The 66,638-nt window shown below is 36.1% G+C and overlaps 6 protein-coding genes and 1 non-coding gene across 7 annotated transcripts in view; 3 read left to right on the top strand and 4 right to left on the bottom strand.

The window, feature by feature from the left end:
• Window positions 1–920, top strand: part of LOC130747195 (UDP-D-apiose/UDP-D-xylose synthase 2-like) — a 3,396-nt gene extending 2,476 nt beyond the window's left edge. The window contains exons 8-9 of the mRNA XM_057600050.1: window positions 51–186; window positions 382–920. Of these exons, the coding sequence (XP_057456033.1) occupies window positions 51–186; window positions 382–494 (249 nt within the window). The 3' untranslated portion in view covers window positions 495–920. The remainder of the gene's footprint in view (window positions 1–50; window positions 187–381) is intronic.
• A 3,016-nt stretch (window positions 921–3,936) lies between these two features.
• TRNAS-GCU (transfer RNA serine (anticodon GCU)) lies at window positions 3,937–4,018 on the top strand. Its single transcript has one exon. It is a non-coding gene; the product is annotated as a tRNA-Ser (tRNA).
• A 3,441-nt stretch (window positions 4,019–7,459) lies between these two features.
• Window positions 7,460–17,953, bottom strand: LOC130747194 (DDT domain-containing protein PTM-like). Its single transcript, XM_057600049.1, has 10 exons — window positions 17,772–17,953; window positions 16,806–17,631; window positions 14,995–15,693; window positions 13,627–14,821; window positions 11,119–11,407; window positions 10,585–10,709; window positions 10,019–10,467; window positions 9,887–9,915; window positions 8,917–9,576; window positions 7,460–8,830 (listed from the first exon to the last, which is right to left on the bottom strand). The coding sequence occupies exons 2-10, from the start codon at window positions 17,621–17,623 to the stop codon at window positions 7,920–7,922; spliced, it is 5,175 nt and encodes a 1,724-aa protein (XP_057456032.1). The 5' UTR covers window positions 17,624–17,631; window positions 17,772–17,953; the 3' UTR covers window positions 7,460–7,919.
• An 11,810-nt stretch (window positions 17,954–29,763) lies between these two features.
• On the top strand, window positions 29,764–33,599 carry LOC130742978 (AT-hook motif nuclear-localized protein 9-like). The gene is made up of 5 exons (XM_057595090.1): window positions 29,764–30,437; window positions 31,331–31,398; window positions 31,499–31,627; window positions 32,374–32,535; window positions 33,048–33,599. Exons 1-5 carry the CDS (start codon window positions 30,104–30,106, stop codon window positions 33,369–33,371), a joined length of 1,017 nt encoding a protein of 338 aa, XP_057451073.1. The 5' UTR covers window positions 29,764–30,103; the 3' UTR covers window positions 33,372–33,599.
• A 501-nt stretch (window positions 33,600–34,100) lies between these two features.
• On the bottom strand, window positions 34,101–41,226 carry LOC130747193 (GABA transporter 1-like). Its single transcript, XM_057600048.1, has 7 exons — window positions 40,807–41,226; window positions 38,767–38,997; window positions 35,731–35,828; window positions 35,432–35,618; window positions 35,196–35,326; window positions 34,642–34,875; window positions 34,101–34,529 (listed from the first exon to the last, which is right to left on the bottom strand). The coding sequence occupies exons 1-7, from the start codon at window positions 40,928–40,930 to the stop codon at window positions 34,149–34,151; spliced, it is 1,386 nt and encodes a 461-aa protein (XP_057456031.1). The 5' UTR covers window positions 40,931–41,226; the 3' UTR covers window positions 34,101–34,148.
• An 818-nt stretch (window positions 41,227–42,044) lies between these two features.
• On the bottom strand, window positions 42,045–45,068 carry LOC130747192 (GABA transporter 1-like). Its single transcript, XM_057600047.1, has 7 exons — window positions 44,886–45,068; window positions 44,074–44,304; window positions 43,696–43,793; window positions 43,411–43,597; window positions 43,165–43,298; window positions 42,627–42,860; window positions 42,045–42,511 (listed from the first exon to the last, which is right to left on the bottom strand). Exons 1-7 carry the CDS (start codon window positions 45,010–45,012, stop codon window positions 42,131–42,133), a joined length of 1,392 nt encoding a protein of 463 aa, XP_057456030.1. The 5' UTR covers window positions 45,013–45,068; the 3' UTR covers window positions 42,045–42,130.
• A 2,094-nt stretch (window positions 45,069–47,162) lies between these two features.
• LOC130744983 (uncharacterized) lies at window positions 47,163–47,576 on the bottom strand. The gene has a single exon (XM_057597138.1). The coding sequence runs from the start codon at window positions 47,574–47,576 to the stop codon at window positions 47,163–47,165; it is 414 nt and encodes a 137-aa protein (XP_057453121.1).
• Window positions 47,577–66,638: the final 19,062 nt, after the last annotated feature.

Raw genomic sequence — 66,638 nt, 5'->3', positions numbered from 1 at the left:
ATGGTAGGCATTGTTGCTTTGGGGATTCAAGAATTGTCATGATTCTACAGGTCTATTCAAAGGTAAGCGGAGAACAAGCTCCTGAAACACCTACACTTGATGTGAGCTCAAAGGAATTTTACGGTGAGGGATATGATGACAGTGACAAGAGAATTCCTGACATGACCATAATAAACAGGCAGCTCGGTAGGTTTCCTCAATCACTCATCCCATTTGCTGCATGTTTGCTTGACCCCAGAATTGCGTTTTGGCTGGCAAAAGCTACTTTTTGTATCTTTTACAATACACGATTCTCATGACAGCTGCTATTCTTATAGATCTTCAACATCACAATTCACAAGTTACTTTACATACATGTATAATGGTTGTTGCCTGTGACAGGATGGAATCCTAAGACATCACTTTGGGACCTGCTTGAATCCACCCTGACTTATCAGCACAGGACATATGCTGAAGCCGTCAAGAAAGCCATTGCAAAACCAATTGCTAGTTAAGGCGGCTTATATGGTGATGCTGATGTGCTTCTTCCTTTGAGAAGGGTCTTCTTGCCTAGGTGTTCTCCCATTTGGGGATTTTACATATATTTTACTGTTTGACTTTCATATCCATGGTAAATTTTCCTCCTTTTGTTTATCAGTAGCTCATAGGCAATAGCCCACATTAGCTCATGCCTTGATGAGTGAGTGCTCCTGCTGAAGTAGGAATTTATCTAGGGGGGATTCTTTGCTGCCATGTAATTTCAATGTAGAGCTTTTGCAGTGCTGAACATGTTGATGAGGCATTTCAGATAAGAAATATGTTTTTGTTTTTTAGAATCTGGGTCATTACTGTTTTGTCTTTCCAGCTCAGTGTAAGTTGTAACATTCTGTATGACCCTGTTAAGCCATGTGCTCTATATTATTTGTTATTAATTTATTGTATGAAGTTTCTTACAATTTCCCCCCTTTGTTGAGCTTTATTCCAGCACCAAGGTGTCCATCAAACTTTTTCTTGATACCTGTTTATTATAATTTGCGAGTTAGTTCCAGTTATGCTTATGGGGACCATCACCGTCAAAGATAAAAGAAGAAAAAAAAAACATAGTAATTGTTTATCAGAGTGATTCTCACTGCATTCTTGTTTCGCTGCCATTAATTTGGTCAAACCATGTTAAGATTGGAAACTGGAGCATTCTGTTTGGTTTGAATACTGGTTGAGAATTGCCAATGTTGTTAAGAGTAGCTAAATATGTGTACCAGACATTAAAAGATGTTTGGTGGTTAAATTTAGGCACAGATGAGCGGTTTTGAGAGGAAAGGAATAAATTATTTTGGACATAATGCTATAAAATCAAATGTTACAAAATATAGCATGCTTCCTCTCAAATTCACAACCAATAAAATATTAAACCAGAAATAACCATAGAAATTCTAAGAAAATCATTCTCAATCAACTTGAAATCAAAATTTAGCTTCTTAGAGCAACTCCAATGGGAGTTGCTTAGCATGGTTGCTAAAACTAAGGAACGTTCTTTATTTTTCTGCTCCATTGGAGCTTGCTGAGGTGGCGTTGCTTAGAGCTCAAAGCTAAGCAACGATCCTTAGCTAAGCAACGCTCCTTAGCTTGCTGAGGGCAGTAAAAAATGGTTTTTTCTCTTTCCATTCAGCAACAGAAAATCGTTAAAAGGGGAGGGAAGAACCGATCAATGGATTAGCAGAAGCAACAATACAAAGCAACCCAGAAAAGAGATGAACACAGATTAAACAATTAAAATACACATTTTTGAAACAAATCAAAAAATTACACAAGGATCTCCGATCTGTAACCTTGCATGTCCTCTGAAACTTGCATGTCCTCCGATCTCAACCGCCGATCTCAACCGCATGTCCTCCGATTGTGTCTCTCACCGCATGTCCTCCGATCTGAAACTTGCATGGGCTTCGATTGAGAGTGAGAGAGAACGAGAGAGAGCGAGAGAGAGCAGCATGGGTGATCTGGGTTTCAGCAACATCTGGGCTTCGATTGAGTGAGGGGAAGCTTCGATTGAGTGAGAGGGAGCAAGAAAGAAAGAGGGTTGAGAGGGTTGAGTGTGTGAGGAAGCTTCGAGAAAGTGGGTTGAGAGGGTTTCAGAGAATTTGGGTTTCATGGTCAAGAGTGGAGAAGCTTCGAGAATGAGAGGGTGATGTCGTTTTGGCCTTTTGGGTGAGTGAGAATGAGAGGGTGATGTCGTTTCAGAGAAAGAGTGCTGTCGTTTTGGCACCAGTTATTTGAGTTCGCGCATGTATTGTTACTAGAAAAGCCAATAGTTAAAAGCCAATTTTTATTATGTTTCTTATTATTGTTTTTAAAATGTAATCTGCTAACTTGCACGAGCTGGAACATGTTGATAAACTAGGAGTACTTGTTTGGAATTAAATAGCATTGGTTGGCCAACAAGAAAAATAAAAGTAGTTGGTAGTTATTGATTTTCATTAAAGAGCATTTGTTGGCCAACAAGAAAAATAAATGTAATTGGTTGGAGCACTTGTAATGCAATTTTAAATTTGTTTGAATTTTGTTTAAACTTGTAATGCAACAAGAAAAATAATGTAATGCATTTTGTTTGAATTTTGTTTTAAATATCATGTCCAATTTTAAATATATTTATATTGTTATAAATATTAATTAATATTTAAATTTAAGTCATGCTTAGTTGGAAATAAAAAATATAAACATATGAGGTACAGTGGGGTCCAACTAAAAGTAAAATAAGCAACCATGCACTGGAGTGAATTCTGCATGGGTTCCTTATGAGTTGCTTAAATCCTATGTGGCAGTCTGGGCCCACCAGAATAGCATTTAAGCAACCCATTAAGCAACCATGCATTGGAGATGCTCTTATATGCTGTCCAGTTTGCTTTTTTCTTCACTATTCGGCTGAGCTGAAGCTGCAGTAATAAGATAACTACGCTTACAATTAGCAGTAAATTTGCTTCCAAATGCCATAACAGACCACTTAACATGACATGATTTAAGACAATAAGCTTCATGTGGGGTCATTTAGCAAAGTTTTAGTACAAAGCCAAAAGGTGCACATTTTCTTTTTTGCATTACCTAAAGAGGCTAAAGAAGAAAGAAAGCTTGGAGACGTAAATGATTTCCACTCCCTATCAGTATCACCTGTCACTGCTCAACTTAGTAAACAATGCTATCCTCAGCTGGCGTGTGATGTTTTGCTATGGACATTATTATTCATGCATTCTAGTATCATACTAACTAAAGATGCTCTTTCACTTTCTACTCAAGACAGACATAACATTTTTTGTTACTTGTATAACACGACCTTCCTTGCTGTATCCCTTTTGTCCCATAAAACCATACAATTTTTTCTAGGAATAATTTCAGTTTCGCGTATAATTTTGTACGCAAATTTCGTGGCGGTTTCAAACTATTATAATTGTGTTTTTGAGATCACTTTGTGGTAGTCGAAGACCAGCATAAAAGTAAGTGTTGGATGGTGTCACATCTTCTAAGGTTTAAGCATGGTAATCCTTTTTTCTATTTGAATGTTTTTAGGAAGTTCAAATTTCTATTGATTTCACTTCCTATAATATACTATTATCAACTTATTCTCTTCTACTAATTAAAATTTATGCAAGTTCTATTAAATTAAAAGAGAACCCACATAATTTAGTACATCCAACATCAACTTGAACATGTTAGAATGTATGTGACATAACCTTTCTAATCCCTCAAACATGTTAGAATGTCTCCTTTTTTTACTCTATTGTGTGGGTGGGTGGGTGGCACAATGTATTTGAGTGATAATTATTCTATTCTTGCATCATTTTAGAATACATTAGTCATGAATTTTTTTCATTTTGATGGAAACATTTACAATTCCTAGCATAGTTGAGGAGATTTCAGATAAAAAGGATTACTATTAAATAAATTATTTCAGCAGCATCTATCAAAAACGACGCTTTGGCCGAGTGGTTAAGGCGTGTGCCTGCTAAGTACATGGGGTTTCCCCGCGAGAGTTCGAATCTCTCAGGCGTCGTTTTCTTTTTGTTTTTAATAATTTTTTTGTTTCTTTTTTTTGACGTTGAATATTAATGGATACTAATTATTAATTAAGAAGCATTTTGAGTTTTGACAACAGAGCCGCTAATTTTGCTTCATGTCAGATTACCCAGGTTGTCGTGCAACATTTGCCGACATTTAAACGCATCTATGACAGTTTGAAGCGGATTAAATTTTTCTGTCTTAATTTATTTTATTTTTATTGAGTACGTAGTATATAAATCTTAAAAGTATATACATATTCAATACAATCATAGAAGAGTGTGTTGGTAACATTTGCCTATAAAAAAAATAAAAATATAAAACACTTGTGAGAGATTAATATATATATATTTTGTTCAGTAAGTATAAAATTCTTATAAAAGGAGTTGCCCCAACTTTTTGTGAACGAATTTGTCTCCGATTATGAGGAATATAGGAGATACCATAATACATATTTAATATAATGATAAATAATTTATGGTATTTAAAAAAGTTCATAAATTATGACATAACAAATATTTTAAGAAATTATGATTATATTTGTTCCGTTTGACACTTAATTCTTCAAATAATTACTTTTCTATTTCGTAACTAATGTATCATCACAGCTGACGGCGGTTGTGAGATTAATCTCCCGCCTCACAGTCACCGCACTAAGCAATAGGGTCTGACCAAGAAGGTTTTTCTTCATTCACAACTCACAAGAGTTAGGATTTGAAGCATCAACCACTTGCTTAAGGGATGAAGCGAACTTACACTTATTGACCAAAAAAAAACTTACCCTTAAAACTTCACCTATTCAAGTATGAATATTTTTTTTGGTTACAAGAGGAAAATATTCAAGTATGAATATATGATATATGTATAAATAAATGGGATGTATCATATGAGAAAATGAGAATATATATATATATATATATATATATATATATATATATATATATATATATATATAATTCTTATGGAAGCAGTTGCCCCCAACTACTTGTGAACGAATTTGTCTCTGATTATGAGGAATACAAGAGATACCAACAAAAAAGTACAACCATACAATCAAGCAATAAGAAATCATGGAGGAGGACGAGAAGTGTGGGGAGAGTGGAATAAGAAATTGGAGGAGGAAATAAGAACAAAATTGTGACATAGCTATAATCTAAATAAGCGATAAATGTTGAATCGGACAAATTAACCCACCCTACCCCACTTCTAGCTCATTGGGTTAAGTTATGATTCCATTTTTGTATGCTTTGTGTTTTTTTTTTCCACTATTGCTCTTTGTAGTACTTTGGCCATCCAATTGCCCCCTCGTTATCCTTGGTCCTGTCCTTGATATGGAAATATCCTCTGCCAAACTTGAGTTTTTGCCTGCATTTTTGCCACATTCATGTTTACCTTGGCTACTCTTACCCAAAAAAATGTTTACCTTGGCTACTTGTTGCTGGCAACCAGGGATTTGGCTAGCGGGACGCTAGTCCTGTGGCTTTTCCACTGGGTTTATCAAGATGAACAACTGAAATTGCAAACTTCTTCTTACATACCTTTTTATCATGACCCAAGCTTCCACGTTGATAATACGAGTCTCCTAGTTATTTATAGTAAAGCTGAACCCAAACATGAGGAAGGTTTTTTCTAAGGATCCAAACTTAGTTATCAAAGGGATTGTTAATATCTGGAGTGCTACTAACACACTCTTTTAAAGACACATTCTAACAAATTAATTGTGTTCGGTGATTAAAGACAATATATTTCTCTCAAAAAAAAAATTATTTGGTCTTTGACGAATGTCGTCTCCTATTCAGAACATTTCTCACACTTAAAAAATTAGTTGATTTTAAAAAAATTGAACCAAATAACATCCGAGTGTGTTGAATGACATTTAAAGAGTATGTCACTAGTATTTCACGTGTACACCCTCCGGTCACATATATGAGCAAAAAAACACTTTTTAGGTTCATTCATTTAATGAATGTATCTTGTTGTTTTAATGACTAGATACATTCATTAAATGAATGAACCTAAAAAAGTGTTTTTTACTTATATATGTGATCGGAGGGTGTAGATTTTTTCTAAGGATCCAAAACCTAGTAATTGAAGGCATTGTTAATATGAGCATTGCTTTCAACACATAATTTTTAAAGACACTCTGATACACTCATTGTAATTGGTTTATTTTTCAAAAGTCAACACATTTATCTTGTTTCTTAAAAATTATACTGAATCTTCAAAAAATGAACCAATAACAAGAACATATTCGAGTGTGTCTTTAAAAAAGTATGTTACTAGCATTTCTCTCACTTCTTAAAAAATGAATTGATTTTTCAAAAAATGGACCAATAACATTGAGTGTGTTGGAGTGCCTTTCATAGAGTATGTTGCTAGCATTTCTCTTGTTATTAGTATTAATTAGAACTCTTACTCTAAAGAAGCTTCTCGTTAGATTAGAACCTACAACAGGGTTTTCCACCGGAAGAACCGAGAACGTCCCCTAGCCTGCTACCTATCTTAGTAAAAAGCCATGCACTCGTAACCAAAAGGGAGGAGAGATCAAAACTGACTTCTTAAATCACTAATTACAGGGTACAGAGTTGTAGGCAAAGAAGACTTCCGGGGACATTCCAACTTCCAAGTAGCTTCCCCTGATGACTTTGTTTAGGAACACCTCATAAGTGAAACAAAAAAAAAATAATACTCAGACCCCGATTCTACCTCACCTAGAGTGAGAGGTGAGGTAGAACTATTAAGAGAGTGAAGTGAGAAATGTGATCGACGATGTGATGAGAACAAAACAAAAAGGAGATAGGACGAAAAAACGAGTAAATTGGGATGGAAGGAAAAGTAAATGTGAACATATCAAAATAGAAAACGAAAAGGAATTTGTTGACACCAATATCTGCAATAGAAACTCCACTTGGTTCTTACTGAGGATTTCCTCTATAGTTAACAGTTTCTGCACTTGAGAGTTAGCGGCTTCTATGATCTCCAAACAGCAGAACTTCCCCTTCTAGTCAAGTAGCAGAGCTGTCTCCCTGCTCCAACTGTCCATAGTGCTAAAACTAGCACCCAACATATAACAAACAAAATACTACTAAAGTGCAAGCCTGTCTCAACACCACAAAGATATTCAGTTACAATGAGCAAACTCCTCTGAAAAGGAAAGCGTGCGATCTCATACTATGATAGGGGAAGGCCTACTAGAGGACACTCACTTAATAGCTCTTAACTCTAGGAGAGCAGAGAGCACCTCAGAGAAGAGACAACTCCAACCCTTTGCATATGGAGTGAATGAAGCTACTTGTATAAAAAAAATTGACCTTTTTAACCGGAAAAAAAAACACAAACCCAGGTAACAGCAATGCCAATTCTAGGTAGTCAATTTCAATTCAGCAATAAAACTCCCCCAAAAAATTCGATAATGTTAAGTTGCACACCAGTAACATGACAAAATCAGTATCTCATAATATTAATGATAATCTAGTTCCTCGAGAATAGCACTGTGATCCTATAGCGCTTTCACTATGAGCGAATATGAATGCAGTATAGAAGCTTCAGTTTCAATCGAGCAAAGCTTCTTAATTTTGTCCTAACTTAAAAAAAGAAAATTGTAAAATTTGACCTATACAAACAATGGTTTCAGATAAGCCTCATGAAAAATCAGCTTATCTATGGGAAAAACACTCCCATTTGAGACTAGGTGTTAAAATAACCTGAATACCATGACTCCCGAGCATCAATCAACCCAACGACTGCAGGCAGAAAATCATACCATACTCCTTGATTCTGAAAGGGGGTCCACCAGGCACCGAGGATGGAACACGGTATTCATGTGAATAGAGACCATGAGACAGCAGAAGCCAGTTAACCTCAGAAAGTGCACAATGGCATGACACATCAATAAGCTATTGCCATTCCCGGCATTCCCCACACCTCCAACTTCCAAGCCTAGATGGAGATTCAAGCCAAGGTGAACATTGGCTGTGAACCAAATAACCACAAATTTCACAACAGAGATCAGGGGCTGGTTCCATTTGTGAACATCTCCAACAACTATAGTCATTATCTTGAGAGGGATTTGCAGGTTCTCCAATATCGACTGAACTAAAACCTCCAAAATCTTCAGGAACAAGGGTAGCAGAATTTTCCAAATATCCTGACAAGTCTCCAGACACATCAACTCCCTCAAACTGGCTACCATCATCTGGCAGCAACTCATTGAAAGAGAAGTAGGTATGGGGTTCAAAGTCCGTGCAATCATAATTTACACTTTCAGAAGTGTTCAGTAGATTGCTGTCGAAGTGCACAGCAGAGTCATATTCTAAAGGTGACAAATCTGCAGGGTTGGATAGATTACCTGCTTCACTCTGTGTTGAGAAATCAGCATGTACAGGTATGCCTCCAAAGGAACCATCACCATCACCATCCCACTCACGCTTAACATGCCTTCTCACTGGTAGTTTCTGAGGCCCTGGCTCAAAGAAAGTGTTCCTCTCAATATCCACATCTAACTCAGGTTCTGTAACCAGCTCAACATTTGGAAGAGAGAAAAGTAAAGGATCATTCTCCATAGGAAAGACAGGAGTAGCAGGTTCATACTCTTTCATCTCAGAAAATGTTGCAGAATCAGAATCTGCACCAGAATATTCTTTCTTTGTACCCCTTGAGCGTGACTTCTTAACCTCTTCGGTTTGAGGCTTGAAATCAGAGTAAGGACAGACAGGTGATTTTATCCTGCGACACTTGCAACATTTGAAACCAGACACACTAAGAATTTTGGATTCTTCAAGCTCAACAGCTTCAGTATGATACCAATCTGTGAAAGCCAAATACAGAGATCAGATAAATCATAAATGTTAATCACTCAAAATTCAGTCAATTATTTAGTAAAGAAAAACTTACTTTCGCATGTCTCACATCGAATATACATTAGATCAGATCTATATGCCTTTTTGCATAAGTGACAAACTGGTCCGAGTTCATCCACGCCTGATTCACCCTTTAGAAGTATGTTTTTTATCCTAAAATTCATGTCTGTCTCTTCATTAGGTTTCTTTTTCCATATAACACCCCATGAACAATTCTTGCGGGTTTTTGCTGTGGAAGTGGAAGAAGCAGCTTGTTTCATTTCAGGATCACTATTTTTTGTCCTGGTAGAATTCGGTGTTTGATCATGACCTTTAGGCCTTGGTCCCTTTATCACTAAAGAAGAAACTTGTTTCACATCAGAATGACTACCCTTTGTCCTTGGTCCCTTTACCACTGCTACAGGAGTAACTTGTTTCACGTCAGGATGACTACCCTTTGTCCTTGGTCCCTTTACCACTGCTACAGAAGTAACTTCTTTCACGTCCGGATGTCTACCCTTTGTCCTTGGTCCCTTAAAAACACTGCCAGAGCTTTTTTCTTGTCCTTGTAAGAGTAAAGGACTGGTAGGAGATTCATTACTAGTCGCTTTTAGAGCAAGTAATTTGGCATGGTAACATCGTTTGCATGTTGTCAAGTACTCAACTTCCTTGCTTGCAGAGGCTGAACTTACAGAACAGCCCTCATGACAATAACCTAATGCCAACAAAGAACAAAATATTAAAACAAGAAATGAACTATGCACATAGGCAACATCCTTTCACACATACCAAACAGCATATTATAGTCTAGGATTTTAAATTTTGAAAATCAATACAAAGTATTGCTCTTTTTTAAGTGTGTACTTGGGTCACTGACACTGAATTGATTATTGAGAAAATAATACACATAAATTGTCATCTAAAAAAGTTACAAGAGATCTCTCACTTCAAGGTTATCTAAGAATCTTAGGACCAGCATAACATAGTAATGTAAGGATGATGGGTCATGTATGGTGTATACGTACCTTTACAAGCATTACACTGGTAAGCATTCCTGAAATCGTGGCAGATTAATATTATGATATTGGAGAAAATAGGTGTAAAGAGGAAAAGGGAAGGGGAAAATGAGTTAAAGAGTAACAAGTCAGGGTAATTACCGAATTGAAAAAGTTGTACCACATGCAGAACACGGGACCATGTCCATCTTCTCACTCTTGCATGCAAGGTAAAAAAATATATCCTTGCAGGGCCTTCTGTGCAACTGAGATGCATCATTGCAGTACTCTTTATCACATACAACTTTTTCATTAGCTGCTTCATACTCTTTCACCAAATATAAAGGAATGCGTGTCTCTGAAAACCAGTACTTCTCCTTTCCTTCTGTACATTGCTCAATTTCAACAATACTTTTCATCACCCGAGAAGGAAGATGCTTTTGGCCCCCGAAAGCTATTCCATAACAACTTCTTCCCTCTACAAGTTTTTTGTCACAAATATTTGCATTTCTGAAAGCAGAGGCTTCAGTATCTTGACCTTTGCCCTCCTGAATGTTCTGGTCTGGACGAATCAGATCACTCCATCTGAGGTACAAATCTAAATATCTGACCTGATGCAAATAACCAAATACTACCAAGTCACAAGGTTTGCAAAGATCCAATATGCTTGCAGCAAAAAAAGAAACAGATGCAAGAAATGAAACTCGTAATAACAAACTAAAGGGAACCTGAAGTGCTAGCTGGGATGCATTCCTACTCATTTGAACATAGACTCTCCAAACTAGTCGTCTGCTTCTTCTAGGGATTTCAGAACCATCAGCATAGAAAATACCAGAAATTTTTCTCAAACCACCTGTCGCCACAAAAAATAGAACATGGGTTTTTACTTCCTGTCATATTATAATTTATAACCAGCAGGAAAAAATGGGAAATACTTGTCTACAGGGATACAGAGGAGACAAATAAATTGAACTAGTTAATAAGCATTTTAGGCTCTTAACTTGATAGAACCTTGATTATGTATCAAATTAGAGATTCAACTTGAAAGCTCACAACTAATTATATACATCAACATTAAAAATACAATATTAAAATTTGTAATTATTTAGCATGTCAAAACAATAAAAAAGAAACATAACTCAAAACAAGCATAGATAAACCTTGAGCTTGGTTCGAAAACCTCAAAAAGTAATATTTTATTCAAGCTCAATACAGCACAATTCCAGTTCTGCTGGTACATTATGTAGTTGAAAATAGAGTACCTTGGCGAGCTGCTTTTCTGACCATGGATTTTGGCAAAGATGCTTTCTGGAATATATATTTGGTAAATTTGTCACCACGCCACCACACACAGTTTTTATTGCTACCATCATCAACAGTAGCCTCATCAGTAGCTAACCGCTTCTTGTAACGCCTCCCACTTGGTGCACGTTTCTGAGCTGTTCCAAGAGTAGATGCGGCACTTTGTGTAATGGGAATTTCAACCACCCTATCATCCATCAGCTTAACCCAATCTCCAGAAAAAGCAATGAGCCGAATGTTCTCCTCAAGCTGAAAATGAAAATTGATTAGCTATTGGAATGAATAATTTATGAAGTTACTCGAATAGCACATGCAAGAATTGTCATGAAAAGATATTCCCAACACATGCATGATAATATATCATTTGGACAAGAATTACATTACACACATAAAAACCCTAAAGCAATTTTAACAGGCAGCTGCAATAGTGTCTAAACTATTAATGTAATAATTACGTTAACAGGACACTCCCAAAGCTAACCAGATGACGGTAACACATCAGGACAACTGTCTAAACACCCACCTTGACAGCCTTCACACGGAAGCCCGCATTTCAATCGTATTAGAAGAAATTAAAAATAGCTCAAAATCTTATTTTTATCATAACTTATAGCATAAATAAATAATAATAGAAAATATGAATTACCAAGCTAATTTTCAAGTCGTGAATTGTAAAGCATATTGAGCTTCAGAAAAATACTTAAAATATATTAAAATAATGTATTAAGCATATATAGTGCTAAATATAGGAATAAAAACAAAGTCGAAAATCATAAAGTTATAAATAAATCTTACTATAAAAATATATAAGTTGATAAACAAAAAACTCAATCCATGCGTAACCAAGTCTAAATATTTATAGTTTAAATATTGTTAGATGATAAATGAATACAATAATAAATATTTAGTTTTTAATAAGCATCTACATACATTTAAATATAATAAATAACTATGAAAAAAAATTATAATAAATAAACTAAATTTTGTGGTATAGTGCAGGGTGCAAAAACTAAAACTCAAACATTATTTTAAAAATAAGCTTCTGCAATGTTTTAGTGAAAGTGTGAAACTCAAACATTATTTAAGAGTTTAGATAAATGGTTGGAACTTGGAAAGTTGGAAATTAAAAAACAATAGGCGCATGCAGGAATTCTAGAATAACTTAAAAGTCTTAACATAAAAGTTGTAAACGACACCGTGGACTGTATTCATTTAAAAAAGAAAAAGACTACCCAATTTAGGGATTTCAGAAAATGGTTTCGTCAGGTAAGCTTCTACCCAACTTCATAACTCTCGGCAACACTTGCAGATAACGCAGCATCGGAATTGCTGCCTGCAGTTGTATCGCGATTTCTGGGGCCACTCACACAAGTTTGGTGATTCAGGTGAGAGGTTTGGCCAATCTTCGATTTGTTCTTCGATTTGTATCGATGTGGCAGAGACTAGTATCGATTCACACAATTCATAAATTGTGAATCGCACAATTCCTGTAATACTGAAATATTCTTTTAGGGTTGATTGATTTTCATATTTCCTTATGTTTCATGATTTGTTACCTTATGTTACTAGTAATCAATTTTAAAGCATTAAGTTATATTCCTCCTTTTCCTTTATCTATGCCTAGAACACTAATCCATATAATTTCAACAATTGGATACATGAAAATAATCCTATACACAAAGTTATACAAGACCAACACAAGTAAAGTCACTTAAAGAAGCAAGGTAATCAAAGCCAAAAAGGCATACTGAAATAGCTAGAGGTATAGTCCCCCATGTCAGTTATGAGTTTCATAACAAAAGCAGAGAAGTAAAAAGCCCTAAATTCATCAAATAAACAGAAAAGCAGCCCTATAGTTCACCCATAAGTATCAGATTTAGTTCCAAAATTGACATCACTTCATTTTCTATTTCACTGGAATTATGCTATTCAACACCTTTTGGCTCATCTGAATCAGAATCAACTATTGTAATATCAAAAAGTGAGTTTCAGTTATACTTGATGCATCTCAGCAGCAGCCTTGTTTTACTTGTCCTGGCTTGTTTCTTGACTTGTTTAGCCCATGCATCAAAGGACAATATCATTTCAAGAAATAGGGTAAATATTTTCAATTTGAATGAGCTTTGAGAACTTGATTATTCATCACAACTCAGACAAAATCAAAGAGCTTTTTGGTGAACATTTGTTTCAGTCAGGCAACAAAAAAAGGCATCTTGGTATTCACCAAGAAGTGAAAGGAACAAGTAGGGAATTCCTGACAGGGACTTTGTTTTACTCATGCCTTACCTCACCCTAAAGCTTGGGAAGTTACATGTGCTAAGGATATTGCATGTAGCATTTTTACATGGGAAAATTAGAAAAGTTGAAATAACATGCAAAACTGACTAAATGCCAACGTATCAATGAAAAAAAAAATGAAAAACTACTATATAACATGAAAACAAATTAAAAACTAAACAGTCACTCACTTTAAGTAAAAGCGGCTTGATAGCACTAAATGTTGTTGCTTGTTCCACCTGCTTACGCCAGTGCTTTCTATAGCTTGCATTTAGGAAGGGCCCAACAATTAAACCACGTAAACATTCCTCCATGTATATAATGTAAGTTGCGATGCTAGGAAGGATCCCCACTCCACTCTTTATAGGGGAAAAACCAGCAAGGATTTTCATAGCACTTTTTGTGGCACATATGGCAGCATGATTTAACATGCATCCTCTCTTGCTAACAACAGTAGCTTTACACGAAATACACCAGCCACACCTCTCTCTTGGAACCTCCACAAGCTTTTTTTCAGAACATGGCCAAAAAAAGCGTGCAGCTGTTTGAGAGAATGCTTTTGCTTGCAAATAAGTGATTGCAGCTACAGTTTTCCTCTGATTGTCAGACCCGTGACTTTCTGACCTAGATTCCTCTGAAGAAAGACTGGCAAATTTAGCAGCTGCTGATGCAGCAAAATCACCATGCATGTAGTAATTTATGTACGACTGAGGTTTATAGGAAAAACCCATGTATCCAAAACCTACTTGGGTGCTTTCTTTGGTTTGCAAAGAAAAATTCAGAGGCAACCTCATATTATTTGCATGGCAATAATCACCAGATGAGCTGTTTCCCAAAGAGCAGTTAGCAAGATCTTCTGCACTTGAGATATTAACAGAATTTTGGTAGTTCATGTCAGACTGATGACTAATAGAAACAGAACCAGCTGAAATGACCAACTCCATCCCAGTTTCCTCAGGAATCGTCATATTCACAGCAGAGCACTCTTTACCGCCAGCATTGCCGCTGCTTTCAGGAGCAGGACTTTGAGTGATAACAGATGAAACATCATGAGATGGCACCATATTATCACTGTGAATCAAACTCACAGGGCCTGTAGGGTATTCTTCCTTCACCAAACTAACAGATATAGGGTTGTCTTCTCTTTGAGGAGGAAGTAATGAAGAGCATTTTGTTTCTTCCTTCATATTTTCTGAGTTTACATTTGTTTCAGTTGAAACCGAAGGCAAGAAATTTGCTGGAAGATTCCAATATTGCAACACTGCCATGCAAATACCATCGTATATTGGCCTATGCTGCACAGCTTCATAAAGCACTTGGACAACTTTAGGAATGTCACTCTGATTGTAATATTTAAGATGAAATTCATTGTTGCCAGTATTGAGCCTGCAATATTACATGCCAAAATATCATGAAAGATCAAATTTCAGAAATTGAATTGCATCTATGGATAGCAACAAAAAAATAAAATTACAGCACATATTAAATTTTAATGTAAGAACATGGAACTGCAACAAATGAAAGGGTAAAAGTGGCACGACAAAGGATGTTGAACATACACTAGTAAGTGGCCGCAAGTACCCATGAAGAGTTGCCCATACGAATCTCTTCCAAATATTTCAGCCCCTTTAAGTGATGTTCCCTTCGCAATGGTTGGCTCAGTCAAGTTGATTTTGCACTCTGGACAGTACCATGGCCCATCTGGTATAAACATTTTCATCACACCAATACACCTAGAATGATAAGCCGAGGGACACCCATCACAACAAAGCAGGGTCCCATCCATACCACAAAGGCGACATTCATCTCCATTTCGGTCAACATCCCCATCGTCAGTACTTTCTGTATCCCTGAAATGTGAAATAGAGTTACCAGGTTGGTTCACAGCATTTGATGCTGAAACAGATTTCATAGCTTCTTTATCCTCGGTAAAAGAAGTCTTGGCATATCTTGGATTAACTTTTCTCGGCCCAGTTTCTGCAGGAAGAATATCTTCTTCAGCATCATAATCCATCCCAACCTCTGATTCCTTCCGCATGTTCATTTCAGCTTTTACGTCCTCGGATTCCAAAACATCATCACAAAGAATTTGCAATATCATTAACTTCCTACTTACAGGCAATAAATAATACTCGCCATTCAAAACCTCGTCATTAAATCCTTTCCATTCAGGTTCTTTTGTGTATCCACTAAATACTAAATACTGAATCACAAAAAGGGACCAAGTCAATGTATCGAGCAAGCTCCAATCATTGCACCTGCAAACACAACAAATTTAGCATTTTTTCTAACATAAACTATGAAGCATGACACATGACTATGGCTCACGCTTGAAGGACAAATGACTCTTACAAAAAACTTTCATTTTGATTTCAAATAATTTTTAGAAAATTGAACTTTAAACATAAAAAATAGTTAAAAATTGAATAATGTTAAGAAAGCTATGTAACACCCTTCATTTGGGATGCCATTCCTTGCCCAGTTCACCCTGCAGGCCCAGAGAAGGGCTTTGATTATTCCTTTTGTTTCCTTTACCATACATGGATGGTTGATATTAACTCCTCCAATGCTCTCAACTAATAACTCGACAAACAAGCGTGTGTCCACTCATACACTCAACATTTTTTCCTGAATCAATACAGCTCACAGCCACAGGAACATAAATCAAAACACACGCGCGGATGCACCGCGCTACAGGATGCACCGCGCTACACTTGATCATTCCATTAATTTCTATACATAGATGGATGATATTAATTCCTCTCATACTCTCAACTAATCACTCCACAAACGCGCGCACACTCCACAAACACCCACGCGTGGATGCACACGCGACAGCTCGTAGCCGCAGGAACAAAGGAACAAAAACCAAAACACATGCGCGGATGCACCACGCTACTTGATCATTCCATTCATTTATATACATAGATGGATGATATTAATTCCTCTCACACTCTCAACTAATAACTCCACAAACGCGTGCGCACTCCACAAACACCCACGCGTGGATGCACACGCGCTACTTGATCATTCCTTTCCTTTCTACACATGAATGGATGGATGATATCTATTCCTCTTATACTCTCAACTAATAACTCCTCAAACGCGCGCGCACACTCCACAAACACCCACGTGTATGCGCGCGCACACACAATGTCATTTTCCACAGAATTATATTTCCGGCGCAACGTGTTGGCATGTCCGTGTCATATCAGGTATCTGTGTCCATGCTTCACGGAACATAAATGATATTGCAAAAAAGAATAACGGCATATAAAGTATAAAATAAATTACTTATGCAGACAATCCTATAATCACATACTACATGCAGAAAAATATTGCCAAACAAAGGAGGTATAAATATAAGCACCTAAAGCATTGCAGTGCCAGCTCCGAGCCCTCAGAAGAGAGGGTTTCAAGATGGCGCCTCAACGCGCGCATCAGGGAAACATGAATGGAGTCAAACAAGGAGTTCGGGGCTCGCCAGTTAAGACAACCCACAAAGTCCTCCAAAGTAAAGGGCATGAGAAACAAGCAAGTGCTGAATGATCTCAGGAATCCATAAACAGCAAACAGGTGCGACACACTTCGCTCAGGCACGCCAATTGTTCCAGATGACGGCGGCAACTCAAATGCAGGCAGCATAAGTGACATCTCAGTATCAGAACCAGAATTCCCACCCTTCAAACCCGAGTCACTCGAGGAATCAGCTTCCACCACACCATTTTCTCCTCCCACGCCATTTTCACCGTTCAATTCACTCGAAACAGGCACAGCAGCAACAGATTCCTCCTTCTTCGACCCAGCAGAAGCCTTCTCCTTCTCCGGCGCAGCAGCAGCAGCAGCCTTGGCCTTCTTCCTCGCCACCAATTGGTCCAGCTTCCGCCTCCTCTTGGTCAAATCACCATCAAAATCATTCTCCCTGAGAAGAATCGGATGTATCTCATCGCTATCCAAATCCTCCGAATCCCCATCCTCGTAATTCACCCGATACAACCCAGTCTCATAATACACAATTTTCCCGAGAAAAACACCGTTTCCCGAGAACTCCTTCAGCACATACCTCCCAACCAACGCAACCGATCTCGTCTTCTTCGCATCAGCAACCAATCTCCCTTCCTTCTCCTCCTCCTCCTCCTTAATCCTCTTCCGCGGACGACCCCTCGGTCTCGCAGCAGGCTTTTCCATATCGGATCCTGCAAAACCATCGAAACAAACACGAAATCAACAATGGGAACGCAAATCAGAGGAATGAGAATTCAAAAAACAAAAACGATTCAGGAGAATTGGTGAGATTGGGAATGAACAGAGAAATCGAAAAGGCGCGAGTGGTTACGGGTTAGGGTTCCGAGGAGAAGCACAGTGAAGACGAAGAAGAAGATTGCGCAGCTTTTGAGATAACGGAGAAGATGTGAAGCAGAGAAAAGAGAGCGAGATGTAACCCTAGTGGAGGCAAATGCAGAAACGAAATGGTTTGTTCTAGAGACTCAGTAACCGAGTTATAGTGTTTTTATTTTATGGGCACGAGTTGGAGCTGTGTTGACTCGTCGAGTCCGATTTGCACAGGCCAACCGCTGAGTCAGGCCCATCTTCACTCGGTCTCTCTAAGTAAAATAGTAGTGATAATGGATTGCATTGCGCGGCATAATTCTTTGCTCACAAACGATTCAAGGAGTTTTTCAAAAACAAAAAATAACGGTCAAGTGGATGGAGTGTGTTTAGTTTAAGTGCCCTTAAAAATGGAGGGTGTGGTTGGATTGGTGGTAAGCTTTTATCTCTCCGGCACCGGAATAATCGCAGCATCGGTAAATCTTCTTATCAGGGCAAAAGCGGCAATATGGAGTTTCTCGTTTTGCGTCAGTGATGGAATAATCGCAGCATCGGTAAATCTTCTTATCAGGGCAAAAGCGGCAATATGGAGTTTCTCGTTTTGCGTCAGTGATGGATTTGTAGCATGTGTTGATGATGCTTGCACAAAAATAAAACTGTATGTGACTGTATAACTGTGTCTGCATACAAGCTTCTCTGCGAGCGAAAATGCAGAAGTGCACCGGAGTTTTGGAGGTAGGTTCTCATCCACCTTTAATTTTATTTTATGTTTCGATGATTTGGAATCATATAGTGTGTTTAGTTTAGTGAGCTGAAAAATGGATAGTGTGTTTGGATTGACGGTAAACTTTTACCTCTCCGGCACCGACATGATCGGGGCATCGGGATCTTGTCAGGGCAAAAGCGGTAATATGGAGTTTCTCATTTTGCGTCGGCGATGGATCTGTAGCGTGTGTTGATGATGCTTGTAGGAAAAATTGTATATGTCTCGAAAATCACGTATGTGCATGAGCTTTTCTCGTCTGCATGCGACTCTATGCATGCGGAACGCAGAAGTAAACACCATATTATATATAGGAGTTTTGGATATGGGTTCTCATCCACCTTTTATTTTATTTTATTATTCATTGATTTGGAATCATCGGCAAACATATTTATGGGAATTAACTCTATGGTTAAAAGTAGCGATTATGTAAATTCTTCCTTTTACTAACAACTTCGACACTCGAGCCCTAATGTTCCGTGTGAAGTTCATCTAGAGTCAGATCACAATCAACTTTTACGACGACATTCATCATTAGGTTTATTGATTATATAATTACAATGAGAATGAGCATAACTTACATATGGGTGAGGAAGGAATAGGAGCATATAAAATACATGAAATAACATTATTTTCATAACCTAATTTGTCTTTGTTTTCTTCTCTCTATTACTTCTTGTACATATCGGTTTTCATCGCCATAACTCGGTTATTCAAGTCCATTAAGCTAGACGCTCATTCAAGTCCGTTGAACTAGAGGTTTAAAACTTGGAGATGATTACATATTAGGTTTCATTGCTCTAGCTCGGCCACATGTACCTCGTCCACAAACCCGACCTGGATGAGTGAAGTCATAGAAGTTGATAAGATAAACTAGAACCATAACATATACTCAAATTTGCATTAATTCATTAGTAGCCCTTTTAATTATGTCACACTTTAGAGGTCATGATGGTGAGTTAAAACAATTAAATTAAAGGAACTCAAAAGGTAATGACAAACCTTTAAGAGAGGGCATATCCCAACAAAATAGGTATCTTCACTCTAACATTGCCCATGGACCCTAAGTTAAGCTTCCATAACGTTCGGTCGATTCCTGAAATTTGGAGAGAGAAGTTCTTAGTTATCAAATTTGAATATTCATTATTAAATGCAATGAGTTATATTCTAATTACTATCGTTCTTGACTCACTGCTTGATTTTCAAGATATTAGATGTCTTTATTTCAATGTTAACATCCAAATTCACCATATTCAGTATTTTTTAACAATGCCCATACATGTCTCCATTAGCACAAGAGTTGAGCTAGTAATTGTCAGGTTGTGTTGGCTTCCATATGATGCCACTACCCTAGTTGCATGACATGTTTGAGTGTTTTAGGACGTGGTCATTGTGCCTTAGGTTTCCATACCGTTGAGCGTAGTGTGCCAGTTTGGAGTTTCACACCAATACCGCAACCTCAACAAGGATTATGCAATATTATAAAGGACAAAAATTAGATTCGTAAAACTTCTATATTGGGACGTTGAGTGTGGCATTAGAATGGATGGTTTTGACCTCCAACAGAATTAGGGTAATTGAACAATATCTTTAGCTCAAAGAAGTTGTGCATCTGAAATGACTCATTTTGGTGTTATAGATTTACTACATATTGTCACCCCTCCTTCACGGAGAAGCTTTGATAATTGAAGAACATTGCAAAATTTGGGAAAGATTTAGGACTAATACGCTAAGGTGAAATGAAATCAACGAATTTTCATTAACACGTAACAAGAAACTCATGGCATGAACTAAGACTGGTGATTTGGATTTTAAGGGGACTAAAATCGGTGAAACATTTGCAAGGACTAAAGCGTAAACTTTATATATATAGGGACCAAAAACATATTTTTTAAGTCCTTGAAATATAAGGGTGAATCTAAATTGGCCATTGAAAATTTTCCGCATAGCTTATGGTCCCTTATTTTTTCCTTAAAATAAGGATACATGACGATATAACCCAAACCCTAATACCATCTCTAACGACGAGGGTCATGGATCCACAATTTTCTAGTGACTACTTTAACCTTCATGTCCCTCCTTTCCACCCCCTTCCCTACCTCCCTCTCTCCTCCACCCCTACCCCACAACCATGTAAATTGTTAAATATTAAATTTACTCTATCATAATATTAATAATTAATACGTTTAAAAATTATTAATATTATTTTGAAAGAATTAATAATTAATAATAAATTGCAAAAACAAATATGAGAATATAAGATGTTAATAAGAATAATTTAATGATGGCATTAATTGGTTACTACTTAAGTTTAAAATTTTAATATTATTAAGTACATTAACTATTAAATTTTTTAATATTGAAATTACTTTAATATCAATTATTATTTGAAGGGAAATATTAGAAAATAATCAAGCAATACTATAAAATTTTAAATAATTATTATAAATATTAAATTTTCTATGTAAACCATTATAATCAATCATTATTTTTTAAAAATATTTAAATTTTATAATGTAATAAATTAATTAGCAGATTATTTACTTTATTTTTTTATTATATCTCTTCCAAATCATTAATTTATTATCACAGTTTTTTTATATTTTTAAAATTATTTTAAATAAAAATGTTTTTGAGAAAACAATAGCAACTATATTAATTGAATAATAATTTTAAATCTCTTAATTACCAATAGGTATTTTATTTATCAAGTGTAAAATTCGTATATTGACAAATTTTATTTACGAGTTAGTTTAAACATATATGATGAACCTTTGAACGGTGTATACAGAGAATGATTTACTGAGAGAAATTTACTCACTTAATGTGAACATAGAGCCTCAAGAGTTAAATAGCAATGATATAAAAAACACATCTCATGATACTTTAAATAACAATGATATAAAAAACATATATCATGATACTTTAAACACCTTACGTCTAATGACACATGCCCTGTGTGGTTTGGAAGTTTTTTTTTTTGTTACAGGAGGAAAATTAACGGCAAAGCATCGCGATAAAGCGATGCAGAAACAAATGATGGTGGCCTTTTCCACACTTGCAAAGGCGATCCAACTTTAGACGCTTCTCGTGCTAGAGTATCAGTCGTGTTATTCTTCTCCCGCGCTACTTGAACCAACGTACAGCTCTGGAAATTCCCCATCAGATCTTTCACCATCTAAATATCGTCCTGATCCCAGAATGTGCTCATATTCCCTCCTGGTTGAAGAACACTAACCAAATTAGCACAATTAGATGCGCATATCACTTCCCTCAAGTCAAGCTCCATAGCATGCTTCAAAGCTAGTTCTATTGCCCGGATTTCAGCCAGAAACGCGCTGCCTTGCCTATCGCTCAAAGAAACTGCAGAAACCCACCGCTCTGTGCTGTCCCGCACCACTGCCGCACACCCCATTCGACCAGTCATCGGGTTCCAACTCCCGTCAACGTGAATGCGCAGCCGGCGGTGGTTCCAAGCCTTGAAAGGTAGTGACATTTAACTGAGGGGAATTTGCATGTGGCTGTGACAGGGCGTTGCGCTACAGCGCCTTGTCCCTGATTCATGTTGGGCCGCAAAGAGGATAAATCGGGATCGTCACATTGGGCTTACATGTGCACACCACAAGTGGATTAGACACCACATCTTTCACCCAAAACCTTAAGACATTGGGAGTATGGGTCCTCTCACTTATAAAGTATTCATTACTCTCCTAATCTTTCAATGTGGGATTTCTTACTCACACTTGACATCCTAATAATTCCTCTCATAATTCCTTTCGTTCATGGTTGGAGAGCCTCATGCGTCCAGATAATATATGGGCAATGAGCCATGTCGCAGTAATAGTGTGGGTTGTGTGGTTGAGAAGAAACCGAAAGTATTTTCATGGATATCTCATATTTGTTCTCATTCCTTAAGCATGGCCTTATCCATGACTAATGCAGCTAGCTCCCCTTTGAATGAAGCCTTGCATCGGCCAACAGTGACAGATCATGTTTCATGGAAACGTCCTACTCCGGGGCTCCTGAAAGTGAATTTTGATGCTGCTCACTCTAACTCAAATGGGACGGGTTTTGACTTGATCATCAGAAACAAATTTGGGAATTTGGTGGCTGCTGCATACCATCGCCCACCACGACAAATGAGTCTCACCTTGGCAGAGGCAACTTGTTTTAAGTGGGCATTACAACAGTGCTTGATTTGGGGACTTTCCAACGTTTCTTTTGAAACTGATTGCATCACTCTCACTCAGGTTTGGAATTCCAGGGCTTGCTCGCGGTCTTACTTGCAAAGTGTTTTGGAGAATTGCAAAGTGCTTATACAGGAGTTAAGCTTTGTCATCATGTTTCTCTTTCACATGTAAAACGCCACTTTAACATGGCTGCATATTTTATGTCTAAATTTATTTTTTTCTTTCTTGTGACTATGTATGGTTTGACGTGGGTCCTATCCGTCTAGGCTCTATTATGTTAGATGATCGATGCCCCGTTGCTTTTTAATCAATGAAGTTATTTGGTTGGACCATAATAAAAAACACATTACGTATTTTATTATTAAATATATGCATTCCTTTTACTTGGAACTAGTGAGTATTAGGTTATTAAAACTTATTTACACGGGTAAGTACATAGAAATTAATTTCTATTATTTAAGGTTGGGCCCATGAACACCTAAACCCTAGGATTCTAACCAATCCAGTTTTTTCACCCATAATTAATTTTACCACTGTGCTTTAATTTTACCAACCAATCCAGATTTCTCTTTCAAGAAAATGGCTGCACTTCTGAAGAAGACGGTGGGATGTTCAAGGTGGCTGAGGAGGAGTTTTTCGTCAACACCCCCGCCTCCGCCGATGCCGGATCGGTGTCCCAAAGCCGCTGAGGGATACACCCTGAATGTGAAGGGCTCATGGCTTCTAGCGGAGGAGAAGGTGGTGTGGTTTGGTGGTGCCCTACGGGACGAGGATGGTATGTGGCTTTCAGGGTTTGCTCAACGAGCCAAGGGGAGTCAGATCGAAGAAGCGGAGTTGAGAGCTTGTGAAAAGTGCATGCTGAAGTTCCTTCATTTTAATCAACAGTCCAAAATCACTCTCTTCGGTGATTCTTGGGATGTAGTCAACTGGCTCAATGGCACAATGATTCCCAAGCAGCCTCATATTAACAAACTGTTGGCGATAGTTCTCAGAGTCAAGCAGCAATGCAAGGACCAGGGTACGGATTACACTTTTGCGTTTGCTCATAGCCGCAGGAATAGGGTTGCATATTCTGTCGTCCAATATGCTAGGAACAAGGGAGAAGCCGGCAAGACATACGAATGCCCTCCTGATCACATTGTCATGGAACATTTGAGGGAAGATAAGGAATCTTGGGATTGATTGAGGTTTGTTTTAGATAATTGTTTAAGAGAACAAGGATTCACTATTGATGCACGGGCTACTTACTAGTATACATAAAGTGCCACTGATGTTAATTTCTTACTCATTGAGTTGTTTGATTTTATCTCCATCATATCATATGTTCCTAGAGTATCTATTTTATTTTTATATGTATGGTGTTGTTACTTCTACCACCAACCCACCCTGCAAATTACAGTATCTATTTTGGTATATCATCTTTGTGTGTTTGGTTGTGAATAGGAACCCAACATTAACCAGTAACCATATAAAAGATCACAGCCAATATAGGATAACTGATTACTTTTAAAAGGAAATCCTGAAGAAATTATGCCTTAGGCTTTTGCTATATGATTGTCCGTGTCAGCTGGTTTATTGTCTCCAAAATCAATCAATGTGCCACACTCCTCTCTCAGCTAGCATCTGGGTCTATTTCTACATCAGCACATACATATATCACTTCCAGTTCATCTTACTTCTTGAAAGCAATTTTCTCATCCTGCTAGCTTTAAGTTGAGCAAGTCTCTCAGCTTCCACCACTTCAGCCTTTAAGAAAAGAACAAAATCATCAGTTAGTATCATTTTAGGAGGTAACAATTGTGACAAAATCCTTCTATTTGACTGACTTTTAAAGTAGTCTCTCTACACTACCCGTGCTCAATTAGAGATTTTTATCCTATCCTTCTCTTTGACACTGACTTCATTTGGTATTATAATGGTGAAAGCTAGAGAATCAGATAGAGAGCCAGTATGTACTGGTCTTCTTTATTAAAATAACTCATCCTAGAAAATTTGTAAATGCAGTGCCTCAACAGTAGTCCAGATGCTATACTAAATGTAGTGTTTATGGATTAGATTAAAAAAAAGACAATTATAATTTCTATAATACACTAATATGAAGTAACTAGCAGTTAAATAAGTTTCCTAATCATCATTCGTATAGGATGCTGCTATTGAAATAGCTTTTCTGGCTATATTTTCTACGACCCTACCCATTTCATAAACTATTTTTCCGGGTTTAACTACAACCACCCAATATTCGGGAGACCCCTTTACTCTTGTTAAGTTTTTATTAAATAGTTACGCCACTTGGGCAGTTAGTTATGCCACGTAGGAATGTGGTTATCACCTAGCAACTAAAGAGACATGACGACCAACCTAGCAACAAGCAAAATTATAGTCTAAACATTCTTTGATTTGATTGGAGCGTTGGAGTGCCTTTTATAGAAACTTCACAGCCATCTCTGCTCTTCCAATTTATATGATCGAGCATCGTCTTGATAAGTCAGAGTGCAACTTGCTGGCCAGTGTTATAGAGCATGAGAATAACACATGAATGATCAATACTAATTACATGCTCTTTTTTAGAATTTGGGAGGGTTTGTTTCAAGTTTCCCTGTATCCTAAGTTTGATACATTTGTTTGAACTATCAACGATACTTTTATGTTTAGAAATTCTAATCCATGAAATATTTCAAGTTTTCAGCAACTTTTATTAATATGACTCTACCGAAAAAAGATAAATGAATAGCTTTTTTTTTAGCTTGTGATTTGTATTGTTGGTTGACATTGTAAGCACAAGCTAATATGTGCGTGCGTGTAATTTTAGTGTAAAATTGAAAACTCCAGGTTTTAATGTTTTCAAAACTTATAATATGCTTCACAAGTTTGGCAAGTGTTTCAGGCTAAAAGTATTTGAAACAACATGTGCATGCATCATGTAATGATAGAGAATGAGAGAAGCGATTCCAAGCAGCAAGAGGAGAAGCAGAAGAAAGAAAGAGAATAAGTGTTAAACATCCTCCCTCAAGAATAAGTGTTAAACATCCTCAAGAGATGAAAGCATAATGAATTCAAACATGCTTCAATTTTTAAGAAAGATCAAAGAAATTAAGAGTCTGAATTAAAAGTGGTTATCATTCAAGCATATGAGCCTATGAGTAAAAAAAATAAGACACCAACCACATATTTACTTAAAATTAAGGGGCTCGTTTGGGGGTGATTGTTGGTTTTAAGTTTTTGGTTTTTGGTTTTCAAATGGAAATTTGAAAACAAAACGTGTTCGAAAAAAATGGAGCTAAAATAAGTTTTTACTTAATTTCAAAATTGTTTTAAGATTATGGTTTTTAGTTTCAATAACATGTAATATCATCACAACCAACACCCACCACCCTCCACAGCCACCACAACCACCTTCGTCACCACCGTCACTATCGGAGCCAACATCCACCAGTGCCGCCACCACCACCATCATCCACCACCACTACCACCCTCCAACACCACCTCCTCCACTATCACATGCGCCATGATCACCACCGTTGCCACCGCCACTACTATTGCAATCGCCACCACCACCCTCCAACACCACCACTTCCACCTCCTCCATCACTACAATCGCCACCGCCACCACGTTGTTGCCACTACCATCATCGTCACAACCGCCAGGTAACATTCCTGGACCGCTCGGCGATATGGACCGGACGAGACACCATTACTAGGCTGGACAGACCACTTCAGGGGACACATCCGGGTCGTCTTAAGACTGGGCCGCGTGGACACAACATTGACACCGAGCTGGTCTAGTTACTCCAAGAGGCCCATCCATCCAAAAATACTCTAGGGCCAACACATGCATGATGCTTTGACCAGATCGATGACTCACCCATCCGCGAATCACGGTAGAGTCAAAGCTACATTCAGGTCCCCCTCAATCACAGATGACGCACAATCACAGCACGGATGACTCACAATCACAGCACGGATGACTCACAACCACAGCACGGATGACTCACAACCACATCACGGATGACTCGCAATCACAGCATGACCGGCGGGAAAATCAAGAAGCCCACCCTGATCAGTGCGACCCGAACGTTTTAGTCAATGGACTGTGTAATAGGAATGAGAGCTAGGGTTAGAGACTCACCCACTATAAAAGGGGGTCTTCTGTATGTATCAAATCATTCTTTTTCTCACTTGAGCAATACACCTAGTCTTTTTCATTGGTCTACTGACTGAAAGTTCATTCGTGAACAATTCCCATCCACCAACACACCTTCATCGCTACCACAACCACCACTACCGAGTTGGCACCACCACCGAGTTGGAACCACCACCTGCACTACCACCTTCACTGGCATCACCACCACAACAAATGTTGGGACATGCTGCTTGATCACACCGCTAAGAAGACTTCCGATGAAAGAAGTTGCTACCATGGCTACATCAACAATCGACAATACCACTTGTTGGGGAGACACTGGGAGCCATGTGCCAAGGTAACAGGACATCAAGAGAATCCAACACCACATCTTTACCTAAAACGTTAAGGAATTAGGTATATGAACCATATTTCTTATAAAGTTTTCACTTCACTCATATTTAACCAATGTGAAATTCAACTCACACTTAAATTTTTAATAAATATTGAGCATGAAAAAAAAGCATCAAGGAAAGAGGGTCAGAGGAAGGGTAGAGATAATTTGAATAAGAGAATTTGAGAAAATACGTGTATAGGTTTTACATAGTTAATTTTTTTTTGTAGATATGAAAAATAACAATAAAAAAACAAAAGAAAAAAATCAGTTAGCCAAATTCTTGGAGGTTTAAGACAACTCCAAGAGGAATACTCAATGTTCTGAACTGCAACCTATCTCGTAAGCCATACTAAGAAAGCTCATCTGCAACTCGATTCTGATCCCTCGGAATGTGATAGATCCTTACATCCCAGCCTTGGTTCAGCAGGCTCCTAGCCTTCGAGAGAAGCGCAACAGACGCATGAAGGTCAATGGAGTTGCCCTAAGTCAATCCACACACTACGTTTAATTAACACAATTAGACTCAAGCACCGTTGTTCGATATCCACACTACTAAGTCGAGTGCAGTCCCCAAACGACGGCCAAAAGCTCAACCAGATAAGGATCCCCATCACCTTCTAAACCAGTGAAACCTATCAACCACGCGTCAGTATGGTCCCGCACCAGCCCCCCACAAGCAATCCTTGATGATGATCGATCATAGCTTCCATCAACGTCGAGTTTTAACCACCCCACTTCCGGAGCACACCACGAAATTGTGCTACATCTAGACTAGTCTAGAGCACCCAAAATGCGAGGGAACTCCTCCAAATCTTGATGATTTTTACGCTCCACCACTTAAATAGGCCAAGCATCGGGTCCAACACCATGTTATTCCTGCACCTCCATGTCCACCAAAGAATCAACAACAATTGGGAAGCTTGATGATTCACCAATGGTGCCTCCCACCCAGCTCCAACACTCTCATCCACAATAAAATTATGGAGTGCAAGCAACCAAAATGGTCCCATATGGATTCAAATGCGGGCAGTCACGAAGGCAATGCAAAATATCCTCCAACTGAGCAAAACAACAATTGCAAGTTCCAGAAATAGTGAGGGAGCAGGTCATATGATGACCATTAGTTGGGAATGACCCGAGAAGCATTAGCCAAACCTGAAATTTCATATTCTATTGAATTAACAATCAAAAGTTTGTTTAAATAAAAATCAAAACTAATAGATTTTTTTTTTGAAACACTAAATAGATGATTGACCACTATCATATTTTTTTAAACGATTAAAATCAATATATTTTTTTTGTACATCAGAAAGATAAATTGCACCCGCCATGAATCGATCATTGGACCTCTCCCTACCCAATACATTCCCTCAGCTTCTACCACTTGATCTATCCTATGGGGACAAACGATTAATATCAATATAATAGAATTATGCATGACTGAAATATAATCACTATATTGATTACTAGAAATAAATTGCAAATATTAAATTCAAATTTCAATTAATCAATCATTTTATCATTTTCTTACAAAAAAAATCAATCATTTCATCATAGATAAATAAAGAAATTAATTATTTTTTATTATAATTTCCGCTATTGTTACATAATATCTTACTGGATATTTTAAAATGACTTAATATCTATTTTTTTAATTGATAACTAAAATATACATTACAAATAATTTTTTCTGTTGTCAAAAAAATAAAATAAAAATTATCATTAAAGCATTAATCATACTAATTTATAAAAAAATTGAAATGTAAAATATCTCAGTGTTTTCACTTGCAATCTTTTTTTTTTGACGGGCCACTTGCAATCTTATATCTCCTTATTTTATTTAATTTTTAAATCTGACCTGCAATATTTATGTGTAAATTAAAAATATTAATGAATAATTAAGATTTATGATTATTGTTTAGAAATCAATTATTTATTTTCTTGTTCTATTTTAAGCAGTTTAGAAATTTAAATATTTTTTCTCAAAAAAAGAATAAAACGATTTTGATCATAATAAAAGTACAAACAATAAAAACCTAATTAATTTATGAAAGAAACCGTTAACAGGAACGATTTTTTTGTGATTTGTTTTTTGTATTCATAAAAAATATGCTTATAAATAATATTATATTACTAATTAAGTTTTGATGTATTTTGCTATAATTTTTAATTCCTGGTCAGAATTGAGCCAGGGAGAAATGTATTCCTAAAATACAAAAATAATTCCATATTAAAAACTAAACAATATTTTACACGGTCAATAATATTAAGGGGAAAAAATCTGCTAAAATTTCATAAATCATTGAATTTTTAAATCACAGCAATGAAATTTTTAATTAATAGCTTCACAAATAATATCCAATATATTTAATTATTATTATTATTTTCATAATCCTCGAGATTTCTTTTTTCAGTTTCACCATATATATTAACTCAAAATAAAAAACAAAATCAGAAACAACAAACACGAAATAATAATAATATTAATTAGCAATAATTAATATTTTGTCAATTTTTACCTCAAAATTCAAACTCAGCAAAAACAACAGGCCCAGCCCCTTTTATTTATTTATATATATATATATATGCATAGGAAAATAAGATTATAAAGCACAAATTGTCAACAAATTCATCTTTTCTGAAGAAAAAAATTCAGAAAATCCAAAATTGAAAAAGAACCGTACGTTTATGCTAAAAAATAGATCAAAAGACGTGTTTCTGGCGGTTTCTGCACAGTACTCAGTGTTTCTTCAAACACCGCCACGTTCGTAACCACCACCACCACTTTTTCTTCTTCACCCACAAGCCAAGCTTGTACCTTTGTTTCAAAAACCACCTAAGAATCCCAAAGGGTATCTCATTCTGATTCATGGAGGACCAGGCTCATTCCCAGAATTCCACCCTGCAGAACGGGTCAGAAATCAACAAGGAGCAAGTGGCGGCGGCGGCGGCCGCCGGAGGCGGCGGAAACACCGCACCAGAATCCGCCGTCGGAGAAGCGTCTGTGGCTGCAGGATCAGGACAGGTGGTGAAAAGGGGGAGGGGGAGGCCACGGAAAAACCAGGCTAATGGGAGCCACCCGCCGCCGGCGACGCCGCCGCAGCCGGAATTGGCTATTCAACTTTATGGAGGAGGTGATGTTGTCAAGCGAGGCAGGGGACGCCCTCGTGGTTCTGGGAAGCTGCAGATTCTGGCTTCCATTGGTAAGTTTCTTTCTTTTGACTTTGTGGTTGTATCTTTTGATGTTTTTCATGTTAGCTTAGAATGAATGTGCCTCTTTTGAAATCTTAGTTGGAAAGTTTTCCCCTTTTTTCAAACAAAAATAGCTTGGTTTAGATTATTTTAACCTTGTTCAATCTCTTATTTTAAAATGAAAATTGTTTCTCTATTCTTAGGTTGAATTTGTTTGGAAATGTAAAGTTGAAGCAAATGATTCTTGAATAATTTCACTTCATAAATTCTTATCAATAAGATGCTTAAAGTGAATGGCATATGAGTAAAAAAATAAATAAACTCGTTATCTTGAGTCATTTACTCATTCCGTTTCTTTTTAACGATTTAGAAGAGAGGACTAAAAAAAACGATTTAGAAGTGAGAAAAAAAAAACACATATTAAGGTGTACTATTATCTATTCTTATTTATTCTTTTTATAAGGTCTTATTGGAAAATTGTCAATTAATACTCTCTTGATTTTTAAAAGGGAAATGATTTTTGACACTACTAATTTATTACACGACCATGCACGATTGATTGTCCACTGTTAGATATATATGTAAAATCATAATTTTCTCACTCATATACCCAACATGATGTCTGTCAATGACTGAATATAATGGGTCGTGATAATCGTGCTAAAAAATTGCAGTGCCATGCCATATAGCAATATCATCTTTAAAAAAAATTCTATGTTGCCGGTCAAATAAGAAATTCTATGTTGACAAATATGTAATTGTTTTTCTTCTTCTAGACTTGTTTTTTTAGGGTTTAGGGTTAGGCCTTTGTCCAATCCAGAATGTTATAGAAATCCGAGACATGAATTTGTGTTTGATATCGTTTTGCACTTTTTTCTCATGCTTGAAGCATTATATGTTGCAGGGGGATTAGTCACTGAAACAGCCGGGGGAGGCTTCACTCCTCATGTGGTGAATGTGAACACTGGGGAGGTAATATAAGACTCATACAAAAATTGTTCAAAATTAAAGTAATAGAATTTGTTTGAATGTTATTCTCAACTGAGATAGTTATGTTTTCGATCATTTTCAGGATGTGGTCAGCAAGATAATATCATTTTTTCAGAAAGGCCCTAGGGCAGTTTGTATACTTTCTGCTAATGGTCCTATATCAAGTGTCACCATTCGCCCACGTGGTGCTACTAATATTTTGAGATATGAGGTACAATACAATGTAGAAACAATCTTCTATGTAATAGTTCACTTGAATTTTTCACTATCGTATGATATCTCAAAATATAATTATGTATAGTTATGTATGGTATGCACTAAAAAACAAGTATCCTAGGTCACTTAGTTGTATAGATCAAAAGGCAGTAGACATACCCCATTAACAGAGGTGTAGGCTGACCCATATGGGCTTATCCCAATAACCCAAGTTAAAGTGTGGGCTGTATTCTAGTAAAGTTCAAATCCAATTTAAACAGAAATAGATGTTTATTATTATTTTTTCTATTTTCATGTCTTTAATTTTTATGTATATGGTGGAAAATGATTAAACATTTCTAAAAATAAATGGCTCCTTGGTTGACTCGTTTAACCCTTAGAAGGTGGGGTGAACTGAAAATTAAAGAGTCCGTTTGAATTTCAGGACAACCAAATCTGACCCAAAAATGTGTCGGCCGACTGCAAACTTGTTGAATGGGTTGGGCCAACACTAGCCACTACATGATTCTATAGACACAACACCTTACCCTTTATTTATGCCGTTCCTATCCCTTTTTTCCTTCTTGCTTGTTAGTACTTTTTAGTTTCTTGTTATTTTCTTAATAAAAGTTCAACTTTGAAGCCACCTAAATTTTGCATGTCATGTATATAGATCATCATGTATAGATCAGCTCAAGATTTTGTGTGTGAATTTGTATTTAAATTAGTTTTAATTTTTGTATTTTATTCTGCTACATACAGGGTCACTTTGAAATTTTGTCCTTAATTGGATCATGGACCTCTTCTAGAGATGGGGGTGCATGTATGAAAAATAGTCAGTTAACTGTTTCATTGGCTAAACCCGATGGAACGGTTTTCGGCGGGAATGTTGAGAGCTCATTAATAGCGGCTGGCCCCATTCAAGTAAGAATAAATTTTTTGATGTATCCATTTAAGACGGGAATGACTTAGGTTTATCTATGTTTTCCTTCTAGTTGATATATATCCTTTTATTTCACTATAGCAAGTAATGTTATTGAAGCTTGAATGACCAATAGGCTTCAAAACATATTTGATAGGTGATTCAATCAATTACAAAAAATTAAGTCATAATAGTTATATTCTGCACATGAACTTACCCATAACATGAACTTACCCATAACCTTAACTTTGCTTTTGGGGTAGGTTGTACCATGATCATTAGTAGAAACACAACTATATTTATATCCTAAAGGAGGAGTAAAATCAGATATCTACTTGCAGTATGTTACTTTTGTCCAAAAATAGATTGATCATTAATTCCTTGCATGTATACTTGACATGGGAGTTAAGTTTAGTTTGAAGTACTATATTTTACTTTTTATTCATTATTATGTCGCACTGATCCTTCAATAACTATTATCAATCTTAACTCTGAGTTTCTCTTTGTCCACCAGCTTATACTGGCCACTTTCAAACAAAACATTAGCAATCAAATTAAGAAAAGGCGCTCAAATGGATCATCCAATGTTCCAAGCATGGCAGGTAATCCAGATTCAACAAAAGTGGATCTCCAGAAAGTTCCTAAGTTGACAGAAGGCGAGTCCAGTTGTCCTTCACCAACATCAACACTAAGGCTAATAGCACCAAGCAATGGCTTAGTTGATGATCCCATTACTGAAACAACAAATGCAGTGCCAGAAAATGTCACTATTGCAGACAAGAATATGCATTTTGAGTCAGTTAGTGGTGTTGACCTTGAATACCACTATGCAGTCTAATGCAGAACAAGATAGAACATTTGCATATGTTAATGATGCTAGTGCCTCTCAGATGTAGAAATTTATATAGACCCTTTCAAGCTTTTAGTTGCAAAGAACAAGTTTGTTTTTTCTTAGTTATGTTTACCTGAACATTTTTCTAGTGAGTCTTTAAAAGGGTAAAGTTGCTTACATTGTTTTCAAAGGTTCGAAAGAACTTGCTAGTAACATCACAACAATTAACTAAAAACCTACAATTGCAGATATTGTAATTGGATATGTTTAACTTTCTTTTTGACTATATATTATACTGCTTTGAAGAATTTACTAAACATTTTACCTGTGTGATTCACGGTTCGCACAGGACTATTTTAATGTCCTATTATTTTTGCTATTTATTCATGATCAATAATTGAAGCATTCAACCAAGATACAAATTTAGGACAGAGAGTAAGACGATGTATCATATATTTTGGGGCGTTTGCCCTCCCAAGTAGCAAGAAAAAAGAAAAGAAAAGAAAGATGTATCATATATTTTAAATTTAAATATCTATTATTTTTCTCTTTTATCCCTATTTTGTGTGTTGGGTGGATTTAGAATGTAACCAACCATATGAAACGGACAAAAATATGTTCACATATTAAATTCACTCACCCCTATATAATATGAAGAGAATATAGATAAATGAGTTGATATGTAAGAAGAAAAATGAGTGTATATGAGGTTAAAGATAATGTGAAATCTGAATGTATAAAAACAGAACAACCAAACTTCATAGGATTGCTTAATTAATGTGATCATACATTAGCAAATAATTGGTAATTTTTTGCATCAAGTACTATCTGTCTAACTGCTGCTATTGCTGCAATACCTCCTAATGCAGAGAAAACCACAGCAATGGTTACATTCAACCAGAAAATGGGACTTCTCTTAGATGGCTTAAAAGTTAAATTGAAGAAAACCACTGGCAAAATGAAGTCAAGTGGCATAAAGCCAAAAGCTCCAATAAGCGAGTTTATGTCCCCAAAAAATGGAAGCATGGCTGCTATGGTGGTTGCAATAGCAACAGATAATGACCGCGAAATCACTCTAGGGATCATATTGCGGCAGGAGAATTCAGGGCTTTTTGGGTCCCCAAATGTTTGCTCCAACACTTCATTTGTGGGCTGCAAGTACACCTGCATTAATGTTAAAAATCCATTGATTTAGCTACCAATTTGGCTCTGTTACTGACCGAAATTTCGGTCAATAATGGATGATTTTCTTGTAGTGAGTGGCAAAGTTACTTACCACACCAACTGCTGATAATTGTGTTATGGTGAAAATGTTGGTCATGTTAATAAACCACTTGCGCACTAAAGGCCTCCCATTGTCCACAAAGTTGCTTAAGATTAAGCCTTCAGATTTGTTGCCAAATGCCCAATAACCAGATATAGCTACACTAAAGAAAGTGATTATAAGTACAGTGTAACAAACACTTAGTCCCTTGAACATCTTCCCTTTTACTGGTGGTGCTAATGTAGCCTGCCAAAGAAAAAAAATACAAGAGCAAGTAATGAGAGGGAAAGAGGATTTCTTAATTACAAAGAACAATATGGTGCAATGTCATTAAAATTGGATCAGACCAGCCTATTGGGAACCAGACCTATGACCGGTCTAGTCATGAATTTGGATTCGATTTGCTATTTAACCGGTCAGAATCGATCGATCATAAGCAAATCGAATTGGTCATATTACATGGTTGAATCGGACTGGTGACTAGTCAAATACAGTCAAACACACCTTGTTTGATGTAAAAAACATAAGGTGAGTTTAATGAGAGGGAATTGAACTATTATTCAAACCTGAATTTCTGGAATTATTCCATTTCCGTATGCAGTGGCAATGATGGCAAGAGCATTGAACATTCCAAATAAGCGATTCTCTGTATCACCTTTCAATGAATAATCCTTTTCTGGTCCTTTTGATGAGTCTCCTGTAGTAATTTTGGCCATGTCCATGCCAAAACAAAACCATTGAATCATCAAGCATATTATTCAATTACAAAAGAGAAAGTTAAGGAGATTGAGCAAATAAATACCAATGTATATGGAACCAACAGTAGCACATGCACTATAGACTAAGCACAGAACCAAGGACACAAGATTGATGTGCCTCAATGAGTGGAAAGATGGGATTTGAGCTAAAATCAGCATGAAGCATCCAAATATGATTACAAACTCGTAAAGCTTCATGGTCCCATTTGGATTCGCCAAAAGGTAAATTGCCTGCATTTAATTCCATGAAGAAAAAACAAATAAAAGGGGTAAAGAACACAGTGGAATTGTTAAATGTGTGTCTTTGATTCATGTATTTGTCATGAGAAGTTGAAGATTTTACCTTCATGCATTGTCCTCCCAAAAGAGTACAAGCCACTACAGCACCATAACAGACTGCGAACTGAATTGGCCCCACAAAGTAACGACCCCATCGTGGACCTGCCAATATATATTGGCGGACGCATCATATATATAGAATCACGTACACGTTGAAGCTAACGTGTTAAAATATTATTTCTCTGATCTACCTTAAAATCAACGTGGTAAATTTTAATTTTTGTATTAGTGCTTTAAAAACATAAAATTACAGTTGCATCCGTTTCAACATCAAAACAAGCGTGGATATGATAATGAGTTCTTTACAAAGAAAATAATTATAATTTTTTTAGAATTGATATTGACATTTAATTTATCTTTTTAGTTAATTTAGACCCGTCATTTTGTGACTCTGTCTTACTAAATCCGCAATTATTAGGTCTAGTCGTCTAGCGACGAGTTTCGATTTTAAACCTGCCTAATTAATATTTAGGGCCGGTGTAAGACAAACTCAATTCATCTTAACTCATCTCACGAGCAGCCCTACCTCTAGCTAGTACTCAGCAAAATGAAAGATCAATAATACAAAGAACTTATATAATGTTTAGACAAATATTTATAAATTTTATCCTAACAAATTATATTTTTATGAAATTTCATGAATTTGTTAATTTTATATCAAGCTATTAAATTTCATATTTTATTTACATTGTTTTCAAATATTTCATCGGGAGAGATACGAGTTTTGAGGAAGTTGCTAACCGCCACAACATGTGTATGTCTATTTAAAAAAGCGGAAGACATAATTGTGAAGCTTTAAAACCATCATAATTTTATGCTTTTTTTCAATTGTACTACCTCTATTCCTAATTAACTGTCAAGTACGAGAAAAACACATATATTAAGGAATGCGATTAATTTTGTTAATTTTCATAAAAGTAATATGTTTTCTTATTTCACCCTTTAGAGTGTATTTTATATTTTCTCATTTATTGTTTCTGTAAGGGCATTTCTTGGAAAAATATCAATTAATGCTCTCTTGAAACTCTAAGTTGACAGATATATAGAAACAATTTTTTTCTTCAAAGTAGACAGTTAATAAGGAACGAGAGTAGTAATAGTAAAAAACAACCGCATAATAAAATTGTATGTCACTAGATTTTTTTTCCCAAAGTCCAAATATATTAATAAAGAGGAAGAGACTAAGTTCGGAAATAAGACAAATGAGATAACAAAAATAAAAATTCACAATCGTTCATAAGAATACACAAACTTCTAATCACCCTTTAAAGAGAAAACAACAAAAATCATCCTAAACCAAAAGAAAAAACCCAAAGAAAGCAAAATCGAAAATCTTAAGCAAAGCAAAAACCAAGTATGTCATTAATTAGATGTTAATACTATGAGGAGTTTTCAAGTGTTTTCCAAGTTGCATGGATGGAGAGCAAAGTCATGAGCTCAATTTCTACAAGTCTAAGCATACGTATTGAATTAAATATAAATAATATGATAATTTTATTGTAATATTTTTAAAATTGTATATTTCTTGAAATATGAAAAAGACTTTATCACATCAAAGAGAGCATAGTCATAGACTCGTAGTCATGGGCTCAATTTCTACAAGTCTAAGCTTACGTACTGAATTAAACGTAAATAATATGATAATTTTATTGTAATATTTTAAATTATATATTTCTTGAAATATGTAAGACTTTATCACATCAACCTAGCTAGCTAAAGGCTTAAACTACTAGGAATTGTTTTTTTTTTAAATAAGCCAAATTTGTAGTGAAAAGAAAGTATAAGGGATACTTCAAACCCAATACAAGAAAATAAAACAGCAAAACCAAAAAAAATTAAACAACAAACAGTGGGAAAAAAGCTACTCCCTCACCCAGCTGTAGAGCTGTCAATATGGGTTCCAACCCGCGAGCCAGCTCGACGGGTTGGCTAAATGAGCCGGGTTTGATTGGTTAAATTCCAGCTTGAAAAGAACTAGGGTTAGTGCAACCCGGCTCGTTTAACCCGCGGGTTAGACGGGCCAATCCGCGGGTCAAGCGAGCCAACCCGTCGGGTTAGAGTTATTGTTCATTAAAAAAATTATTTTATTTATCTTTAATTTCAGATTAGTTTTATGGATTAATTTTAGATAGAAAATTGAAAATTTCCATTTCTTTTAATTTGATTCAATTTTTTATGTTTTATTTATTGTCATTATATTTTTTTATCTCATTTTAAATGTGCCAGTAAAATAATTGTGTTCTTAAATCCTGTAAACTAAATTCTTTTTCTATATTTCAAACGTGAGATAAAAATAATTCCGTTGATAAACCTCTTTTTGATGAGTTGATACCAATTTTTATAAGTATTTTTTTGAATTTTTTTTAACATTTTAAACATTTTCTAATCCAATTTCTCAATTTTTTATATTTATTTCACTCAACTCGCGAGCCAGCTCGCCAACCCGTGAGCTTGTGACGAGTCGGGTTGGGTTCATATTTTTCTGACTCATTAAAACCCGGGTTGACATTTTAGAAGTTTAGGGACCAACTTGAAGGCGGTTGACACATTCAAGGACCAATTTGACTATTTACCCGCTCAATAATTAAAGGATTGAAAGCAAGTGTACTATTTAATATTTTTTCTTTCCTCTATTTCTATTTAACTGTTTGTTTTGAAGAATTTTTTTTTCCTATTTAACTGTCAACTTAGCGTTTCACGTTAGCATTTTAAGAGAGCAATAAATGATGTTTTTACAACAAATGTCCTTGTCAGTATAATTAATAAGGAGAGATAACACATACGTTAAATGGTAAAATAAAAAAATAATTCTCACATTTTTTAAAAATCAACAAAATTAATCACATTTTTAATATGTGTGTTTCCATTTAAAGTAAACAGTTAAATAGGAACGGAGAGACAATTATGTGAGGACTGAGGAGTGAGGAGCATGATAAATTGATAATTAAAAGACCAAGAGATGTAGAAAATTCAATGCAATAAATATAAGACATTAAGACTTGAAAATGAAGTAAATGAATATAATAAACGTGTCCTGTACCTAAAATGACGCGAGCCATGTCTCTGAATCGAAGCTGACGATTACCCAACTTAGCGTGGTGTTCAAGGACAAGTGATATTAAATTGTAAGAGTAGAAAGTGACAAGAGCTCCAATGACTAAGCTTAAGATACCAGCTGTCCATCCAAGGAAGGTGAATGCATAAGGAAGACTCAACAGAGTTGGAGCCACTATTGATGTTGTCAAATGGTAACCAGAGTGTATCCATGAACCTACAAGTCAAGTGACAGAACCAGTAAAAGAAAAATGTAGGATAATGAAAATTTGACACACGAAATAAAATAAAATTGACAATCATTAATTGAAAGAAGCCGTGCAAAAACAATATTTAACTACTATTCTAGTAAGGTTTTCTATGGGTTCCTATTTGTGAGAGATATTTTAGAAGTTTTTAATTTTTTTATATCATCATTTTAGAATATCAATAAGAATTAAATGGATATACATCATCAGTGTAAATAGATTTTACACCGTCATCAAATTAAATTCCGCCACATCATAAAATATATCTTTGTTTTAATTATAATTTAAAATAAACGTTATTGTTTCTCCTACATGACATGTTGTGATTAGTTGTCGATGTAAAACTGTTTTACACTGGCACTACATATTCATTCAACTCTATCAATAAAATAATTTGTTTTTTTGTCATTAACCTAGATGTCACTACTCTTATTTTAGGAAAATATAAGACACTTCTTTCAATAAATTACTATCTAATAACTAACATTTGTCTATAAAAAAATCTAAAAATTTGAACTCATCTTTTTACCTTTACAAGAACTAGCTTGTCCATTTTTAAACCAATAATTTGTTGATAAGTTTATTATTCAATTATGTACTAGCTAATAAAACTTTTAAATGTTCAATTAGGGGGTAATTTAGAAAAAATAATGTAATTTTTTATTAATATATGACTAATAACTAATTTACACCAAATTTTTTAATATGTGTAAATTAGTTCAAAACGATTTATAAACAAGAGTAATAAATAACCCATTTTCTTTTACCTTCACTAGTATTTTGTCTTTTATACATCATGAAAAATTGTTTGCACCATACACGTGCTCCAATAAGTCAAAGTGTCAAACAAGGCGGGCGATAATGACAAAATCATGTCAGTTTTCATTTAATAGGTGTGTGTTTAGAACTTCCGTAATTCTGGGAAAACTATTAGAAATAGTAATTATATTTTGTTGACACTTACCTTTCCATCTATGAAATATAGAAAGAAAAAAAATAGATAAAATAGAACTATGGCACATAATGTGATAAAAGAATAAGAGAAGAAACCAGACTTTAGAAAAAATGCCGTATTAATAAATCAAAGCTCTAAAAATAGCAACCTCAATACATCTGACTACCAAACACCCATCGACATCAACTTTCGTGAGGATTAGTAAGTGGAAAAAACTTTGAATTTACGGTAAAAGATCACAACAAAGATGAATATCAATGAGTATAGCCACTATTTAGTGGATCACCCATCTTTTCCGTTAAAATAATTTTATAAGGCGGCAACAGTATGTTAGAATTCAAACATAACACTAGATAAAACCATCAACAATTAAGGGATTCAAGATAATCAGCAGCTAAAACAACCACAAAATGATTGATTCTTGAAACTGGGACAAAAATAAAATTGGGTACACTAAATAATAGGACACTGTTCAAATTCATTTCTTAGAATTGTGGTTTCATGGTATGGTGGTAGCACTGGCAGTGCTGGTTGTGGTTGTAGGTTAGGTCATAGGTGAAAGTAAGAAGCATGTTCATTCCTTGAGCATGGATAGCTTTCTAAAAAGCCTTCAACCATGCTTCCATTTCCACTATTCTGTGTTTGTTTTTTGAATCAGGAAGATGATGGAAGGGCTAATACTTTTGAAACTTAGGTAATATATATTCTACTAATAGGAAAGGTTTGAGAAAATAAGAAGCCAGGAGAAGAATCACAGGGCATTTAAAATGTTCCATAAAAAAACTAAGCAGTGGAAGAAGACTTGAAAACCATAAAAATTTACCTTTTGATTTGAGCACAAAGAGAGCTCCTGCATCAACATCTTTTTGGTGTTGAATTTGTTGCGAAGCATCTGGCTTCTCTGAATTTTCATTTACTACTGTTGAGGTTGGAAGCAGAGTACCCATTTGCCTCTATCCTGTATGAGAGCTCTATCAAATGATCCACATATATTTATAATGTATTTGTGAGCGTTGAAACTTCTTTCTAAACCTCGGAACCTCAAAATCCAACTTTATAAACCGGGGATCTCACATAACTTAAGGTACACACTCCATGTTCTATCATCCCCTATCTATTTCTCCACCGTTTTAACTAGAGCGTTGAAATTTCTTCGCGGGTACCCCACCAGCACAACCTACTGAGAAGCTTATGTTCTCCCTAAGAAGCACCGCATGCACTTATTCAATCAACATTCTTTGAAGTTATTTGACAGGACATGTACCTAACTACCTATGATCAATTGGCGTCATTTGTGGAAAATATATAACAATTTCATATTGATTTTAATTTCAAGTTTAAGTATTATTATTATTAAATATTTTTTAAAAAAAAAACTAGATATAGGATTCCCTTCACCATGAAGGATTCTCCATCCAGAACAGCAGGCGGTGCATAGCAGAGGCACAGGGGATGTGAAGCATGACATAGAGCCGAAATTTTGGAAAAAAATTGTAGACAGAAACTGGTTACAGAGCTTTTCTCAGGGAACTAAACAATCACTTTCCCATCACCATGACTAAGCAACTAGCCAACTTGCAAGCAGTAAGTACCCTGAGAAACTTGGATAGAAAAGAAATGATTTGAGAAAAATCAAAGTAACAGAAGAGAGAGAGAGATCAGAGGAGGATTGAGCAAAGATTACATAGAGAAAGGAGAGGAGAGCTGGTTTTTACTTTTTCAGATTATCTTGGTTCTTCTATTATCTCCTAGAAATGGAAGAAACAAACCCCCGTTTCAATGTCCTCTTCCGAGGCAGAATATAGAGCTATGGCAGCTGCAGCATGTGAAATTCAGTGGATTCGTTACCTTCTTCAGTCATTGGATATTGTAGTACACTAGTACCTCTTCCAGTTCCAGTTTCTCTCAACTTTTACAATCAGTCTGATATACACATTGTTCATAATCCAACCATTCATAAGAGAACAAAGCATATTGAGCTTGATTGTTCGGTTATATTATAATGATATGGGATACTAATACATTTTTTGTGAGTAATAAAGTTTAGTCAGGACTCAGGAATTAAGAAATTAATGGTGGTTTATGATTCTATATATATGAATTGTTGAAACAGAACACAGCCAAACTTCACAGAATGGCTCAAGTGATCATACATTAGCAAATAATCGATAGCTTTTGGCATCAAGTACTATCTGTCTAACTGCTGCTACTGCTGCAATACCTCCTAATGCAGAGAAAACCACAACAATAGTTACATTCAACCAGAAAATGGGGCTTCTCTTCGATGGCTTAAAAGTCAAATTGTAGAAAACCACTGGCAAAATGAAGTCAAGTGGCATAAATCCAAAAGCTCCAATAAGCGAATTTATGTCCCCGAAAAATGGCAGCATGGCTGCTATAGTAGTTGCAACAACAACAGCAGTGGACCGCGAAATCACTCTAGGGATTACATTGCGGGACGAGAACTCACGGCTTTTCGGGTCACCAAATGTTTGCTCCAGCACTTCATTTATAGGTTGCAAGTATACCTGCATTTAATGTGGAAATCCAATGGTTACTTAGTTGAATACGAGGGATGAATTCAGATTTTCTGCAGCCTCTATAGTCAATCAATTGTTATAAACTCTTCAACACGTTACTCACCGCGCCAACTGTTGATAATTGTGTTATAGTGAAAATGTTGGTCATGTAAATGAACCACTTGGACACTAGAGGCTTCCCATTGTCTACAAAGTTGCTTAGGATTAGGCCTTCAGATTCATTGCCAAATGCCCAATAACCAGATATAGCTACGCTGAAGAAAGTGATTGTAAGTATAGTGTAACAAACACTTAGTCCCTTGAACATCTTCCCTTTTACTGGTGGTGCTAATGTAGCCTGCAAAAGAAAATAAAAAAGCTAGAGAATAAGTTAAACACATTCAAAGGAAGAGTCACAACTACTAGACCACTTGATATTTAGTTATATAAGAGCATCTTTCAATTTTATGTTAGTCTAGTCCATATAATAAATTTATAAATAAGCACTTGCTCTTTAGTCATGAAAGGAATAGTCAACCCCGACTCAATGATTGAATCAGTGACTCATTAACCTAACACCCGACCAAGTCGATAACAAGTTCGAGTTTTATAACATATGGTTTGATTCTTACGTGAGTATAATTAGAGGGAGTTATTCAAACCTGAATTTCTGGAATTATTCCATTTCCGTATGTTGTGGCAATGATGGCAACAGCATTAAAGATTCCAAATAAGCGACTCTCAGCATCACCTTTCAAAGAATAATCTTTTGTTGGTACTTTTGACGAGTCTCCTCCTGCAATGATATTGATAATGTCCAGGTTAGAAGTTAGAACACAAACCATTGAATCCCAAATCATATTATCATATTATTGAGTTACAAAAGAAGAAGGAAATTAAGCAAATACCAATATATACGGAACCAACAGTAACACAAGCACTGTAGGCCAAGCACAGAACCAAAGACACAAGATTGATGTGCCTCAATGAGTGGAAAGATGGGACTTGAGCCAAAATCAACATGAAAAATCCAAATATTGTTACAAACTCGTAAAGCTTCATGGTCCCATTTGGATTTGCTAAAATGTAAATTGCCTGCATTTAATTCCATTGGAAGAAAAAAGGGTAAGAACACAATGGAAGTCAAATATGTCTCTCTGTTTCAATTATTTGTGATATAAAAAAGATTTTACCTTCATGCATTGTCCTCCTAAAAGAGTAGACGCCACTACAACACCATAGCAGACTGTGTACTGAATCGGCCCCACAACATAACGACCCCATCTTGGACCTGCCAATGTTTCATTTACATTAGCTGTAAGGTAAAAAGTATTTGGGTGAAAAACAAGGGTGATGTTAAAATAACACTGGACACTAAACAGCCATAAAAGTTAAGAGAATTTGTTTTTATCTGTTGTAATTAACTTTAGTTTACTGTTGAGAAACCAAATTGAATTGTTCATTTGGTATTTCATTGATATATGACAAATATCCACAAATCGAAGTAAGATTTTAGCATGTTGATTTGCAAAATGTGATATATGAATATTATAAAGCTAAGTATGTGGTACCTAGAATATCATGAGCCATGTCTCTGTATCGGAGCTGACGATTACCCAACTTAGCATGGTGCTCAAGAACAAGAGATATTAAATTGTAGGAGTAGAAGGTGACAAGAGCTCCAATAACTAAGCACAAGATCCCAGCCGTCCATCCAAGAAAGGTGAATGCATAAGGAAGACTCAATAGAGGTGGAGCCACAATTGATGTTGTTAAGTGGTAAGCAGAATGCACCCATGACCCTACAAGCCACACATAATATAAATTACATCTTAACATCCATTATTGCTTATTAAAAAAACATCCTTATTGCTAATAAAATAACATCCTTTATTTCAATCTGTACCTAAATTTGTCTTATATTTTCTCTTATATGTATTCACAATTATGGTCCACCAATAAACCGTACAAAATTTTATGTGTTTGGAAATTATAGTAAGTTTTCTGGAGAAATGATTCTAGGAGAACTGTTAAAAAGAAAACTTTGTAAGAAAAAAATGGTTTTAGAAGGCTTAACTATAAGATATAAATATATTATAAATCACAATACTCAACAATAAATGTGTTTGCTGCTCTGTTGCACCAACTTAAACGTGATTTTAAATATCTCAACATATAGAGAAGTATGATTTTGTAACGTTCAGTTTAAAGTAAATTGATGTTGAGTCAATAGAAATTCAAACACAAACTAAAATGAATCTAAAGATTTAGGAGATTAATGTTTGAGAAAAGAAAGAAACTGGGACAAGAATCACAGGGCTATATAAAGTTCCATGAAAGACTATGAAGCTTTTGAGAACCATAGTTAATGATTTTATATTACCTTTTGATTTGAGGACAAAGAGAGCGCCTGCATCAACATTATCCTTTTGTTGTTGAATTTCTAAAGAAGCATTTTGCTTCTCTGAATCTGCATGTACTGCTGTTGAGATTGGAAGCAGGGAATCCATTTGCCTCTGTTCTGTTTGAACTTTGAAGTATATGATTGCTCTGCCAAATGTTTCAGTGATCCAAAGCATATATATAGAATCACTGGATCAAGTGAGTCATTTTTAGTAGTTAAACTATTAAAAGTCAATGACTATATTAAATTCTCATTTTTATTGTTGTTTTACACATGCATTAGTTGTTGTTAGAAAATTGAGTCAACTTGAGGCAGCAGCTGGGCGAACATTGATGATATTAGTTGACACACTCATTTAGTGCGGAATCAATACACTGTGAGAAAGTAAAATAAATAATAAATATGATATGCAATAATAATAATATGTGTTAGTGACGATTTTTAAATTGGGTAAAAATTTGTGACGATTAAAAGGTACTACTATCCTAAACATAGATATTGAAAGAATGTAAATTATTTATGTATGTTGTTTACACATCAATACTCTACTCTGTCATATATATTAGAATAGAAAGAGATAACGAAAAAAGTTAAAGCGTTGTTGAATGTTTTCACTGTTTATACAAGTGAGCTAGTATCAATCTACACGTAGTTTGATAGATCTTGTCGTGCAGTGCAAATGAGAGCAACTTGTCCATGGCGAAAGGTAGGTGATTTGATTTTGAACCTGCTCACAAGTTCTTGGAGGTTAGTATCTTTGTCTTCACGTATTGCAGTAGTGAACAATGTCAGCGTGTATATATATAACATTTTGTAGTCCTAGTGAGTAGTGAATTGTGTAACACACCTTTATGTATATATTTTGGTTGAGTGGTGAGCCTATAATGCACTTCTATTCAAATGCTACAATATGGAATTTCTTGGTATAATTATATTTTGGATCCAAAATTGATTTCTACAATTAAGCTAAACAGTGAACAATTTATAAGTAGAAATTCAAGTCAAAATATTGGATTGAAGTCATAATGATTTTCAAGCGTCTTAAAAATTAGGACTCTAAGAACCCAAAGAAAAAAAAAACGTTAAGACGTACTTAAGACTCCATTTGTCTTAGAATTATTTTATTTTTACTAATCAGTGAAAAAAATACACTACTGTTATTTGGTTATTTTTCTTATGTAAAGGTAAGACTTGCAACTCCAACTCCAGCATAGTTGTTTGGTTTGTTTTTCCAATTAAGCAATTTTTCTTAAACATAATTATTATATACATTGTTCGAGTGGTGTGGATTGTAGCAAAAGCCCTTTATTTACGTTTAAATGAAAACAAGTCTTGTGTGATTTTAAATTTAAGTTGTTTTAAAAAAAATAAGTTGTTTTGGTCGGTCCAAATGACCACATGACCCAATCTCTCACGGTCGATTAATAGCGAGTCTCAGCTGTTTGATCAAGTCCACTAGTAATTTGCGCAAGGTGAAAGTAAAGCATTCATCATTTTAACCAATTGGCTCAACTAGGGTTAAAGCCTCAGTGCCACTTGGACAACAGACTAGTAAAAGGTTAACCACTTACACAATTGATCAGACAATACGGTATATAAAGATTTGTTTGCGTTGTAAGTTATTCAAAAAAAACTCAGTATGTATTGCTCTATATTACTCCTTTAAGACTTCGAGGCATTCTTTCAATCTTAAGCAAACTTAAACGTCGGAGTGCCTTTTAATCTTAAGCAAACTCCCCCGCTATGTTCCACCGTGCACAAACCACACATCACCTATGTGTTCGTTACCGTGCACCATGAAGCTTGATCAGAGGTTGATTCTGCTCAAGTTTCTGGAAGATCAATTGGGGGGAATCGATACATTCATTCTTATTATCATGGTGGATACTCCCGGCCAAGTTACGTGAGGAAAACAACAACCTTATCATGGAGGCTCTGCTAACGAAAACAAGGAAATCCCTAGAATGCGAAGGTTTGAACCCACAAGAATTCCTTCTCATCAGGAAGAAAAAGATGTTCCAACCCAAGAGGATTTGATTAGGAGATTGTAGCATCAAATTAAAGAGTTGGAAAAATCTATGCATGTTTGAACCCTTGCACAAAGATGACGTCTACAACCAAATTGTGGAAATGTTTGCTTGTCATAAGTGACCAAGACTTCACCATAAATGTGAAACCAAACATATTCTTATTTAATTTTGAAACAAGCTTCATTATTATATACCCAGGTTTTTTGAAACTGGATAATATATTAAATCAAAACGCCATAGAGGCTAATACATCCGAAGTCACCAAAAGGTCCAATTCCGGGGGAACCTCCTCAATCCAAACAACGTTGGAAAATTTTGAGGAGTTCTTAGCCAAGAAATCAGCCACACTGTTGCCTGAACGGCGGACAAAAGACAAATCGAAGCTAGTAAAGAAAGAGACCATGTCTCGACAATCATTCAAAACAGAAAATAAATAAGAAACTCCTTGCTTATTCTTCTTCCAAGCCTCAAATAATTGGAGACAATCCGTTTCAAACACCACCCGGAAGAATCCAAGGTCCTTAGCCAACGATACGCACCATCGGAACGCTAGTGCTTCAGCCATTAATGCGGAAGCTGCACCGAGAGAGTCAAGAGCAGCCGTGGCCATAACATCACCATTGTTATTCCTCGCGATCATACCAAATCCTGCACCACTGGTAGCTGTCTAAGAGGCGTCGAAATTGAGCTTTATTGTGTTGCCAATCGGTCTTCGCCAGCCTATCATAGTGTCCTCCACACGGGCTGGAGCTGCTGCCTCAATACCGCTGCTGTTCGCGCACATCAGCGCCTGAACCCGGTGCAGCAGCACCTCAAAGCTGGCCGGTACTCCATTATGAACCAGATTATTCCGCTGCTCCCATATAGCATATAACAGAGTCAGCCCATAGCTTATTACCTCAGGTTCTTTGGTGGCAAAAAGCTGCTGTAAATAGCTGGCTGGCTCATCACCAACCTGGAACCTCAAACTCAGGGGAGTTGCAAACCACCACCTGAGCACAACTGGGCATTGGAACAACACATGTGCTGCTGTCTCGTCTGAATCCATGCAAAAGGGACAACTCTCATCAACCTCCAGGCCACGCTTCCTCAAGGCTTGCTTCACGGGCAAGATTCCTAGCGTTGCCCGCCAAGCCAAATCTTTCACACGCGGCAGAACATGTGCTTGCCAAAGGGATCTCCAGAAGCTTTTATGGTGACCACGCCCTCTTGCATCAGATTGAGATGATGGAGAAGCCGCCTGCTGGGATCGATATTGCCTCACAAAGTCATAACCTGTTTTTGTGGTATAAGTACCATCGGTTGTCAAGGGCCAAAAGAGAACGTCCGGGGATGGGCTCATGGATAGAGGGATGGATAGGATCTCCTTAGCTGTGGGAGGCCAGAAGACTAGCTCTATCAAATCTCTATTCCATACCTGCAAATTAGCAACCATTAAATTGGACACAAAATTTAAATTAGCATGTTGTGCCATGTCTTCCCGGTATATCAAAGGATATCCACTTGGAAGCCATCTATCCTTCCAAATATCAATCTTTGTACCATCACCAACTCTCCATCGAGCACCTTCCTCAAACATCCAAGATGTGCGAAAGATACTTGTCCAAGCATAGCTAGGACGTGTATGCTTCTTCGCATCACCTAGAGGAACATGAGGGTAATACACGGCCTTAAACACACGGCCTAACAGGGACTCAGGTTGCTTTTGAATACGCCACCAAGTTTTCGCAACAAGAGCCATATTGAACGCTTTGAAGTCTCTAAAGCCCACACCACCGTCGAATTTTGATCGACACAACGAGTCCCATTTTAGCCAATGAATTCCTCGAAGGGAAGCATCACCACTCCAATAGAACTTGCTAATCATGCGCTCAATATCTGCACATAAACCATCAGGTAAGAGAAAACATGACATAATATAAGCAAGAATAGCTTGAGCAACAGCTTTAATGAGGACCTCTCTACCCGCCCGGGAGAGAGTTTTTTCCTTCCAACCTTTGAGTTTCTTCCAAACTCGTTCTTTGACAAATTGGAATATTTGGGTCTTTGACTTACCAATAATGGTAGGAATCCCCAAATATTTGTCATAGCTATCTACTACCTTAACACCCAAAAGCATCTTTAGCTCATTGAAACGGGGACTAGGCACATTTCGGCTACAAGATAGCATTGATTTGTCAAAATTAATGACCTGACCAGAAACTCTTGCATAGGAAGCAAGGACCCTCAGGACCGCTTGAGCTTCTTCCGCCGTGGCTCTTGCAAAGACCACACTATCATCTGCAAAAAGAAGATGTGAGATGACAGGTGCAGATGAGGAACGGGCAATTTTAATGCCATGAAGAGATGATGCTACAATCTCTTTTTGGATCAATGCAGAGAAAACCTCTCCACAAAGAATAAACAAATAAGGAGACAAAGGATCTCCTTGTCTCAAGCCTCGACCCGGATCAAAGGGGACCTGGGGATTGCCATTCAGCATCACCTGAAATTGGACTGAGGTAACACAATCCATAATGAGAGATATCCACATAGGAGGAAATCCCATGTGCACAAGGACACTCTCTAGAAACGGCCATTCGACCCTATCATAAGCCTTGGACATATCAAGCTTCAGAGCCATCATGCCATTACGGCCCGACATCTTTTTCTTCATCAGATGAAAACATTCATATGCCACCAGTGCATTGTCAGTTATCAAACGACCCGGGACGAAAGCACTTTGTGGGCCAGTAATGATATCAGATAAAATAATCTTGAGTCTATTAGCAATTGTTTTTGTAATAATTTTAAAAAGAACGTTACACAAGCTAATAGGTCTAAAATGGGTTGCATGTACTGATTTCTTAATTTTGGGAATTAAGACAATAAGAGTGCGATTAATCATACCTGGGGATATTCTGCCCTGCAACACTTCAAGGCAAAAGTTAGAGACTTCATCTCCAATTATGTGCCAAAACTTTTGGAAAAATAGCGCCGGGAGGCCATCAAGGCCTGGGGCTTTTGTCGGGTGCATATTAAAAATAGCATCCTCGACCTCTTCCCTTCCAAAGGGAGTATTCAAAATGGCCAAATGGCCCTCAGAGAGGCGATTGGCCACTAAACTCGTGGCTGCCTCAATGCCGGAAGGGTTTGACGTGCTAAAAAGATGAGAGAAGTAGCCTGTCAACACCCTGCCAATATTAACTCTATCATCCCATTTCATGCCATCATCATCAAACAGTTCATCTATAGAATTCCTCTTTTTCCGTTGGGTCGCCTTTTGATGAAAAAATTTTGTGTTCCGGTCCCCATGCTTCAACCAAGAGGCTCTAGAGCGCTGACTCCATATGATCTCCTCTTGCTTTAACAATCTTTCCAGCTCTAATTCTGTAGTGCGCATCTCAGTCACCACTTCCTCAGTCTGCACGCTCTGTTGGAGATTCTGTAGATGAACCTTCATATCTGACACCTTCTTCGGGATTGCGCCATATTTCTCTCTTCCCCAAGAGTGTAGAGCCGTGCCCACACTTGCCATCTTGCTGGTAAGATCACTTTGCTCTCCTGACCATATTTCGGCCACAATCTCTGCACATTCGTTGCTATCCTGCAACCAAACCTCTTCAAATCTGAACATACGTGTCTGCCGTCTATTAGTCCAATGTCTCTGTTGGCCACATGTTACAAGAATCGGATTATGATCAGAATGAATGCGGGTTAAATGATGAACCTCAACTGCCGGCCACAAGGCCCTCCACTCTGAATTGATAAGAGCATAATCAAGCCGCTCCTCGATGGACACTGGGATGCTTCTTTTATTGGACCATGTGAATCGGTAGCCTGAAAAACCTGCATCCTCAAGTCCGCACTCTGACATAGCCTGTCCAATGGTTTGGAGATGATGCACATCAACTGGATCACCACCCAATTTATCAGACGGGCTCAACACATCATTAAAGTCACCTATGCAGATCCATGGCGTTGCGTTCGGTGGCCTGAATCTCTGAATAAGTTCCCAAGTGCGATGTTTATTCTGCATTTGGGGGAAACCATAAACTGCAAGGATCTGCATTCTGGACTCTGCCTGTGGGTGGTCCACCATACAAAGGATATGGTTTAGTGAGCCGTGAGCCACCCTGACCTCTGTCTCATCGTTCCAGAGCAAGCAGAGACCTCCTGCCCGAGACTTACCTGAGCCTGCACAATCTATAGGAAATAAGTTAGAAAAACCAAAAGAATATCTCATACCGAACATCTCCTGAGCTGATTTACGCGTTTCTGAAAGAAAGACCACGTCGGGAGCTTCTGAAGAAATCAGCCGTTTAACGGCTTGAACTGCCCCTGGGTTCCCAAGCCCGCGGCAGTTCCAAGCTATGAGCCTCATTGAGGTGGGCGGGACTGCCAAGCAGTCTCCGCCAAACCCAATCCAATATCTGAGCTAATCTTCTTGAGAGGGGGTGTGGCCCCCGTGCCTGAACGGTCTGGAGCAGAAGATGAACTCCCCGACCGCTTTCTTTGCCATCTGGTCTCCTTTTTGTTGGAACCCGGTGTTGTTGTCTTGTTGCTTCCATTGTTGTGGCTTTGGTTTCCTTTGGCCACTGTAGCTTGCTGATCTGTGGTGCTCTGATCTTCAAATACACCGCCACCTTTACGGCTTCCTTCACCAGTTTCAGCAGCTATATCCTCTTTGTTATTGACAACATAATCTTCATAGTCCCCATATTATTCATCCTCTCCCTCGTAGACATTAAAGTCTTCCTCATTCCCATGATTAGTTGCGCGGTGGGCTGTACGTTGGTATTTGGAACGAGGACCCCGTTCACCACCGCCTCCACCTGCGTGCTCTCTTACACGGCCGCTGTCACGGAGTTGCACCTCACGGTCCCTATCATCATCATCTGCCCGTAGACCACCAAACTGAGGGATCTCATTCGGAGCCAATGGGCCTTTGTCACAATTCCTTGCCACATGGTCTAGGAAACCACAGATATAACAATGTTTGTGCAGTTTTTCATACTGGAAAAATACCTCCAGTTGGCCTCCATTGTCTGATATCAGCACTTGTCCCCGGCGCAAGGGAATAGTCACGTCTATCCAGACCTTAATGCGGAAGTAAGCACCCAGTCGATTGTTACCTCTTCTGTCCGTCGTGATGTACCCTGCGAATGCTCCCCCTAAGGCCCTTGCTACTTGCTCCGACCAGCAGCTGTATGGCAGATCAAACACTCGAATCCAGAAGGGGAGACGCACCAGCGGGACCTTTGAAGGCGGAACATTGATGTCCAGCACCTCCAGCACAACAGAGAAACGGTTAAACGTCCACGGACCAGCCTGGAGGACCCTGTCACGATCGTTCTTGGATGCGAACCTGAACGTATAGAGGTTCTCTTCAACTTGGCGAATTTCCACGCCGTTACGTGTCTTCCATAGATCCTGGAAGACGTTTCTGAATGTGTGATCCATAAAAGGCTCACGACTCAACAGCTTACCAACAAGCCACACGTCCTTGCCTAGTCTCGGGCTGATCTTGAGTGTTCCCAGATTAATCGCTTGCGCCTCAGACCCAGACAAGACCACTTTCTTGCCTTTGTCCATCGTTAACCAGTAGCCTGATTAGGGGACCTTGATTTGGAAACTCTGGTGCAGTTTGGAAAAACAAGAGAAAATACTATAACAGAACTTGCTTGGAGTGCAGAGAAACGAAGGTACGTGAAGGCACGTACAAAAAACTTGATTACAGCAGGTCAATTGGTGCCGCCGTCGAGGAGGCGCTGAAACCCATACCACCGCATGGCTAAACCCATACCAATATATACCCAGGTTTTTAATGTCAAAATCATTTGTTTCTTCTAAAAAGAAGCATGTTATATTTTGAATTTTTTTTACATTAATAAACTTTTAAATGTTACTGAGAGAATAATAAATGAGAACAATAATAATGAAAAAAGATAGTATATTCTTAAGGGTAAAATAAAAAGTAAAAAAAAATCTGAAAACTAACAATATTAATCGTATTTATTAATGTGTGTTTTATTCCTTTTTGAAGAGTTAATATGAAACAAATGATAAAATATTTATTAATAATTTTTCTTTGGTGTCTCTACTCCTTTAGGGTTAGACCCTTCACAATGATAAAGACACAAGTACAAATTTTAGAAAACTCATTTATTAAGGAACTGACATAAATTATGAAATGATATTAGTCTTAACCTGAAGGGGTAGACACACCAAAGAAGAAAAAGAAAAAATCCTAGTGGAAGAGAAACAAATTGAAACATGTAAAATATGTCAACACACAATTTGTAGTTGTGACTTGTGAAGGAGGACACAGGTTGTTAGATTATGTGGGACTTGCAGCAGGTCAAAGAAAGCCAATAATACTTATATGCACTGATCTGAGAATGGAAGCTACCCCAGTCAATGAAGAAAAAGTATTAAAAAAAAAACCCCTCAAATAGGACAAAAATCGGTTAGCAATATGCACTTGTCATAGACTAACCAAGGAGCAAAAGACAAAGCCACACAAAAATAAAAAAACATGAATTAGGTATCATAATTAAGGCACGAGTTTTATCAAGCCTTCTTTTTTCTTGATAAAATATGAAGCATAATTTAACCTTGGGCTTCAATCATTGGGTTGGAGCCCATACGGCAACGCTTTAGTTTATCGAACTTTTTTTTGTCAATAAAAGAAAAAGACTCAAGTTCTAGTTTACAATAAATTAAAAAAAAAACTTGACTTTCATTCATTGGATCAAATTCTTGTCCAGCCCATATTATGCATTGCCTTTAGTTTCGACGCTCACTTCACCTAAGTGTTAAACTTATTTTGACAACTAAAGTGATAAACTTATTCATACAGTACTAAAAATATTATTTATACAGTTTGAGAAAAAAATTATTTTTATTATCTTCTAATTTAGTGTTACTCCATTTCTTACTCCATTTATTTTTTTTCTTATTGGTATCATTCACATGAGACAATTATGTTCGAGTCTGAAATATTAATTCTCCTAATTGAGGGAGGTTTTTCCCATAAAAAAGACTCGAACTTGAAACTTTACATAAAAGAAATTAAATATGTACCATTTAAAGTAATCACATGTTGGTACACGATTATTTTTTTAAGTGACATTTAAAATAATGATGCATAAATTTAGAGTTAAAACTAATATTTTTGTTTTTTGTTGTAATAATTAATGATAAACTAAAAATATAGTTCTTCTTTCTTTAAAATAATTTTTTGGCTCTTATTAATTATATAATTAGGTAAAAATAGTCATAGAATTTATTCAATATTAATAATTTTAATTTTTAGATTAGCATATTGAAAAATAGTGTAGAAGTATTCTTATGAAATAAAACATAAAAAAGAACAAGGAGAGTAATTATGTAGCTGTGCATTATTGATAATTAAAGGAACTTGTTTACCATGGAATATCCCTAGTTGGACCAAGATGATATTTATAAAAACTAAATGTAGAAAATGTGTGGAAATTTTAACCCATTATTTTAAATATCACTGGACCTTTTAGAATAGATAATTACAAAAATGTGAGAAATTCACAACTCATTTATCTTAATTACTATAGAGTTAAATAATCATATGGACAACCCGTTAAAATGAAGTTCACAAATCACAACTAATATTGCTACTATTCTTTCAGAAATAGAAGTCGAGTTAGAGTACCTTCAATTTTTGTGTAGTGGATTAATATTGGTAAATGGTTGAGTAAGGAATATTCACAGCCGAGCGCGGTGAAAATGTATATGTAAAATGAACTTTAAAGAAATTCATGTGTCTTAAAAGAATATTCAATTAGTGATGCTTTTGTAATTAAGTGATGTAGTCGAAATACTTAACTTGAGTGAAGTTATCATGAATGACAAATGAGTCACTCGTCATGCTTGAGCATTCTTTTTATTGTTGATTGTTCTGGTTCTATTTTATTCGGCTAACCATTGATTAAGATAAATTTCACTTTGGTTATTCTAATGGGCCAACACGATATTTACTGTATTAAATTTTATGGTGATTTGGGCCGACTAGAACAATTACTTATTTATCTCATCAAAACTCATGTCTCATTCAAACAATCTGGCCGTCTTCTGGACATGTATGTTCGTTATGCATGTTATTTTGCCGGCAATTATCTCCACATCAAAATCTATAAATCTGGCCATAATCACATTGCTTTTTAGCATGCGCAACTATATCCTTGACAGTTTTTTTTTTTGTTACATATCCTTGACAGTTTACTGTCACTGTCTTGACATTTTTCATTAGACTGACACACACTAATCACGCTCGTAATTCTCTCCAACATATTTTGCTTTAATTAAATGGTTTATATTAATTCATATTCAAATAATCTCCTGAACTTGTGGAAAACAAAGTGTCCCAAACATCAGGTGAGTAATTTTTGTACTTCAGCATGAGTCTAACTAACATGAAGATCCTCAGGGTGTCTCTTTCAGTTTACATAGAAATAGAAACTAGAAAAGCAAGGTTTCTCTCAAAAAAAAATCATTATAAGGAGGGGAAAAATGAAGGTTTAATTTCTCTTTTTCAAAGAAACCAAAACATAAAACAGCATATTATTGGGCTCTTGAATTGCTCGTAATCTATCTTTTTATTGATCAAATTTAATAAGCGATACTATCTGTAGCTTATTGGGCCTTGACCCAATAACCCACCAAAAGAAAAGGTAACAAATACAATAGAAAATGTCGGATAATCCAAAAAAAAATGTACCTGCCTAATAGAAGTGGGTTCTCTTTTTCTTTTGAAAAAGGAAAAAAGTAATGAGATGAAAAGGAAGCTGGTTTTGTAGATAGTGACTATGCCCCAATTTGCTTTGCATATAAATCGAAAAATGTTTTCTTCACACCTCATTTTGAGGTGGAAAGAGGTGGAGGAGGAGTGAGATAAGAAGAAAAGAAAAAGTAAGAGAGGAAAAGTATGAGATGTGATAGATGATAAGAGGAGAGAGGTAAAAACAAAAATAGGTGGAAATGAAGTGTTTAAAAGATGAGGTGTATATATATATCATTACTCAAATAAAACAGTAGTAGTACTAAATTAAATGAGGCTTGTTGATTTCTATAGTCTGTCTCCCAGGAGGTAGTGGGTGGTGGGATTCTGATAGTTGGGGGTTCTGTAGCATCGCTATTGTAATACTATATTTTTTTTTCTTTTTTTTCTCTTTTCCTCCTACTATTTGTATTGGGTTGAAGTACGTTTTGTACTTCATTTCAACATATTCCATTTACTTATATAAAAAAAAAATATCAAATCAAATCCTTGATTAATAGTTTACTAATCAGCCTTGGCCCTTTACTTTGGAAACAGTAAAAGAATGATGATTTTGTGTGTTGAGTCGAGAGTGGCCAAGTGGACCTATGTGATAAGTGATTCCATGACACTAATTCAATCATCTATTGAACTTGTTGATTGAACAGCAAATTTTGGAGCTGAGATTCCTCTTCTACTGTAGTTAATTCACGTGGCAATTTGTCTCTCACAAGTCACACCTAATAATCATGGAATGACACAAAATGGATTTTGGTTAGATTAAGAGAAACATTAGATGAACTCATTGGCCTTCTCCAATTATACTTAGCTTTCTATAGGGCATGCTATGCATGATGTTACAAAGTCACCGACCATTAATTAACAATAGCTAGTAGCATTTCTTTAATGGAAAATAATAATTCTAGTTACTAGCTAGTTACTGCAAATTACACTAATAATTATCATTGTCTCGATGGCAATTGGCTACCGACACTCTCATTTCTTGAGTAGTACCATACTACCTGGCTTCCAAGAAAAAATTGGCAAATAACACTCACGAGGGCCACAACTTAAAGCTATACTGATATTTTAGTATCAATTGTTTTTCTTATATGAGTATAGTAGATCCAAATAACCAATAAGTGTTTGATTCAAATAGTAAATGTATAATTTTCTTTAAGTAAAATTTTATATTAAAGTTTTATACATATAAAAAGTCAGATGAGAGAGCTAGTTAGCCTCATCAGCATATGAACGTTTTCCACTCAAATAAAACTACTTCCCATAAAAATGCACATTAATTTGACAATAATAGATAGTGGAGGTAATCTGATTTGTATGATTAATAATTGAGATTTGTGATTGAGGATGTGGGTATTTATTTATATTTATTTTTTAAGTCCACACGCTCCTATAAGGGCCCATGAGAAAGGAAAAAAAGTGAAATTCGTGAGCATTGTTAGAAATTAGGTGGTTGGTTCTAATAGTATATGTTTACTCGAAATTCCATGAAAGGGCACACATCGTTGGAGTGCTTAGCTTTAGGCTACATAATTCGTAATATGTGAAGATATCTCAAATGTCGAGCCAATGATCTTTCATAAAGACTTACTTCATCGATCTCATGAGTTGCTGGAGGTTTTTGACGGTTTAATGACACATGGTGGAGAGGGTTATGGCAATCCTCATTATTGGAGCTAGAAGGAGGGGTTATGGCTTTATAATGGGCATAACTCTTCTTTAATCTCAAAAGGGAGGGAATGTGGTTCAGGCCCATGCTGGGTTTGAGATTGTCAAATTTGAAGGGTACACAATCCCTCAACTCCTAACCGTTATGCTTAGGGGACTTGTAGTGTGACATGTCTGTTAAGTTGGTTTGGGTCGTCGAACACGAAGGGTACAATATATAATTTTACTTAGATAATGTTCTTAGTTAGAATAAGATTATCAAGTAGTTAATATATAGTTTTATTTCCGTTGATTTTTTTAAAAAAAAACAAACTACTTGATCAAGGAGTTTTTGATATTTTTTTCCTAAATGAAAAGGAAATGTACGTACCATCTAGCATTAAAAATATAGTAATTTGTCTGAAAAAAAAGTGGCACGTGATTAAGTAAAACATTCAATTAATGAGTGGAAAAAGACACTGCGTACATATATCTTGAAGAGGTTTTAGAGGTGGGTAGTTGGTCGATCGGTTAACCATTCACAGCAGGTGCAAAAAGAGTGAAAGTGAAGAAGTTTTATGAGCATGTCAAAATAAGGCCAAGGGATATTCTTTCTTTTGCATTATTGATTATTGATCGATACTGTCGGTTAGCCCACTTATTGATATATTTTTTGCTTCCCCCATTTTGGAAATTTGAGATGCTAAAGACCTATGTACCCCCACCTAAAAAAATGACTATAAAGTTGTAGCAAATGCATGAGACAAAATTAATGTGTCTCAAGCTAACTAACTATATATTGAAATATTAATTGTGTTTTGGGTGAACGATGTGAATCATAGCAACTAACAGTTGCAGGCAATGCATGAGAGAAAACATATTTAGCTGAGGGCAAAATAATGCGCATGTTACTGGTGGAGATGACATATGATACCAATTATCAATCAATTGATCAAAGACTTGTCATTTGTCAAAGTTGTTGTTTTGAAAGTAATGGGTTGTGTATATTTGCTGTGATGACTACAAACCAAAAAGCTGAGAACACTCAATTTATGTTTTTCTCTTTTGTATTATGCAGGCTTAATTGAAGTTAATTTTGGTGCCTCTAATTTGGATTTTGTATTTGGCCCTCATAGTTTTATTAGCTAATTAAATCACTGTACGTTACAAAATAAGTAAATTTGGTTCATTTATCAATTTTCTAATACCAAAAGTACTTAAATTTTTATTTTCTATTCAAATATTTTGGGATTTATGATAAATTAGTAATACAGTCTAAATTTGAAAGTCTGAACAAAAAAAATTGTGAAATTTAATAAAATTTGATATTTTGAAGGATATGGGACTAGGGTTTTAAAGAGGAGGAATGCCATTATTTTTAATTTTAGATGAAATTTGATATTTTGGCTGGTCGGTTTTGACTGGAAGAAGATTTAAACTAATTTCATTCCAGAAGTTTTCACTCAATAATTAGAATTTGAGAGCTTTAAGAGGAATAAAAGTGATTGAAGAATTTAATTAAATAATTTTGTTATAATAATAAGACGGTTGGAGCAACCCTTGTGCTTTCTATTAATACAATTTTAACTTACAAAATAATTAATTATAATAATGTTAAAACTTGAGCAAATAAATTTGCTAAAAAATTATAACCAAAATCAAGAATACTAAAAATGCAACTAAGTCTGTTCTATAAATGATTTCGGTTCTCTTAAAATTGTGAAGTATTGATTTTGGTCCCTAAAATAGTAAATTATTGATATTGGTTCTTCTAATTATTTTGTGGCGGTTTAAACCGTCAATAGCATTTTGTAGCAAATTTTGTGCATTAATGACAGATTTTGAACCGTCACAAAATGTGTTAGTGACGGTTTAAACCGACGCAAAAATGAACGGAGGGACAGAAATAATAATTCACTATTTCAGAGGATCAAAATTAACAACGTTTGTTTAAAAGGGGCCAAAATGAATGAAAAAATTTGAAAGAACCAAAATCAGTAATTTATTGTTTTAAGGGGAGAAAAACATATTTAGCCCTATACACAAAAAAGGGGGAAAGGAATGACCTTGTCCAATTTGGCTGCAAAAGTGGTTGTAATGTACTATTTCATTTTATTGTTAATTAATGTTAAGCACTAGAGATTTATTGTAAAAGGGGCCACCAAGCTTATAATACGGAAATTAAATTGGCGACTAAAGGCAGGGACAATAAATTGACATGTTTTGTCTAGCTTAGAAAACCTTTGATCATTTATTAGAGTTTAATTCCTTTGAATATTTCTTTGAGGGGTAACTTTCGGAACATGTCAAGAAGAAACGCATGATTTATATGATATTGTACATAGACCTTGACCTACTTTTTCTTTTTTCCTTTTCAATTTTCCCATCAGGTTTTTCCCTTTTAATTTAAGGAAGTGAGTGTAGGTGAATTATATCACCCTCTTTTCATAAATTCTGTGAGGGGAGAAAAAAAAAGGATAGTTTTGTATAAAGAAAACTATAAAGATAAAGAAATTAACAAAAGGAGATAGGGTAGGTATCCACAGAAGTTTACAAACTCAATGTAGTAGTAGTAGTAGGTAGGTCATATTTCTAACTGTATTTTACAGGATAGTTATGATAATCTCCTAATAACATCAATAAAACTATAAATTAGATATCAGGAGGTTGAGAAACTCCCAAGAAATTGATAATTTTTTGTTAAAGTTATAGCTGCCACTATAAGAATTGGGCATTAAGGTATCTTGAGAGTTTGACTTGTACTTTTTTGGGTCCTTGAGATGAGGATAGGGGCATTTCTTGGTTTAGTTGAAAGGGAATTATATGAAACATTTTTATCCTAATCTCATTCCTATTGTTCCTTACCTAATTAAGCAGATTGTCATAACACCATTGTTTTGAAGCAAGGATTGAGTATCACCTAAATACAAGAGCCTAGCTAGTTGTTTTGGAAATTGATACAATACACTAATGATATAATAAAAGAGCCAATTTGTTATAGAAGTTGATACTATAAGTCAATTTTTGATGAAGTCGTTATAGTTAAAAAATCTCGGACATTAAATGAAAATCTGACGGTTCAAATTAAAAAAAAAAACATGTTTTACATATAATTTATTAAACTCAAAAACCGTCTAGCCTTCATATAAGATTGAGGTATCTTAGTTATAGTGGCTGCACAAAAAATTGATTATAGTCTAGTTGAATTCAGTTGTTATATGGCGAACGAAGCTTCCTACCTCTAGATAAAACAGAGCAAGTAAATGCAATAACAATACTCTCAAGTTTAGTGTTGAACTAGCTTGAGTATCACAATTTGTGCAACTCTTCACATGGATAAAGAGTTTGATACTTTTGAGAATAAAAGTGATATCAAAGAAGTCTCTTTTTTGATTTTCCAATTATACATGTAGAATGATGTCTGGGGCTCTGGGCATCCTGTTTCCTGAGAAGAACAACAATCACAAAAGAAGCACAAAACTTTGACAACATGACAGACATAACTCCTGAATCAATGGCTTGTTAGTCCCATTGAAATCCATGACAAACATGATTCCAGAGCGCAAAATTTCATGTCACTAATTAATCGTTCACATGATTAGTTTTTTGAATATTCTAAAAATTCTTTTCTACTGAAAATGACTTAAGTTCAGTAAATCCACTAATTATGCTTTGTATTATCTTGCTAAACTACTCCACATGTTTGCAGTCTAGCTTGGCCAATGTCAAGTTCTTGAAATTGATGCTTTCAATAAATTTAAGTTTGAGCTAACACACTCGCTCATGAATTGACTTTACTGTGCATTGACAAGGTATCTGTGTGTTAACCTTCCAACTGCATTTGGTCTTTTCTTCTGGAAAGAATGAAGGGATTAAATAACAAATTGGTAACAACTAAACTTATCCAAATGCAAGTACTTTATTTGGTAATGAACGGTACTTATTTTACTACAAGTATCCTAACCGCAAGAAAATCAGGTTTGAGGTAGCTGTCTTAAAAATAACATTTACGTTATAGTGGAGTTAGTTCTTTCAACAATTTTTTTTCCTCATTCACAATACTCGAACATAAGATAATAAATACGGGCATTCTAACATGTACCACATGAAATAATCACTCGTTAGTGATAACAAATTGTATTACATCAGTTTAGATATGCACCAAAGAGCAATCACTGAAGTTTCTATACTAGAAAAACACTAAGTAAGAATTCAAAATTGACTTGAAGCATCACATTGATCAAGAATGAGTGAAGTGGTGACAATATAAAATATGTGGCACACATACTCAATGTCTTAAGGTTTTGAGTGAAGAATGTGGTGTCTAAATCTCTTGCATCATCTTAAGTGGTTGCCTATTGGTGTTTTAGGCTCCAACTGACTCCCCAACAATAAGTAATCTTTGATATGCATTCAAATAGACACTAATTCAATTCAATTGAAGATTTCTTTTCTGGTTCAAGTGTATTGAAGTTTATAGGGGAAGAAGAACACAAAATTACTATCAGCATCCTTAACTATAATCCTTAAAATTCAGAACACTGGATTTGTGTGTTTTTGGTGTCTTGAATCTGTAAAAGAGAGTGATGTCATGTAATCAATAAAGTTTCACGTATATTCTCTTCTCCGCAACTTGCTTTGTTAATTAATACCACTATCTACACCAAGGCTTACTATTTAATTGATATTGGGGCATAATTTGCTCTGTCCTTAATACTTTGTTTTTGTCCATTTCAGTAATATCTCATAACAACTTGAAGTTATATATGTATATGAAATGCGTAATCATTTGTTAATCTATTGAATCAAATCCAAATAATACTTTTCTCTGCAGCCTTAAATTTTGAAATGTGCTCGAAAGAAAAGTATTCCAACTTGTCACTACATTGATAAGGTGACATGCATCTACTCGTAAATTATATCATAATTCAATTAATCTTGTGCTCCTACTTGTAAACATTGATGATGGCAGTAAAGGCTTATGGTGTGTTTAATTTGACTCCGCGTTTTTAATTATCCAGAATTGAACGTGCAAATTCATTAATTCATGGAAGCTACTAGTAAGCAGTTATTAATTTTTTGGAAAAGAGACTATGATTTCCCTTCAAAATTCCACATCCCTTCACTGTTTAAGCTACAACTTACCAAAGTCAGAGTCAACCCCAAATGTTAAAAGTTAGTAGTAATACTTTTCTCTACAGCCTTAAATTTTGAGATGTGCTCGAATGGAAAAATTCCAACTTGGCAGTGACATTTATAAGGTGACATGCGATCAACTCGTAAAATATATCATTATAAGTTACTCCTACTTGTAAACATTGATGAAGGAAGTGAAGGCTTAGGGTCTATTTGACTCTGCGTTTTTAAGTATCCAGAATCGTACGTGCAAATTCATTGAAGCTACTAGTAAACAGTACTGTTTTGGCTTGCATTAATAGTGTGAGTGGCGGAATCAAGGGGGACTTGGCCATGCCATAGTCACCCCCAAAATTATACTTTTCTTTACAAAAAAAAAAAAAAAACTTTTTTACTAATATTAAAATTATATATGTACAACACTATCTTCTTTAGGTTTAGCACCACCCTCTACAAAAGTTAGGCAGCATCCCCTCCGCCACTTATAGTGTAGCCATTAAAAGTTAGTTAATATATATTATTATTATTATTATTATTTGGAAAAGAGACTCATTTACCTTCAAATTTTCACATCCCTTCACTTTTTAAACTAGTACAAGTCCTTACCAAAGTCAAGAGTAATACCCAAATGTTAAAAGTAAACTAGCATATATTGAAACGATTTGGTTAGTGGTCATTGTCCCTCTAAGTAGACTTTTTGAGTATTATTAAATCTTCCTAAAATTATCATGTTCTCTTTTTTTAGATTCTTTTCACATCTCACTTTTGCTCTTCATTGTACTTTGATGACTAATTAAAGTATGTTTGTTTTTTAGTTGAAAACACATTCAATTAACACATATAATTGATTTTTCAAGACAGTTTTTCTAACTGACCAGAGTTGTTTGATTGAAAAAAAACACATTTACATTAATTCAATCTGATTGATAAACAAACACACACTAAGGGATCATGAGTACCCCAACGATGAATGCAGAAAATACTTTACAAGCTCATGGAAGATAAAAACACAAAAGATTAAAAGAATATTCTGAGTACCTTGCTATGCTGGAATGGCCTAATTACACATGGCTCTAGACTTTAAAATACGCCCCCAACATTAGCCCCTGTAATATTTAGATTTGACTTTGTCGTTACTCTTGCTCTATAAACGTTGCATTTACTCTAACATAGGATTGACTACAAATATATAATCCAACTTGAGAAAAGGCATTTAATGCTAGAAGTATCCATCCATCTCAAATTGAAAAGGGTATAAAGTATAAAGACACTTTAGTTCCCATTTTTACTTGAAAAGGCATTTACAAGTATACTATGTGTAATTTGCATATATACACTTTTATGAGAAAAATAAAATAAAATATGAAAATACTTTGGATCATCTAATGGGGTTGTCTGGCTTTCCCAACATATCCTGCCCTTGCTCTTAATAAATTGTTTACAGCACTTACACCATGCATGGATCATGAATTGTTGATCGCTAGCTTGAATTACCCAACATATATATATGGTACATTACCATTGTTTTGGAAGACAAGATTGTCCCTACTTCACTTGTCACATTTGTGAAAAAAATTTGCCCCAGATCCACATTACAATAAACGTGTTTTCTTTCACTAGCCAAACTAACGTCTCCTTCATGAGTAAATATCAAAAATACAACTACTTCATATTATTACTAACAGGTTGATTCATTGTTACCATGCATGGTAAAAATTGCTGGTTTTAGTGTAATAATTTAACGTTGACTCTAAGTCAACGCTAATTTTCGCTCTTTATACAAGGATGGGCAAAAATACACATTAAAACATTAAATGAAAAATATAATTACACTTAGCGATAACTTCAGCCTAGTCAGGGCTACTTAGCTTAGGCTAACCTATTATTAGCGTCGGCTTAGACACTAATATTATCAGTCCACTTAGTATTGGATTTGTCTGGTGCAAAGTTGAATTCAGTCTGACCCATCTAGTAGGAGCATAATGCAAGCCGACGCTAATCTTTGATGGTTTCTCCACCTCATAGTTCATAAAAGCCACATCCCCCCTTAAGCGGTTTCATTAGTCTTTATGTGTATCCTTTGAGGTATATCCATTGTCATATATTGCATGAGTGTCGTCCAATTCCATTTAGTGCGAGCATATTTCTCTTTGGGGCCAGGGCTCATTCTGCTATTGTCCAAGGGCAAGGTTTTGTGTTTGGTTCCACTTTGTTGAATCAATTTTACCGTTCATAACATAGACACAACCTAGGAAAATAAAACGCATACAATTCAACATTCATAATCTATTAAGCAAACTTAAACCCACAAATTAATCAATTCAAAATACCAAACGTACATGTGCTAAGTCACATTGCCATTGCCATTGATCTTTAACTTCCACTTGGCAAACCAATTCATGGCCTGTTATATTCGATACATCTATCACAGATAGACACACCCTAGTAAAATAAACATAACACAAATCAACAAAGATAGTTAAGCGAAATAATACACAAAAATCAGATGAATTATCAAAAAAATAAACAAATTAGATTAACATACCACTAGCTTCAGTGGAAGGTAGTAAATGTGGTGGCTGTCCGATTGTGTGGCGACCACAACGGGGTTGTTGTAGTAGGGAAGCTCTCGACAATGGGGTGTCACCTGGTAGTGGGAGTAAGGCGTTTGTGGAAGAGGGTGGCAGTTCAGGTGGCTGAGTGAGAGGGTGAGGGTGGCAAAGGAGAAGTGAGGGGATCGAGGAACAAGTAGCCTCGCAGGAGGGAGGGTGAGGGTCGTCGGATGAGGGTGGCAGTAGCGGAGGATGAAGGAAAGCTCGAGAGAGACGGTGAGAGTAGCAGTGTAGGAGGAAGGAGGAAGGGCAACTCATAGCGTTGGAGGAGGGGGGAGGGTGGTGAGAAAGGTGAGGGGGAGGAGCGTCGGATGAGGGTGAGGATAAGGGGTGGTGGAGGAGCGACGAAGCGGGGAAAAGGGCAGCAGACCAGGGAGAAGGGTGTGGAGGAAGGTGAAAGAGTGAAAATCACGTTTAGAAAAAATGTGGTAGAGAGAATCTTATAATGAAGTCTGAGCGGAGAAATCAATCTTACAATGGAAGAGTCTAGTCAAGACTAAGGTTCGCTCCCACGAAATCGGGCTTGCCCACGAGGCATTAGCATCGACTATGACTAACGCCAAGTTGGCTGGAGAATGTAATGTCTGCCACTTCTAATTGTTTGCAAACGGATGCTACGTTTGTCGTTGATTTTAGCATCAATCTGCTAAATGTTAGCTAGTTGCCGCAGCAGTGTAGCGTCAGTCATGCGACTCTAAACTAAAGTGGGTTTTTGTGACTTTCCTTGGTCTCTGTAACACTAACTAGATGAATTTAGCGTTTGTGTCGTAGCTGATGCTAATTTTAGACACTGAAACAATCTATTTTAATAGTGGATCCATGCGGCTTGAAATCTGAAATGCCCGGCATAACGTTGACCTCCATAGCCTCCATAACAGAGAAGTAAATTAAGGACAATGATCCAATATAATGCACCCTTATTAAAACTCCCACAATCGCTTCTTGGATACATTATGTGACTCATCTCCCCAGGATACATCTTCAAGTGCTCTATCCAAACGCATCGAAATACTTCTTCAACCAAGTAAATATATATACTCCCACAGGCTCTTTGAGGCAATGACATCATGTTAGAAAACCGCATACCTCTGTCTGTTGTTACAAAAAAGCAACTCCCCGGAATTGATGAGTATATGGGGGAAGTTTTAAGAGTCTGGTATGTCATACTCATATGTGTAAATCAATTTTTCCCCATTATAATATTTTTAAAGAATGAAAAAGACATGTCAAATTATGAGTAAATAATTAATACAAGTGTCTCAAATACGGAGTTAATTGCGGCAGGGAACATGAGTTTCTATATATCCAGGAACAGCTTATTTGTTAATCTGCTAAAGATGATACAAATCAAATCAAAATGTCTAAACTCTCATACTTCATGTTTCATACTATATGACAAGCTTTTCTTTTGACTAATTAATTACGCCGCACATAACATGAGACTGCCATTACATGCGGAGTGATTTCATCTACTTCTAATTCGATCTTGTGAATAATTTTTTTTGTACGCTTA

Source organism: Lotus japonicus, chromosome 3, assembly GCF_012489685.1.
Source record: "Lotus japonicus ecotype B-129 chromosome 3, LjGifu_v1.2".
In the NCBI taxonomy this organism is placed as follows: Eukaryota; Viridiplantae; Streptophyta; class Magnoliopsida; order Fabales; family Fabaceae; genus Lotus; species Lotus japonicus.
The sequence above is the reverse complement of the archived record's forward strand: the minus strand, read 5'-3'. Positions and strand labels throughout refer to the sequence as shown.

Excerpts from the sequence above, each read along its gene's own strand:
- LOC130747194 (XM_057600049.1), bottom strand. The coding sequence starts at position 17,623 with ATGGAAAAGCCTGCTGCGAGACCGAGGGGTCGTCCGCGGAAGAGGATT. Across the intron at positions 10,468-10,584 it reads CATCCCAGCTAGCACTTCAG|GTCAGATATTTAGATTTGTA; the intron begins GTTCCCTTTAGT and ends TATTTGCATCAG. Across the intron at positions 9,916-10,018 it reads GGTACAACTTTTTCAATTCG|GAATGCTTACCAGTGTAATG; the intron begins GTAATTACCCTG and ends CCACGATTTCAG.
- LOC130742978 (XM_057595090.1), top strand. The coding sequence starts at position 30,104 with ATGGAGGACCAGGCTCATTCCCAGAATTCCACCCTGCAGAACGGGTCA. Across the intron at positions 30,438-31,330 it reads GCAGATTCTGGCTTCCATTG|GGGGATTAGTCACTGAAACA; the intron begins GTAAGTTTCTTT and ends TATATGTTGCAG. Across the intron at positions 31,399-31,498 it reads TGAATGTGAACACTGGGGAG|GATGTGGTCAGCAAGATAAT; the intron begins GTAATATAAGAC and ends GATCATTTTCAG.
- LOC130744983 (XM_057597138.1), bottom strand. The coding sequence starts at position 47,576 with ATGATCGCGAGGAATAACAATGGTGATGTTATGGCCACGGCTGCTCTT.
- LOC130747193 (XM_057600048.1), bottom strand. The coding sequence starts at position 40,930 with ATGGGTACTCTGCTTCCAACCTCAACAGTAGTAAATGAAAATTCAGAG. Across the intron at positions 34,876-35,195 it reads GAATAATTCCAGAAATTCAG|GCTACATTAGCACCACCAGT; the intron begins GTTTGAATAATA and ends TTTCTTTGGCAG. Across the intron at positions 34,530-34,641 it reads AATTATCAGCAGTTGGTGTG|GTGTACTTGCAGCCCACAAA; the intron begins GTAAGTAACTTT and ends ACATTAATGCAG.
- LOC130747192 (XM_057600047.1), bottom strand. The coding sequence starts at position 45,012 with ATGGATTCCCTGCTTCCAATCTCAACAGCAGTACATGCAGATTCAGAG. Across the intron at positions 43,299-43,410 it reads TGTTGGTTCCGTATATATTG|GAGGAGACTCGTCAAAAGTA; the intron begins GTATTTGCTTAA and ends ATATCATTGCAG. Across the intron at positions 42,861-43,164 it reads GAATAATTCCAGAAATTCAG|GCTACATTAGCACCACCAGT; the intron begins GTTTGAATAACT and ends TTTCTTTTGCAG.